Source organism: Pinus tabuliformis, chromosome 4_2 (genome assembly GCF_031772625.1).
Source record: "Pinus tabuliformis cultivar Carrire ecotype Pingquan chromosome 4_2, CPIR1, whole genome shotgun sequence".
NCBI classification, from domain to species: Eukaryota; Viridiplantae; Streptophyta; class Pinopsida; order Pinales; family Pinaceae; genus Pinus; species Pinus tabuliformis.
In genome coordinates this window covers 528959329-529031417 of record NC_142304.1, presented here as the reverse complement: position 1 = coordinate 529031417, position 72089 = coordinate 528959329, and the positions used below count along the sequence as shown (strand labels likewise).

The following is a 72089-nucleotide window of genomic DNA, read 5'->3' as shown; positions in this document are numbered from 1 at the left end:
ATGACATGATGCCCTCATCAAAAACAAAGTCTTCCACGAGGGAGATTGGGCTCTGTTGTACGACTCTCGGTTTCAGGATTTCTCTGGGAAACTCTAGACTCGTTGGTTGGGACCATTCGAAATCCAGAAGGTACATGACAATGGGACACTTACTCTAATCACCATTGGCGGTTCTGGATATGTCTTCAAAGCAAATGGCCACCGAGTTCATCTCTATCGTAAACCACTCACTTGGGAATCCTTCTGCCAGCAGCTACGCCGAGACATTGATATGGAGATTTTAGGAGAGGAAGAGAAGTCTTCCTCACCTATAATTTATTAAGGAATTCATTTCTTTTTACAATTTGTACATAAGTTCTTTTCTTTAAGTCGTTCTTGTACATATGCTTGAACTAAATGTTTTCTTGTCATTTTTTGATGCTCCTTTTCTTCCTCAAGATTGCGATTTTTTCCGTTCCGTTTCTAAAAGAATGGCATTTGCATGTTTTGTTGTTCCTTTTCAAAAGGAACAACATTCTTGATTTTTCTGTTGTTCCTTTTCAAAGGAACAACATTCTTGATTTTTCTACTGTTCCTTTTTAAAAGGAACAACATTCTTGATTTTTCTACTGTTCCTTTTAAAAGGAACAACATTCTTGATTTTTTGTTGTTCCTTTTAGGGGACGACATTTTATTTTGATTTTTGTTGTTCCTTTTTCAAAAGGAACGACACAGCGGTGTGTTTGCTGTCCCTTTTCCAAAGGCGCAACATATTTTTGATTTCTACTGTTCCTTTTTCAAAGGAATGACACTTTTGCATCTTTTTCTATTCCTTTTTCAAAGGAACGACATTTTTCATGGTTGTTGTTCCTTTTTTAAAAGGAACGTCATTTCTAGTGTTTGTTGTCCTTTTTTTTTCAAGAAAGATAGCATTTTTTTTATTTTCTGCTATTCCTTTTTCGAAGGTACGACATTAGTGTGTTCTACTGTTCCTTTTTCAAAAGGAACGAGATTTGCACTTTTGAGACCTATGCTCCTTTGTTGTTCCTCTTTCCACAAGGAACACTTCCTACATACCTTTTCTCTCCTTGTGAAACAACTTGTCCCTTTTTCTAATCTAAATTAAGGATGCTTCTTGCTCCTGTTCTTTCAAAGTCTTTTAGAGACAGCTATGCACTTATGCAATGAACATAAAATCACAACATACTGAAATCAACAAATTATAAATCATTATCTTTATAAGGCTCTGTATTGGTAAGAGGACAAAAGGAAGGACATACTTATTCATCATCTTTTGTTATCATTGTCTTACTAATTTTGCCTTGATTGGTTATCTTTATCATGACATTCCCTTTAATCCTCTTTGATTATTGTTTAGGAATAAGAGCAAAGGGTTTATATCTTCCTACTGAGATGATAAGACTTCTTCCACCATTCCTACTCTTAAGGAGTGTTGAACCACCCTTTGTGTATAAGTAAGTAAAAGTGCTTTATGAAAAAGAAAAAAAAAAAGATGAATTATAAGTTGTCAAATGCAGGATAGGGGGTCTCATCAAGAGCTAGCCTACCATGATCATGAGGATGGAAGTGAAGTGGAATTCCCTCTATGGCCACCACACCCAGGGATGGTCCAAAAGGTATATCAAATAAACAAACCTTGGAACAGGAGGTCTCATCACAAGCCGGCCTGCCCACTCTTCGCTCCCTCCTCGTGAATGGCATTATGGCTAACTGGTTACCAAGCCAGCATAATGGCCTACACTTCAACATTACATTCCTTAAAATTCACATAAAGGGTCATGGTTCCAGGGTGAAATAAACAACTCTGCCAAGGTTATGGACACTTGTCGGCAGCAGAGCACTGTTAATGGTATTGAAGTCACATTGATTACACCAATAGGTCAGATACTAATACTCTTTTGTTTCTTATATCCTAGGCACTAATCATACATTATTTCCCGACTTATATATCACATGAACATTTATTACCACCAATCATGGCAAAGGAGGTGACAATGACCACTTGAGATTTGGCAAGTACAACAGACATCCTCCCCCAGCCTCGCATCATAACATAGCAGCCTCTTACGTAATACGCGATCCAACTTTATGCCTCGATTTCGGTAATTCGTTGTTTTCTAAACATGGCATATTTTCATATGCTGTTCCTTTATGACTTGGTTGCAGATTGGGTGCTACTCCTTTCTTTGATGGCTGGGACAGCCTATCACATTATGGGGGGGAGGTTGACCTCATTATTCCCCGGGTTATGTGTCAGCTCACTATTCGGGAAAGATAGTGTACTAGGGAATGGCACAACTTAACAGCATGATATTTCTATTTTTTTACACAAGTTGCTGTTCATAAGCCATTTTTGTTGCATACTCTGTGTTTTTTTCGAAATCTTGTGATTATTACCCTCTCTGTGTTTCAAACAGCAAGCAGTTGCTGTTCCATTGAGAATCCACAGTGAAACCATGGGAGGAAGGGAAATTCGAAGGGAACCTTAGGAGTTGACAGTCTTCGCTGCTGCCCGGGAGATCCTGGAAAGAGCAGGGTGGCTGACTTATCTCAGCCGCTTGCAGGAGTCTAATGAAACAGTGGCGATTGAATTCTTGTAGAATCTGCAGGAGGATCACTCCATAGTAAGGGGGAAGCAGATAGCGGTCACCGATGATATAATCGCAGAAGTCTCGAGACTACCAGCCACCGGACCTGTATGGACACTAAAGAAGGAAAGATTACAGAAGATCATGGAAATTTTCCAGGACGAAGGCCAGAGCTTGACGATTAAAGGGAAGGGAGTTCTGTCAGCAACGCTAGGAGAACCCTTGGCAGAATTAGCAAGAACCGTGCAAAGCTACATCACCTGCGAGGGGAGAAAAGACGTGGTAAGACCACGACATCTTAAACTCTTAGCTGTTCTAAAGTAGAAATGCTCTGTAAATCTACCTGCACTTTTGAATTCATTACTTCATGACGTTGCACGAAGCCTAAAAAAGGCACAACATGTAGAGTCAGTTGTGAGCCACCACAGGTTAATTTGATTAATAGTTAGTCATAGCCTCACCCAGCAGCAAAGCAGCTGGGAAGAGATAATTGCAATAATCGAGGGGAGGGTGACAGCACCATCCCCAAAACGTAAACATACTACAAGCACACCAGAACCTCCCTCCAGAAAAACGCAGAGAATTAGTAAAACAAAAACATGTTTCTAGCACATCTGAACAACCAGAAACACGCCAAGAATCGGCAAAGCGTAAGCATGACATCGGTACACCGGAACAGCCAGAGAAACATAGAAAATCAGTCCAGTTAGCTCGAATACGAGGAAGGCTGGAAAAGCTATAGGAAAGCACCAGCCAGACAGTAGAAATTGAGGACGAGCAATCCTCACGACCAGAAGAAGAAGTAGAGCAAGCTGAAGGAGAAAAGAAAGGAGAGGCTGAGGAGGCCGAGCAATCTGGAGAAGAAAATGAGGAAGAAGCTGAGCATTCTGAAACCGAAGCTGAGCATTCTGAGGTAGAAGCTGAACAATCCAAGCAGGAGGAGGAAATGGGACAGTAGGAAGGGAGCCCACCACAGGACCCAGTGGGAGAAGATGAATTGGCCGCAGTCTTGGCCAATATGGGTGAGTATGGCCAACCTTCCACTCCATTAGACCTCCATGGAAAACCCTAGGAAGAAAATGCATTTGAAAAACCACATACAGAAGAGGCAGAAGAAGGAAATCTGCCTGTTCATGATGAAGAGGAGATAAGAGACACTAAACGGGAATAATTTGTTCCCAAGGCACCAGAGGAAATTCCAGAGGAAGTAGGAATAGAAAAAGAAGTTGCCCAACAAGTGACGGAACCAGTTAGGGTTCCTACCCCAGAACAGCCATAATAGAACAGTGAAGAAGCACCCAAGGAGAAAGATCCAGAGACTAGTCACGGCCCAAAACGCAGTAATCAACCTGTTGTTCCTTCTAATAAAACACTAGAAATTAGGGAATTACGAAAGGAACAACGGAGATTACTGAGCATAATAGCCCAGCTCCATCAGCAGATTAGGATCCTGAAAGCGAGGCAAAGGGTAAGGAAGACCGCAGGGAAGAAAAAGATGACCATTGCAGTAAAAATCAGCAAGATAAAAAGGCGGAGGACCAAAAATCGCCCTGTTGTTCAAAACCCTGATGAAGATCCAACTGTGTTCCAAATGATGCTGAGGAACAGACTAATGTTCCATTTGAAAAGGAACAGCAGCAAGCTGATATTCGTGTTAAAAAAGAAACGGACAACAAGAAAATTTAGATGGAGGCACCACCCTCAGGGGTGATAAGGGACCTGAACTCGAAACAACGCAATATGAAAGTTCAGGTAAAACTCCCGCCTCCGCTACTACATGGAGAAGAGATCCAAAGATAGTGACCTTGCGCAAGGGATTGAAACAGGCTCAGCAAGAAGCAGAAAGGCTTAGAGAGCAAATGGTCCCTCGCGAGAAGTATGAAGAACTACAACAACAACTAAGGAACGTCAATCAATCCGAAAGCCAGGCCTTTGAAGGGTGGCGAAAGGAACAAGAGAAAGTTGCAAAGGTAACTCGTAGGCTAGATACTGTTATCAAGCAGATGGATACCTTGTGTTCTTTATACAATGACGTTTTAGCATGTAGGGCCCCTGCCAAAAACTATGCTCTGTTTTTACTGGAACGGTACTTACAATTAAAAATAAAAGTTGTTAAAGCAGGCGCCCCTATACAAATTAACATTGTCAATGACTTTATAGACTGTTGTAAACATTATGGGGTGAAGGTCCAGAGATTGTTGTGTAAATTCTATTTGCATAACCTCGTGCTAGATCAGGAGACTGAACTGAACCCTGGCCCTTTTGTTGGAGACATCCAATTGCAAGCATTCATCTCATTCGGGGTTAATCAGATTAAATGGTTCAAAACCTATAATACTTTCTAGAGGCAGGAAAATGACCTAGACTTGTGGGTAAGGGCTGATCCTAGGGACCCAATACAGTTGTGGAAATCACATAGAAACCTCATGAGAACTCTGGGTGTCATTGAAACATTAGGACCCATGCACGAGGCACTCATTCGACAAAGTTTAGAATATTTTCTTTCTATCTCTAATCCAAACATCCAGCTCAGGGAGCCATTTAAGTATGAGAATTTTCAATTAGCTGCCAACCGTTTGAACATCTATGGCGAAAGCATTTTGAGGGCAGGGCCATACTGGTTAGGATATAGATTCCACAGTCCAATTATCTGGCACCCTGCACCCGGATATCAAGCCCTATATGAGATGCTTGAGGGTCAAATAGGCCAGTTCTTTGACTACCTAGTCACTCACAACGGTTGTAGGCCTCCGCATGAGATTCCTTCTCCAGCCTATTCTCTCACTGCTTTGCATGTCAACCACAAAATTTTCATGAGGGCATGAAACAGGGTAAGCAGGGGGGTGTGTGGAGTACTAAAAATGTATGTTTTTGATGATCATTTCAATGGCTTTTCAGTGGAACTTGTGAACCTTTTTGCATAATGAACGTGGAAAATAATAAAGAATTATAACAAAATATGTGGGATTAGTATGCAAGACTTAACCGCTGATAGTTTTCATTCTCCTGTGGAGGAAGGGGTAAAAACGAGGAGCTGTTGTTCCAAAGAAAAAGACAAGAACAGGGTAACTGCTGTCCCTTTGATGAAGTACAGAGTGCAAACGAGGCTAAGCAGGTTGAAGCAACTCTGGGCGATTTCTATATGGTCTTGCAACTCTGGTTCAACGCAATGATGAAGTCGTTCTAAACTACTTTCAGCTTCACCTTGAAGGAATTCGAAAAGAATTTGTTTTTTGCGAACAATATCAGCTTCCTGATCATGATCGCTGGATGCCTGCGTTAAATAATAGCCATACGCATATGTCCATTTAAGCATGTGCCTGCATTCTACTATCTGCAACCATGCATCTACCATACATTTGAACTCTGTTAAACCAGATCGACTCATTCTCGTCTGTTTACACTCATTCAATCTTTTAATCTCTACCTCTCGCACAGCCTGCAGATCAGATAACGCCTTTTCCTCTGCCTTTTCATTTGCCTTCCATCTTTCCATATAAAATACCAACCTATCCGAAGAAGATGTTTTAGCTGCAAACCTTTTCCTAGAATCGACGGAGGCCGAATTCCTGGATTGATTCCCTGCATCAATTCTTCCTGATGTTGTTGCAACCTGATCAGCACTATATTGATTGCAAGACCTATGTTTAAACCAATCACCAAGGCATAACCAACAGAATTGAAATTCACACGGGGACGTACATGTCATGTGCATACACCCTTGATTTTTCTCTATTGGTCGATCACACTTTGGACACGGCTTGGAATTACAAAATATCCAGTACGCATTGAGTGAATCACCATTATTAATTTGATCAATCCATTTTTTGACTGTGTCTCAGCCTATTGGACGATGAGACTCCTCTAAACAATTCCAGCAAAATTTATGTGAACAATTGCAGACAACCTCCTCATGAGTTACATTAGAATTAGCAGAGTCAACCTCCACACAGTAGCCACAGTCTGGCGCTGGACACCATTTAACCATACTGTTTTGTTCAACATATGACCTCACAAGATAGGTTCTATATTTGTTCGTATCTTCCTCAGATAACCCCAGAGAAAAAACCATGTCTTCACTCACAATGGCACGGCATGGTGGACCTTGATGTGGACATCGTAGGTTGAGGCATCCTGCACCATCATGCTTTATTGATATGTGAATAAAAGTTCGCCAACAATCTTGGCAAAATAAATGGTCGCAGTACTTGAGTGACTTCATGTCTCTGATCTTGAAATCATAGAAACATATCGGACAGGTAGTTAACTCCTCCATTTTTTCTTCTTTGGTCTCATGTTTATCGTCCGGCTGCAACAATAAGCCCACAGCATTTCTCACTTTCTCCTCGTCTGCAAACCATTGATCGTTGGCATCAACAGAATTCCAACCGAAGTGACGCAAGAGAATAGCTGCCTCGACTTCCGAGACAGCCAGCACAGTGGAAACGCTTTTGGTAGCATTGTGCAGACGCTCAGCAATGTCGTTCAGACTTAAAACCGTATATTTCATACGTCCTTTATTGTCATCATGACGACTGCGTGCTATTTCCACCATGCTTTCATATCTCAATTCTTCATCTTCGTTTTCGCTTTCGTTGCTTTCCCTTTCATCGCTTTCGCTGTCATATCTCATTATCGGACATTTCATCGTATAAAGCCATATTGGTCGAGTTCGAGTAGATCAGAGAATGAGACTTTTTTCCGGGCTTTGCGGAATCCACAGAAACAAAACTCTCTGACCGTTTTCAAGCAGGTTAAAGCTAAACCGCAATGTTGTCAAGAAACTGTCTCCTTACCTTTTTGTACTAAATCAATCTTGGCTGGGCTGATATTTATACTCATGTAACTTGGCGCAGATACCAAAAACCATTCATGAGCCGACATGGGTGATTATCCGGTTGATTTTAGACGTAATTTAAAATAATGCTTACAACCCAAAGTAAAGCTGTTTCCCCGCCATCTATTTCTCCCACTAGGAGAAGCATTCTGTTGTCATTATTACTCCTTTTTTTTGAGGAGAAACATTCCGTTGTCATTATTAATGAATCACAAACCCTAACATCCACCAAATATATCTATGAAAGTATGAAAGTATAGTGAATTAAAATATTAAATTTTAACCAAATTTTTCTTGATATTTCTTCTAAATATGCCAAAAATTTCACCATTTGAAGTATCACATAAAAAATTAAAGAAAATGTAAAAGTGATTCATTCAAAGTATAAAAACCCTTGGATTATATGCTCTCATACCAAATTTTATAAGCCAAATACATAAAATTCAATAGTTCACACAATGTACAACAATGTGAGCATTAATGACAACCCAAATATAGATAATAATACAGAAATGCCTCAAAATACCTCAAATAGATTCATACATTGAAATAACATCCATACCATCCATAATGAATACATCATCGCTATATACACCAATCCACACATTACACATGCAATCCCTTCATTATTAGGATGATCCCATTACATATACATTTACATATTCCATAGTAAGGCCGAGAATGCAAAATATGTTCATTTAAGGTCTCAAAATGACTCTTGATGTTTTTGACTTGAGATTTTCCAAACTAGCACTACCCGAAAAAATAGTCTTGTGGATTGATTCCTCTACTTTTTCTACTTTGAAAGCATCAAGATGGATGAAAAATTCATCCAAGTCCAGCGGCCAACTTGCACTGATTAATATTAAGTGACTGCTGGTTCTAGTAATAATTGCTTCCACGTGCGCACCCTGCTGGTGCATTAATCCGGACTAACTTCGGAGAGATTGTTTTCAAAAGCCTGAATTAGGTTTTCAAAATATTGGCCCGTCGATTTTCTGAGCTTTTCAAGCCTGATACAGAAGTCATCAAAATCGCGCAACGCCTTTTTCCCAGTCGAAGTATAAGCGTCAGCTTTAAGGGCGATTTCTATATGGTCTTGCAACTCTCGTTCAACGCAATGATGAAGTCGTTCTAAACTACTTTCAGCTTCACCTTGCAGGAATTCGAAAAGAATTTGTTTTTTGCGAACAATATCAGCTTCCTGATCATGATCGCTGGATGCCTGCGTTAAATAATAGCCATACGCATATGTCCATTTAAGCATGTGCCTGCATTCTGCTATCTGCAACCATGCATCTACCATACATTTGAACTCTGTTAAACCAGATCGACTCATTCTCGTCTGTTTACACTCATTCAATCTTTTAATCTCTACCTCTCGCACAGCCTGCAGATCAGATAACGCCTTTTCCTCTGCCTTTTCATTTGCCTTCCATCTTTCCATATAAAATACCAACCTATCCGAAGAAGATGTTTTAGCTGCAAACCTTTTCCTAGAATCGACGGAGGCCAAATTCCTGGATTGATTCCCTGCATCAATTCTTCCTGATGTTGTTGCAACCTTATCAGCACTATATTGATTGCAAGACCCATGTTTAAACCAATCACCAAGGCATAACCAACAGAATTGAAATTCACACGGGGACGTACATGTCATGTGCATACACCCTTGATTTTTCTCTATTGGTCGATCACACTTTGGACACGGCTTGGAATTACAAAATATCCAGTACGCATTGAGTGAATCACCATTATTAATTTGATCAATCCATTTTTTGACTGTGTCGCAGCCTATTGGACGATGAGACTCCTCTAAACAATTCCAGCAAAATTTATGTGAACAATTGCAGACAACCTCCTCATGAGTTACATTAGAATTAGCAGAGTCAACCTCCACACAGTAGCCACAGTCTGGCGCTGGACACCATTTAACCATACTGTTTTGTTCAACATATGACCTCACAAGATAGGTTCTATATTTGTTCGTATCTTCCTCAGATAACCCCAGAGAAAAAACCATGTCTTCACTCACAATGGCACGGCATCGTGGACCTTGATGTGGACATCGTAGGTTGAGGCATCCTGCACCATCATGCTTTATTGATATGTGAATAAAAGTTCGCCAACAATCTTGGCAAAATAAATGGTCGCAGTACTTGAGTGACTTCATGTCTCTGATTTTGAAATCATAGAAACATATCGGACAGGTAGTTAACTCCTCCATTTTTTCTTCTTTGGTCTCATGTTTATCGTCCGGCTGCAACAATAGGCCCACAGCATTTCTCACTTTCTCCTCGTCTGCAAACCATTGATCGTTGGCATTAACAGAATTCCAACCGAAGTGACGCAAGAGAATAGCTGCCTCGGTTTCCGAGACAGCCAGCACAGTGGAAACGCTTTTGGTAGCATTGTGCAGACGCTCACCAATGTCGTTCAGACTTAAAACCGTATATTTCATACGTCCTTTATTGCCATCATGACGACTGCGTGCTATTTCCACCATGCTTTCATATCTCAATTCTTCATCTTCGTTTTCGCTTTCGTTGCTTTCCCTTTCATCGCTTTCGCTGTCATATATCTCATTATCGGACATTTCATCGTATAAAGCCATATTGGTCGAGTTCGAGTAGATCAGAGAATGAGGCTTATTTCGGGCCTTGCGGAATCCACAGAAGCAAAACTCTCTGACCGTGTTCAAGCAGGTTAAAGCTAAACCGCAATGTTGTCAAGAAACTGTGTCTCCTTACCTTTTTGTACTAAATCAATCCTTGCTTGGCTGATATTTATACTCATGTAACTTGGCGCAGATACCAAAAACCATTCATGAGCCGACATGGGTGATTATCCGGTTGATTTTAGACCGGGCCTTGCGGAATCCACAGAAGCAAAACTCTCTGACCGTGTTCAAGCAGGTTAAAGCTAAACCGCAATGTTGTCAAGAAACTGTGTCTCCTTACCCTTTTGTACTAAATCAATCCTTGCTTGGCTGATATTTATACTCATGTAACTTGGCGCAGATACCAAAAACCATTCATGAGCCGACATGGGTGATTATCCGGTTGATTTTAGACGTAATTTAAAATAATGCTTACAACCCAAAGTAAAGCGGTTTCCCCGCCATCGAAACATTCCGTTGTTATTATTAATGAATCACAAACCCTGACATCCATCAAATATATCTATGAAAGTATATGAAAGTATAGTGAATTAAAATATTAAATTTTAACCAAATTTTTCTTTATATTTCTTCTAAATATGCCAAAAATTTCACCATTTGAAGTATCACATAAAAAATGTAATGAAAATGTAAAAGTGATTCATTTAAAGTATAAAAACCCTAGGATTATATGCTCTCATACCAAATGTTATAAGTCAAATACATAAAATTCAATAGTTCACACAATGTACAACAATGTGAGCATTAATGACAACCCAAATATAGATAATAATAGACAAATGCCTCAAAATACCTCAAATAGATTCATACATTGAAATAGCATCCATACCATCCATAATGAATACATCATCGCTATATACACCAATCCACACATTACACGTGCAATCCCTTCATTATTAGGATGATCCTATTACATATATATTTACATATTCCATAGTAAGGCCGAGAATGAAAAATATGTTCATTTAAGGTCTCAAAATGACTCTTGATGTTTTTGACTTAAATTTTCCAAACTAGCATTGCTGGAAAAAATAGTCTTGTGGATTGATTCCTCCACTTTTTCTAATTTGAAAGCATCAACATGAATGGAAAAGAAGATACTCATCCAATCTAGATCATACACCCCCATTTTGGGGGGATTTTGGTCCCCAAAAGCATCCACTGAATGAGGTGAGTATATTTTGATGAAAACTTGACTGAACTGAGAGGGCGGTGGTGACTCAGTTTCATACATTCATGGACATCAAAATTAATTTCTTGTAGTTGATTGTCTGAAAAATTAAATGAGCATATTCAAACATAATTACTAATAGATTTAGTATGCGAACATCAAGTAATAAGTTAACCTAAACATCACTTATCTCGATTAAAGGAATAACCTCTTCTATTTTTTTCTTAGCTTGAAACATATCAACATAAGTCTAATCACACCTCAAGTGTTTTCTTAGGGGAGAAAGATGACAAGTATACCAAGCTTTTGATAATATGGGTTAAACACATTCCGTCGTGTTACTCCGCTGTGAGTGAGACTATTGAGTAACCCAACAGAGTCACCTCAAGGAGATGCAAGCATCGCTTCATTGCCAGAAGACCTGTTTAATACCACTATGAAGTTGTTTGCATCACCTCATTGTGGAGGAAGCCTTTCTCTTCTTTAACCTTTATTTTATTTCCTTAAAGGTATGCTTGAAGCATTTATTGAATATTTGTAGTACGGGTGGAAGAGGCATCGTTACTTACTGAGAACAAGAGAGGTTGTTCCTTGTTTAAGCGATTTGAAATATAAGTAGAGTTAACATGTGCATTTTGAAGTTTTCTCCTCTACCGTTATTACTTCGTATATTCAAGATATCGAAACACCATTAAATACAAGGCTTTGTCGGAATGAAGATCCTAATAAAGATATGGGCTTTGTTAGGTCCCTATAAATTTAAATTTAGGTTATGGTGACAAATTGTGTTCGAAAAACATCCTTGCAAAAAGGTGCCCTCTATATATTTAGTTTCCCAAATAGAGAATTATTTCATAAAATGCTTATTTGGCATTCTTTATTCATTCATGAATTACCTAATTATTTGGAACAATTGTTTCTAAAAAAACTGTGTTAAGGAAACCTATGTAAATATTATTCATGTAGATATGTACAACTGATTCCACTATATTTGAAGCTATGGATTTGTGATGAATGTGAAAGGGTTAGACGTTAGCCTTTATATATCTCCATGTGGTTCATTGTTTTAGACGTTAGCCTTTATATATCTCCATGTGGTTCATTGTTTTAGACGTTAGCCTTTATATATCTCCATGTGGTTCATTGTTTTGATATTTGTATGCGATTTTGTTTTAAAGTTGTTATTTTCAGGAGGGGTATATGCGTTGAAGATATTTCCACCAATGTGATGTTGCATTTTGATCCATAGTCTATTAGGTAGTTATCCTTTAATTCTCATTTTATTGGTGAAAAACTGGTTTTTCATAAAAGGTTTGTTTCTTACAATGGTCCTATGCAAAATTTTCTTCATGGTTTCTCCACCATTTTATGATTTTCAATCCAAAACTCATGCAAAGTCCTGTTAACTCTTGTACCAAAATCAAATTGCATGGAAAAACCAGTGCATGCAAACTAGTTTCCTTTTTCGGTAAGGCATGTTTTGAGGAAAATTTAAGCCTTAAAGAGGAAAGAAATTTCAGTAGATAGAGGCAAGACGTAGATCATATCCAGGCAAAGGAGAGGAGGAAGTGAGTACGACAAGGAACCCAAGTTAACTTCACACCCCTAGTCACTTAGCTAAGTAATTATTTGGAACAATGGTTTATGAAGAAACTCTGCTAAGGATATCTATTAAGGTAGATTTGTACAACTCATTCCAACATATCTGAAGCTCTGGAATTGTAAAAAATTGGAAAGGACTAGATGTTAGACTATATATATCTGCACATGATTCATTGTTTTGATATTTGTACGAGATTTTGTTTTAAATTTGTTCTTTTTAGAAGGGGGTGTATGGTTTAAAGATATTTCTACCACTGTGATGTTGCATTTTGATCCACATTATATAAGGTAGTTATCCTTTGAAGTTGAAATCCCATCATATTTCCACTAAAAAAATGACAATAAAAGCAACACAAATGCACACAATGAATGTCATTTCCTTCACTTCTTTCTCTAAAATCAAATTTTGCTTCTCTCTTTTCTCTACATCCAAATTATATGATTCTCTGTGTCTCTTTCTTTCTTCACACCTCGAGGCAATGCCAAGAGCCTATAATTCTACCTAGAATGGAGTTATCTATCTCATATATAGATGGGTGTGTAAAGCTACCATCAATGTGAATAAAATGAGTGCTTCTCAAGTGGTGGCATTCACTTTGGAGACATCCTTGCATGATTCCCAAAAGGATATCCCATAAGAGCTCCTCCCTACCTAATAAAATTTCACTCCACCCTGAAAAAGGTTGGTTAGTTTTCTCATGCAGATTAAGTCTTGGATTGAGGCTCATCACTATGACACTCATGGAATTCAGGTGGTACATGCCTTAACAAAATGAAATCTATTTTAATTTAACGAGAAATGTGAAACAAAACATAGTCATTGGGGGCTTTAGAGTGTGTGATTCTATGAAAAATTATCAAGTATGGTTTTAATCATAAACTAGAATCAAGTTATGTGAAATTGAATGTCCTTACTAAGGTTTTCTATTGCCTTTAGGAAATTTGACTTAATATAGGTTGTGCACTCCTTTTTTTTTGGGTATGATAGGTAGTCATAGTCCACCACGATGATGTTTGTCTTTTGATTTGGAAACAATGCTTAGTGCTAAGGTTCTGGGATGAACTCTGGGTGGTAAACCACAACTTTCATCAAGGCAAGTTACAAGAGGGATTACTTGGCACCAAGTGAGACGAGTTTTCTCCTCAATTTTATTTATTTTTACATATTTTTTTGAGACTAAGGCAAATGCAACAAAAAATATGTAAAATCTTAGATTACTGTCATATGGTATTTTTAAAGGCTTGTGAAATTCTATTCTCTGACAAGAAAAGCAATATGTGAAAGGAATAAGAATTAAAAAAATACACAGAAATATGCAGTTTTAGATCTCTGGTTTAAGTGATAAAATCTGCAAGGAATAGTTGTATAATTCCTTGTGCTCTATTCTAGCTCTTTTTTTTATTGTTTATGGATTAACATGTTATATTTATTATTTTCCTCAATGCTATGAGTTTCTCTTTTGGATAGATAATTTAGGGCCTTCCTATCTGAAGTTTTCCAATGAAAGTTAGAGCTGAAGGAAAATGTGAAAATGAGCCTCCCCAAATAGTGGAGATGACAATGTTTGATTACTTTGTGAATAGAAAACAAACTCCTTTAGTTTATTCAGGTGATGTTTTGTTCTTAGATGTAAGTAGGAAATAACAGCCCAATTATCTTCCAGTAGAGGTGAGTATGATACTATTCTATGTATTATGCAATGGTCGTTTAAAAAAAACACAATTACACTAAAATCTTTAGGTGCCAATATATGTCCAGTGAAGGCTTGAAATTGTGAAATTTCTAGGTGCCCATATATACCATTTCCATGGAAAAAGGTAATTAAATTATATGGGTGACCTTTATAACTGTGGATTAAAAAAACACCAAGTCACTAGCCATTCTACAGTGGAATAGTTGCTTTAAAATGACACAGGAATGCGATTTAATCCAATTATCTATGCAAGCATTACAAACCAATTTTTATCTAGTCTCTCTAGGTGCTAAAACATGTTGAATAACTGAATCAAAGCTAAGCCAGAATTGAACCTTGGCTAACTATGAAGGACTTGTTGCTTCCCACTATAGAATCCAACCCCTTTAAACATTAAATTGACAAAGATATAATGTAATTTATTAAACTTATACATGAATGTCATAAGACCATTTAATATAACCTCGATAAATGAAATCACACATAAAATATAAATATAAATCATAACTTTTTTATTAAAATAGATATTACAGCATACAATAATATTGAACTAGTAATCAATCACAAGGATTTGGGTGCCCTGAACCAACATCCTTATTATGGTTGAACAAAGATATACATGAATAATATGATAGATATAATAAAAATTAATCTTCCAGGGAAAAGAACTACTTAGACATGGAGATGTGCTTTAATCCACTTATCTATACACAGGCCACAAGACAAGTCCACATGTTGGATAGATTCATCAAAAGTAGCACTTCATGAAAATTGAACCTTGCATTACAATTTAAACTCCAAGTTAAACTCTTTGCTTCCACCTATGAATTTCCACTGAAAACAAAGATTAACCCTAGGTAAAATCACAGATTAAATATAAATATAAATCGTCACATTTTATTAAAATAAATAATCATCAAATATATTAATAAGAGACAATAATATTGACTGTATAATCAATCTAAAGGATTTGGTTGCCACAAATGTCCAAGATCCTTATTTTTGCTGGAACTAACAGAGATATGGAAAAATATGAGAAAAATTAATCCGAGTCCAGCGGCCCTCTTGCACTACTTAATAATAAGTTGCAGTTGATTCTAATAATAATTGCTTCTTCATGCGCACCCTGCTCGTGCATTAATCTGACTATCATCAGGCTACAACAGTAGGACCACACCTTTCCTCACTTTCTCCTCACTTTCAAACCATTGTTCGTTGGCATTAATAGAATTCCAATCGAAGTGACGTAAAAGAATAGTTGCCTCGGCTTCAGAGATAACCAACAAAGTAGAAATGCTTTTGGTAGCATTATGCTGACGCTCACGGATGTTGTTCAAACTTAAAACCATATATTTCATATGTCTTTTATTGTCATCATGACGGCTGCGTGCTATTTCCACCATGCTTTCATATCTCAATTCTTCATATTCATCAACCCCTTCATTTTCCATTTCATCGCTTTTGCTATCATATATCTCGTTATCATCGTACAACGCCATATTGGTGGAGATAGAGTAGATCAGAGTCTGAGAATTTTTATTTTCGCAGCCTCGCGGAATTGACAGAAACAAAACGCTTTGTCCGCTTCGCCTTTTTGTACAAAATCAATCTTTTCTTAGCTGATATTTATAGTGATGTCCCTTAGCGTATATACCAAAAAATATTGAAGAGCCGACTTTGGTCATTATCTGCCTGCTTTTAAATGTAATTTAAAATAATGCTATTCTGTTGTCATTATTACTTTCTCTTAGAAGAAGCATTCCGTTTATTACCGATGGTATATGAGTTTCACACAAGACCATTCTTATTGTTGAATTGAGGTTTCTGTGATCCAGAATAAGCATACGATAGAGGTTTATGCGTAAATGACATCATCAATCATTTGTGAACCCCTATCATTTGTCCATAAATGGTTGATGATGTGGTTTACGGAAACCCCTATCATATACTATTCTCATTATTTTCATTTCCATAAAAATAAAATAAAAAATTAGCGATTTTTTTTGCTTTATGTGGAATTAATATGTAGTTTCTTTTGCTTTAAGTGGAATTAATTTCTTAGGTTTATCTTTATTTACGATTTTTTCAAGTGTTTCTTTATTTCCTCGTTAACTTTTTTACCATGAAGTTATCGATCCTTAAATTTAAAAGATGGTTTGTTTTATATTTTAATAAAAAATTAAGTTTTGTATATTTATATATATTGTGTACAATAATTTACATTTCAAATATAAAGTGTACAACAAAGATATTAAACCTTGATTCTTAAATTTAGAAAATGGTTTGTTTTATATTTAAATAAAATATTAATTTTTGTACATTTATTTATATTTCTTATAATAATTTACACTTCAAATAGAAATTGTAGAACAAAGATATTAAGCATAGTATATAAATAATAGTGTTTTGCATTTTGTCACACTCATAATATCATCATTTAGAAAAATATAGGCGACACCATGCCATGAACAACAATGTTATGGCTACCCTCTCACCGAACATAAAAAATAGCTATGGTAGCCATGGTTAGGATAGAAAATGTATTTATCCCAAAGCATAAATTCAAGATATTAATTTTAAATGAAAAGTATAAAATAAATAGATAAGAAACACTAGAAAGTAATAACTTTCTAGTTGAAATATCAACATAAAGTGACATGTTTGCATACAGTGATTATCTTCACTTTTTCAACAAATAGAGATTGATGAGATGCATAGCAACTTCTTTTATTTGTAACTTATGTTGGGGGATACAGACTTGCCTTGCCTTGTGGAGTTTTTGAGGTATTTGTGGAAGGGAGTGGTGTTGTGGCACTACACACTTTCTCTACTCATAAAATTTCAAAAGGGAAACGACATTATTCCTACCTTTGCAACTATCAATTTGTACTTCTATCCCATTTAGGAAGTAGCCTCCAACCCTTCTAGCTTTAGTATAGGAAAACCTATTTTCTCCTCTTCAAAAATTAGCTAATCAAGATCATTCAATATGATGGTATGAACAAATAGTAACAAATAGTCACAAAAAATGGGTAGTCACAGATAGTCATGAAATCATATCTACCTTACGTCACATATATCATTCATTGTTAAAAGATCACCGATTACCAATTAGTAGACTCTGCAAGGGAATTCCTATTTTTTATGCCATGTAAGATTTCCCAAGTCAAAGCATGTCAACACGATTAAATCGCATTAGAATATTAGATGCTCCTAGAAGTTTTGTATGTTTTGATTCCCATGCTCTTGCTACTTCCACTTTCCATCTCCTCAATTTTATAGATTCTCGTTCTCGCACTGCTTTTACTTGCCATCTCCTCAATTTCATAGATAACCTCACCATCAAATAAAGAATAAGATTTGAGAAAGGAGCAGAAGCAAAGTTAACCAAATCTGAAAACCAAAGGGAAAGCACATAAGGCAAGAATAAATGATCATCGAGGTGGAAGGCAGAGCAATTAGGCAATTTTGTAGCAAATGGTTTAGGTAATTGTGGCAACACTCATTAACAATACCAAGAAAATGTCAATACCAAGTGTTTCTATTAGACTAAATATTTAATGTTAAGCAGGTAATTGTAGAGGATGCTAGCAATTCTTCATTATGAAAGCAATTTCCTCACAAATATGCTTTTTAGTCCTAATTTTTGCGCATCTCGGCCTCAGGAAGAGGCCAAATAATATTTTAAAATTGTTCATTGCTACCAAAAAACATTCTCAAGACTTAACACACTCGAGGAGAAATATATTATAACATTTTCCTTCAACGTTTAGGTTTGATTTTTAATTCCCGTGTCGCGATTAATACTATGCATTGTATTGATTACTATAGGTCCTACTACCTTATAGAAGGGACAAATAATACCAGTTAAGATTTTTCATTACATTATAACCATGAATGACTACCCTATAGAAGATGGTGATATATTTATTAAACTATGAATGAGCTTGAATTACAGTACCCTTACAACTATATTGGCTGAACCATAAACTGTATAGGCTAAACCCAAGAGTAAAAAAAAAATTCAAGAAGGAGATAGATGAAATGGTGAACGCAGGAATCATCTTTCCAGCAGACGAAGCAGAATGGATCAGGGCAATATTCATCCAGAACAAAAAGGCCGCTATGGAAATAAGGGTCTGTGTATAGTACAACAACCTTAGCAATGCTTATGTCCATGACCCATTCCCCACGCCTTTCAATGATGAGGTCTTGTATAATGTTGCGGGGAATGAAACCTAATCCTTCACAGATGGGTTCTCCGGGTACCATCAGGTTCGAATAACAGAGGACGACAAGTAGAAAACAATGTTCACCAAAGAATGGGGCTCGTATGCATACCACATCATGCCTTTTGGCCTAAAGAATGCACCTTTTGTGTTCTCCCGAATTATTATCACCGTTCTCAGAGACTACATTCACCGGTTCTTGGAGGTATACATGGACGGCTGGATAGTTTACAATCTGCTGAAGAAGCATTCTACCTTACTTAGAGTAATGTTCGATCGATGCAGACAACTACAAATCTCCCTAAACATGAAGTGTATATTTGCAGTTCTGTTTGGCACGTTGTTGGGACACATCATTTCCAAAGACAACGTTTGTGTGGACCCTGCAAATACCATGTTTTTGTCGACCGATTCTGCTTCCCATATACACAATTTTCGCAGAAATCAAAATCCAGAGAGCTGTTAGACATAGGTTCTACCATACCTTTACCATGAATTATTTGAAGGCCCTTCTCTCCAATATTTCCAAGCCTTTGATGCCATAGCATGGTATTTTCTATAGAGACCACTAGATTTTCTGCTCTAGTTTCAGGAACCACAGAACTATTGCACCCATTAATAAGAGTGCTACCTTGAATCTTGTATAGAGTTCCAGTCCGAACTCCCCGCATCAATACTAGTGCTCCCTGAAGCATCTTGTAGGTATATTTCTTGTACACTCTTTTTAGACCTACAACATCCATCTTGCCTACATAAATTAGATTTCTGACTAATGCACGAATATGCAGAGCACCCGGAAGTGTTCTAATCCTTCTACCTTGCAACTTCAACTTGACTTTTCTGTGACCAAGGATTCTTGCCTTCCTGTCATCCCCTAAGAAGATATCATCACCATCATATTTCTCATACTCGCATAACCACTCTCTACGGGGATTGAAGTGAAAGGATGCACGTGGGTCAATGAACCATGACTCATGATCTACATGTGTACTTGAAGAAGAATCCAAGTACACATCCCCACCTTCATCTGAGGTGGTTTTTTCGCATCTGGAGAAGGAGCATCATCAGATCCCTTTCCTTTCTAAGGTACTTTAGATTTATAGTCCCTTTGGAAGTGCCCTTCCTTTCCGCATTTCCAGCACACCTTTATAGGTTTTCCTGGAGATTTAGATCGCCTTCTAGATTTGAATCTCCCATTCGACGGCTTATTTTTTTTTTATGTTTTGGGACCGTCCTCGTACATACAAGGCATCACCATTCTGGCCCTCCATATTTTTCCATCTCATCTCCTCTGACAACAAGGATGAGACTATTTCATCAAATCGCAACGCAGTTGCATTGATACATATTGCGACAACCAAACTGCCCACGAATCTGGTAGAGAACACAACAAACGGATGCACCTATCTTCATCTGAAATTTTAATATCAAAAAATAGTAACTGGCCTACCACAATATTAAAGGCATTCATATGCTTTGTCAACGAGTCTCCATCTTTCATCCTCCGATTATACAACATTTTTTGTAGGAACAATTTATTCACTAGAGACTTAGATTGGTACGATGTCCCTAACTTGTCCCACAAATCCTTTGCTGAAGCTTCCCCTGATAAATTCAACAATACTGAATCCAAGACACACAATTGTATTTTGCTCTTTGATTTCCGATCCAACTTCGCCAAGTCTTCAACTGACATTGTTGTTGGTTTAGTACCCGGATTTACCACAATCACTGATCTTTATCCACTAGTAGATCCTCCATCTTGAGTTTCCACAACTAAAAACTTTAACCATTAAATTTCTCGGTCTCTATCTTTACATTGCTCACCATCTTCTTTCACCATAAGAATTGATCGTGCAGATCTCCTACTGAATAGGGTCTACCACATGCACGAGAAGAAAACCCCTCAACAAGAAAAGGTGTCCCCGATTGAACTGTTTGAAGCCTCATTTCCAATAAATTTGGTCGTTGTTCCAGAGCTAATCATTATGCCTCCCGCTCCTCGGTTTCTTGAAACCACGCACCCTGCAACTTCCCCCCAAGGCCACTCAGAAAAATCTATTGCTAGCGACCAACCCTTGCAAAGCAACATCTCAGACACATCAACAATGCAACTCGAGAACCTTTAGCACTAGTCATTTTCAGAGTTGTTCGAATTTATCCAACATGCAACTCATAGGGCTGAACAGATCCATAATGACTTGGTCACCGAGCACGAGCACCAGAAGCACTAGCTTGTGACTATCACGACAGAGTGAGATCAACTCTGGCATACCAATCAAAAACTGTAATGACAGGTCGAGCATGTGACATGAAAGCTATAAGCACTATAGCCAAATGTGGCTGATTTAGTTATTGAAGCACCTGAGGAATTTTCGGGTTGCACATTGGCCCGCTGATGCGATCATATTTAGACAACATAAATGGTCGCATCATATTTAGACAACATAAATGGAACTTGTGGTCACCAACAAGGAGTTGAAGACTAGCGCTGCCCGATCCAGCCACAAGCTACATCGCAGAGATCTAGCAGAAACTCCACACAGCCGCTGCGCTAAAAGCTTCACTAACTGTTGCCTTGGCGGATGGTTATGTGCTAAGGGAGCAATTCAACGATTGGTCAGGTAGCTTGGCCATGGAAAACTAACAACTGTATCCACTCTGCCAACAACTCCACCAATGCATCACAGGTCGGGTAAAGAAAATCGATGACGAGATCAACTCCCTCGAGCCTAGGGTACAACAAATTGAGGAGGAATTAGACAAGACAAAAAAGAAAATTCTTGATATCAGGCCACCAGTCAATGAGCATTTGATTACTCTGTGGGAGGTATGTGACGAGGTCGAAGAATAGTGGAGCACCCTGCAGAACACCCACCCCGATCAACTGAACTGCATATGAACGCCTTAATTTCTCCAAAAGGCGGAAACCCTCACACGCATCTGGGAGATGACATTGGAAGATTATAACTGCTTCCGCGAGGAAACGATTGTTGCAGTACTTGAGTTGGCACCTTCATTTGGAAAAGAAGGAAAAAGTGTAGCAAAAGTTGTCCCACATGACTCAAGACCAACACAACCAGAGGAGAACCAGCACATCAACAAGAAATAACAGCAGAGTCTCCGCCAAGAACAAAAACAGAGCTAACAACACTTGAGATAGCTGGTTGTGGCCTCTTGGGGCCTTCGTTTTGAATTTTGGAGTCTGGAGGGAAGAAATGTCAGGAATAGGTGGCAGGGATAATGGTTCAGGTTGCGGAGCTGATAACCAAAGGAAAGGGACGGGAACTAGGAGTGAATGGGCAATTGCAGCAAGGTGGTGGAAGAATACAAAAGAAACCAAGCAAGGGAAATAAAAGCCATCTCAGCGTGGAGTCAACCAAGCAAAATTGGGAGTGGGAATGTAGAGCAAAGGACAAAGGGAAAAGTATAGCACAAGGAAGAGGTCGGCAATGAAGAGGGTGAGAAAGGGTAGGAGATTTCCATGAAACTATAAGTTGCTATATGTGTCAAGAAAAATTCTATTGAAATACAAGACACTAGAATGAGATTTAATCCAATTATCTATGCAAGCATCACAAACCAATTTTTATGTAGGTGCTAAAACATGTTGAATAACTACATCAAAGCTAAGCCAGAATTGAACCTTGGCTAACTATGAAGGACTTGTTGCTTCCCACTATAGAATCCAACCTCTTTAAACATTAAATTGAAAAAGATATAATGTAGTTTATTAAACTTATACGTACATGTCCTATGACCATTTAATATAACGTCCATTAATAAAATCACACATAAAATATAAATATAAATCACCACTTCTTATTAAAATAAATATTACAAACATATAATAATATTGAACTAGTAATCAATCACAAAGATTTGGGTGCCATAAACCAAGATCCTTATTATGTCCCAACAAAGAACAAAGATATAGCTAAGTAATATGATAGAGAAAATAAAAATTAATCTTGGAGGTTACTTGTACCTAAAAAAAATTGCTTAAACATCCAGATATACTTTAATCCACTTATCTATACAAAAGTTACACTTAACAAAACAAGTCCACACATAAAAGAATCACAAGTAAATCTTTGCTTCCAGTTATGAGATTCCACTAAAAACAAAGATGACATTTTATTAAAATAAATAATCATGAAATATTAATCACAGACAATAATATTGACTGGATAATCCAACAAAAAGATTGGGTTGCCACGAACGTCCAAGATCGTTAATAGGCTGGAACCAATAAAGATACGATAAAATGTGAGAAAAATTCATCCAAGTCCAGCGGCCCACTTGCACTGCTTAATATTAAGTGACTGCTGGTTCTAGTAATAATTGCTTCTTCGTGCGCACCCTGCTGGTGCATTAATCCGACTAACTTCGGAGAGATTGTTTTCAAAAGCCTGAATTAGGTTTTCAAAATATTGGCCCGTCGATTTTCTGAGCTTTTCAAGCCTGATACAGAAGTCATCAAAATCGGGCAACGCCTTTTTCCCAGTCGAAGTATAAGCGTCAGCTTTAAGGGCGATTTCTATATGGTCTTGCAACTCTCGTTCAACGCAATGATGAAGTCGTTCTAAACTACTTTCAGCTTCACCTTGCAGGAATTCGAAAAGAATTTGTTTTTTGCGAACAATATCAGCTTCCTGATCATGATCGCTGGATGCCTGCGTTAAATAATAGCCATACGCATATGTCCATTTAAGCATGTGCCTGCATTCTGCTATCTGCAACCATGCATCTACCATACATTTGAACTCTGTTAAACCAGATCGACTCATTCTCGTCTGTTTACACTCATTCAATCTTTTAATCTCTACCTCTCGCACAGCCTGCAGATCAGATAACGCCTTTTCCTCTGCCTTTTCATTTGCCTTCCATCTTTCCATATAAAATACCAACCTATCCGAAGAAGATGTTTTAGCTGCAAACCTTTTCCTAGAATCGACGGAGGCCGAATTCCTGGATTGATTCCCTGCATCAATTCTTCCTGATGTTGTTGCAACCTGATCAGCACTATATTGATTGCAAGACCTATGTTTAAACCAATCACCAAGGCATAACCAACAGAATTGAAATTCACACGGGGACGTACATGTCATGTGCATACACCCTTGATTTTTCTCTATTGGTCGATCACACTTTGGACACGGCTTGGAATTACAAAATATCCAGTACGCATTGAGTGAATCACCATTATTAATTTGATCAATCCATTTTTTGACTGTGTCGCAGCCTATTGGACTATGAGACTCCTCTAAACAATTCCAGCAAAATTTATGTGAACAATTGCAGACAACCTCCTCATGAGTTACATTAGAATTAGCAGAGTCAGAGTCAACCTCCACACAGTAGCCACAGTCTGGCGCTGGACACCATTTAACCATACTGTTTTGTTCAACATATGACCTCACAAGATAGGTTCTATATTTGTTCGTATCTTCCCCAGATAACCCCAGAGAAAAAACCATGTCTTCACTCACAATGGCACGGCATCGTGGACCTTGATGTGGACATCGTAGGTTGAGGCATCCTGCACCATCATGATTTATTGATATGTGAATAAAAGTTCGCCAACAATCTTGGCAAAATAAATGGTCGCAGTACTTGAGTGACTTCATGTCTCTGATCTTGAAATCATAGAAACATATCGGACAGGTAGTTAACTCCTCCATTTTTTCTTCTTTGCTCTCATGTTTATCGTCCGGCTGCAACAATAGGCCCACAGCATTTCTCACTTTCTCCTCGTCTGCAAACCATTGATCGTTGGCATTAACAGAATTCCAACCGAAGTGACGCAAGAGAATAGCTGCCTCGGCTTCCGAGACAGCCAGCACAGTGGAAACGCTTTTGGTAGCATTGTGCAGACGCTCACCAATGTCGTTCAGACTTAAAACCCTATATTTCATAAGTCCTTTATTGTCGTCACGACGACTGCGTGCTATTTCCACCATGCTTTCATATCTCAATTCTTCATCTTCGTTTTCGCTTTCGTTGCTTTCCCTTTCATCGCTTTCGCTGTCATATATCTCATTATCGGACATTTCATCGTATAAAGCCATATTGGTCGAGTTCGAGTAGATCAGAGAATGAGACTTTTTTCCGGGCCTTGCGGAATCCACAGAAACAAAACTCTCTGACCGTGTTCAAGCAGGTTAAAGCTAAACCGCAATGTTGTCAAGAAACTGTGTTTCCTTACCTTTTTGTACTAAATCAATCTTTGCTTGGCTGATATTTATACTCATGTAACTTGCCGCAGATACCAAAAACCATTCATGAGCCGACATGGGTGATTATCCCGTTGATTTTAGACGTAATTTAAAATAATGCTTACAACCCAAAGTAAAGCTGTTTCCCCGCCATCTATTTCTCCCACTAGGAGAAGCATTCTGTTGTCATTATTACTCTTTTTTTTTGAGGAGAAACATTCCGTTGTCATTATTAATGAATCACAAACCCTAACATCTACCAAATATATCTATGAAAGTATAGTGAATTAAAATATTAAATTTTAACCAATTTTTTTTTGATATTTCTTGTAAATATGCCAAAAATTTCACCAATTGAAGTATCACATAAAAAATGTAATGAAAATGTAAAAGTGATTCATTCAAAGTATAAAAACCCTAGGATTATATGCTCTCATACCAAATGTTATAAGCCAAATACATAAAATTCAATAGTTCACACAATGTACAACAATGTGAGCATTAATGACAACCCAAATATAGATAATAATACAGAAATGCCTGAAAATACCTCAAATAGATTCATACATTGAAATAACATCCATACCATCTACACCAATCCACACATTACACATGCAATCCCTTCATTATTAGGATGATCCTATTACATATACATTTACATATTCCATAGTAAGGCCGAGAATGCAAAATATGTTCATTTAAGGTCTCAAAATGACTCTTGATGTTTTTGACTTGAGATTTTCCAAACTAGCACTGCTGGAAAAAATAGTCTTGTGGATTGATTCCTCCACTTTTTCTACTTTGAAAGCATCAAGATGGATGAAAACTCTTCACTGTTCCGCTCTTCCGATAGTTGTTGCTCCTATGGCTTATCTCCTGTGACCTCCGATAACTCTGTTTATGCTCCTCCACTCTTTTCTTCATATCGGTTCTTCTTGGGCATATATTACATGTCATACTTCCGATATGGCTCCTCCGATGTTTTCTTCTTTTCTCCTCTGATATCGTTGTTGCTCTTCGTTCTTCTGATAACACTTACCCTTGGGCATATGTGATAACTTGCTTCCATGATGGCTTCTGATGAACTCTTCCTCTTATTCTTTGGCTTCTTGCTCCTATTGCTTTACTGGATCTACTGCGTCATTTTCTGTTAAATTGTTGTTCAATTGCTGTTCAATTGTTGTTCAATTGACCTCCTGCGTCATTTGTTGTTCAATTGTTGTTCAATTGACCTCCCGCTTTTCAATTGTTGTTCAATTGACCTCGCATCATTTGTTGTTCAATTGACCTCCTGTTGTTCAATCCACTTGGGTCCTCCATCTCATCATATCATCATATTTCAAACTTTCATCACTATGAGAATTATGACCAATGGGCATCAATGGGCAATCATGTATCAAAGACTTTGTAATCACAAACACTGCTATATTGACATCAATGACAACCTAGATTAACATGTTCATTTATGTAATGTAAAGGATGTTTCCCCCTCCAAGAGATTACTTTTCAAGTCATTGATCTATGTCTTTCTTCTATTTTTGTGGGCTTGTTGCATAACAATTGGTGTGAGAGCTTTTGATTTTAGGGTTTCGCTGCTTCAAACAGGTCATCGTGGAATTTTTTCTATACATTTTGTTTATAAAAAGGTTCAGAAGCTGAAATTAAAACCCATTTGAGCAAAAATCGTGAGAAACCTCATGACCGAATTCCAGATCTTGTCTAGCTATAGTTTCAAAGATATGAACTGAGGAAGTTAGTGTGTTTAGAGGCTCCTAAATTTGATCTCAAACATGTCAACATGGGAAAATTGTCATAACTTTCTCTTTGACCATCAGATTCCAATTTTGTAAGAAGTGACAGAAAGAGGACAGACTGTAGTTTGTTGGGTATCATTTTCGGAGACGAAGGTAGACATCATGACATGTGCCACGTTGTACAAGTTCGCTCTATTGAGGTAGTCTATTATTCATTTTTTCTATATCAAGATACATTGTCCGTTCATTTTTCAAATTATTGGCATGAACCATCCCTTCGTTTTTCCAGTTAATTAATAATTTTCAAGAGGGTTCTTCATTGTTGGTTGATATTTTTTCCATACTCCAGTGCTTCCATGGTAACATGACTCTATGGATATGGAAGCAATATTAAATCTTGATTGTATTATTCGTTCATGATAATGGGAACAAATTCTAGAAATAATAGTGTCTTACTTAAGGGAGTAAATTTAAATTTAGGTTATGGTGCCAAATTGTGTTCGAAAAACATCCTTGTAAAAAGGTGCCCTCTATATATTTAGTTTCCCAAATAGAGAATTATTCCATAAAATGCTTATTTGGTATTCTTTATTCATTCATGAATTACTTAATTATTTGGAACAATCGTTCTAAAGAGACTGTGTTAAAGAAATCTATGTAAATATTATTCATGTAGATTTGTACAACTGATTCCACCATATTTGAAGCTATGGAATTGTAATGAATGTGAAAGGACTAGACGTTAGCATTTATATATCTCCATGTGGTTCATTGTTTTAGATGTTAGCCTTTATATATCTCCATGTGGTTCATTGTTTTAGACGTTAGCCTTTATATATCTCCATGTCGTTCATTGTTTTGATATTTGTATGCGATTTTGTTTTAAAGTTGTTATTTTCAGGAGGGGTATATGTGTTGAAGATATTTCCACCAATGTGATGTTGCATTTTGATCCACAGTCTATAAGGTAGTTATCCTTTAATTCTCATTTTATTGGTGAAAAACTAGTTTTTCATAAAAGATTTGTTTCTTACAATGGTCCTATGCAAAATTTTCTTCATGGTTTCTCCTCCATTTTACGATTTTCAATCCAAAACTCATGCAAAGTCCTGTTAACTCTTGTACCAAAATCAAATTGCATGCAAAACCCACTGCATGAAAACTAGTTTCCTTTTTCGGTAAGGCATGTTTTGAGGAAAATTTAAGCCTTAAAGAGGAAAGAAATTTCAGTAGATAGAGGCAAGACATAGATCATATCCAGGCAAAGGAGAGGAGGAAGTGAGTACGACAAGGAGCCCAATTTAACTTCAGGCCCCTAGTCACTTAGCTAAGTAATTATTTGGAACAATGGTTTATGAAGAAACTCTACTAAGGATATATATTAAGGTAGATTTGTACAACCCATTCCAACATATTTGAAGCTATGGAATTGTAAAGAATGTGAAAGGACTAGACGTTAGACTATATATATCTCCACACGATTCATTGTTTTCATATTTATATGAGATTTTGTTTTAAATTTGTTCTTTTCAGGAGGGGGTATATGCTTTAAAGATATTTCTACCCACTTTGATGTTGCATTTTGATCCACATTCTACAAGGTAGTTATCCTTTGAAGTTGAAATCCCATCATATTTCCACTAAAAAAATGACAATAAAAGCAACACAAATGCACACAATGAGTGTCATTTCCTTCACTTCTTTCTCTAAAATCAAATTGTGCTTCTCTCTTTTCTCTACATCCAAATTATATGATTCTCTGTGTCTCTTTCTTTCTTCACACCTCGAGGCAATGCCAAGAGCCTATAATTCTACCTAGAATGGAGTTATCTATCTCATATATGGATGGGTGTGTAAAGCTACCATCAATGTGAATAAAATGAGTGCTTCTCAAGTGGTGGCATTCACTTTGGAGACATCCTTGCATGATTCCCAAAAAGATATCCAATAAGAGCTCCTACCTACCTAATAAAATTTCACTCCACCCTGAAAAAGGTTGGTTAGTTTTCTCATGCAGATTAAGTCTTGGATTGAGGCTCATCACTATGAAACTCATGGAATTCAGGTGGTACAGGCCGTAACAAAATGAAATCTATTTTAATTTAACGAGCAATGTGAAACAAACCATAGTCATTGGGGGCTTTAGAGTGTGTGATTCTATGAAAAATTATCAAGTATGGTTTTAATCATAAACTAGAATCAAGTTATGTGAAATTGAATGTCCTTACTAAGGTTTTCTATTGCCTTTAGGAAATTTGACTTAATATAGGTTGTGCACTCCTTCGTTCTTGGGTATGATAGGTAGTCATAGTCCACCACGATGATGTTTGTCTTTTGATTTGGAAACAATTCTTAGTGCTAAGGTTCTGGGATGAACTCTGGGTGGTAAACCACAACTTTCATCAAGGCAAGTTACAAGAGGGATTACTTGGAACCAAGTGAGACGAGTTTTCTCCTCAATTTTATTTATTTTTACATATTTTTTTGAGACTAAGACAAATGCAACAAAAAATATGTAAAATCTTAGATTACTGTCATATGGCATTTTTAAAGGCTTGTGAAATTCTATTCTCTGGCAAGAAAAACAATATGTGAAAGGAATAAGAATTAAAAAAATACACAGAAATATGCAGTTTTAGATCTCTGGTTTAAGTGATAAAATCTGCAAGGAATAGTTGTATAATTCCTTGTGCTCTATTCTAGCTATTTTTTTTATTGTTTATGGATTAACATGTTATATTTATTATTTTCATCAATGCTATTAGTTTCTCTTTTGGCTATATAATTTTGGGCCTTCTTATCTGAAGTTTTCCAATGAAAGTCAGAGCTCAAGGAAAATGTGAAAATGAGCCTCCCCAAATAGTGGAGATGACAATGTTTGATTACTTTGTGAATAGAAAACAAACTCCTTTAGTTGATTCAGGTGATGTTTTGTGCTTAGATTTAAGTAGGAAAAAACAGCCCAATTATCTTCCAGTAGAGGTGAGTATGATACTATTCTAAGTATTATGCAATGGTCGTTTAAAAAAAACACAATTACACTAAAATATTTAGGTGCCAATATATGCTAGTGAAGGCTTGAAATTGTGAACTTTCTAGGTGTCCATATATACCATTTCCATGGAAAATGGTAATTAAATTATATGGTTGACCTTTATAGAAGGAGTGGATTAAAAAAACACCAAGTCACTAGCCATTCTACACTGGAATAGTTGCTTTAAAAGGACACAGGAATGAGATTTAACCCAATTATCTATGCAAGCATTACAAACCAATTTTTATCTAGTCTCTCTATGTGCTAAAAAATGTTGAATAACTACATCATAGCTAAGTGAGAATTGAACCTTGCCTAACTATGAAGAACTTGTTGCTTCCCACTATAGAATCCAACCCCTTTAAACATTAAATTGACAAAGATATAATGTAATTTATTAAACTTATACATGAATGTCATAAGACCATTTTGATATAACCTCGATAAATGAAATCACACATAAAATATAAATATAAATCATAACTTTTTTATTAAAATAGATATTACAACATACAATATTATTGAACTAGTAATCAATCACAAGGATTTGGGTGCCCTGAACCAAGATCCTTATTATGTTTGAACAAAGATATACATGAATAATATGATAGATATAATAAAAATTAATCTTCGAGGGAAAATAACTACTTAGACATGCAGATGTGCTTTAATCCAGATGTGATTTAATCCACTTATCTATACACAGGCCAGAAGACAAGTCCACGTGTTGGATAGATACATCAAAAGTAACACTTCATGAAAATTGAACCTTGTATTACAATTTAAACTCCAAGTTAAACTCTTTGCTTCCAGCTATGAATTTCCATTGAAAACAAAGATTAACCCTAGGTAAAATCACACATTAAATATAAATATAAATCGTCACATTTTATTAAAATAAATAATCATCAAATATTAATAAGAGACAATAATATTGACTGTATAATCAATCTAAAGGATTTGGTTTCCGCAAACATCCAAGATCCTTATTTTTGCTGGAACCAACAGAGATATGGAAAAATATGAGAAATATTAATCCAAGTCCACCGGCCCTCTTGCACTACCTAATAATAAGCTACACCTGATTCTAATAATAATTGCTTCTTCATGCGCACCCTTCTCATGCATTAATCCGACCATCATCGGGTTGCAACAATAGGACCACACCATTCCTCAATTTCTCCTCACTTGCAAACCATTGTTCGTTGGCATTAATAGAATTCCAATTGAAGTGACGTAGGAGAATAGTTGCCTCGGCATCAGAGATAACCAACAAAGTGGAAACGATTTTGGTAGCATTATGTTGACAGTCACGGACGTCGTTCAGACTTAAAACCATATATTTCATACGTCTTTTATTTTCATCATGATGGCTGCGTGCTATTTCCACCATGCTTTCATATCTCAGTTATTCATATTCATCAACCCCTTCATTTTCTCTTTCATCGCTTTTGCTGTCATATATCTCGTTATCATTGTACAATGCCATATTGGTAGAGATCGAGTAGATCAGAGTCTGAGAATATTTATTTTTGCAGCCTCGCAGAATCGAAAAAAACAAAACGTTCTGTCCGCTTCACTTTTTTGTACTTAATCAATCTTTGCTTAGCTAATATTTATAGTGATGTTCCTTAGCGTATATACCAAAAAATATTGAAGAGCCAACTTTGGTCATTATTTGCCTGCTTTTAAATGTAATTTAAAATAATGCTATTCTATTGTCATTATTACTTTCTCTGAGAAGAAGCATTTCATTTATTACCGATGGTATATGAGTTTCACACAAGACCATTGTTATTGTTGAATTGAGGCTTATGTGATCCAGAATAAGCATACGATAGAGGTTTATGTGTAAATTACATCATCAATCATTTTTCAACCCCTATCATTCGTCCATAAATGGTTGATGATGTGATTTACGGAAACCCCTATCATATACCATTCTCATTATTTTCATTTCCAAAAAAAAAAAAAAAAAATTAGTGATTTTTTTTGCTTTATGTGGAATTAATATGTAGTTTCTTTTTCTTTAAGTGGAATTAATTTCTTAGGTTTATCTTTAGTTACAATTTTTTCAAGCGTTTCTTTATTTCCTCGATAACTTTTTTACCATGAAGTTATTGATTCTTAAATTTAAAAGATGGTTTGTTTTATATTTTAATAAAAAAATTAAATTTTGTATATTTATATATATTGTGTACAATAATTTACATTTCAAATATAAAGTGTATAACAAAGATATGTAGAAAATTGAATAATATAACACTTATTCACAGAGATTATCCTGATTATACACTATTTGCGGAATGCATGCATAATACATAACCTCCTCTACCATTGATCATCAATTTGCGGAATTAAAAAAACATTCGCATGCGCACATTGAAACATCAATCACACATATCAACACAGTATGCAATCGGGAAAGCATACAACTGAAAACCCCGAACTATCTGTATATTATAATGATAGAGAACATGTAACAATACATAGTGCAATACTCCTCACAAGTACTCAGTACTATCTCCACATGCTACACACGAACTAGCTCAGATCTGAACAAGTCACGGGTTCAAATCTCCTCCACTGTTTGCTTGCCTCTACTGCGCAATCCAAGTTGAGAATAAATCAGATCCAAGTTCAAATTCGCTTGGCTTGTACTGTGAAATCCTCATTGGCAATCTCAATCAATGATTGTTCAAATATCATGCACAGCTATAGTCACAACTAATAGTAGTCCCACCCTTTCACCCACCTCTAACACTTGTCTCCACTGAACTGTCCATGCACTGAGTTAACTGATGTATTCTTTATTTGATTTATGAGTTAATAATTAGTGAATTAATTAATAATTAATTCACATCACTCATCACTAGTGTATTTGGCAGTTAGACTAAATACAACTAGTTCAACTAAGTCAAACTAAACACAACTCCATCAACTCCTCAATCAACTCCACCAAACTCAATCACTTGAGTTCTAATTGAACTCCATCATGCAATACCTCAACTAACCCATAGGAAAAGCATGTTTCCTTCTGGAAGTTGCATGTGCCACATCCGTAGCTTGAACTGAAGTGCTGCAAGAGGATAAGATAATGTTTATAGTCCAAATATTATTAAGAGCTAATAATATTCGACTCTTCTATTTTTTGACTGGTAGTCTAAAAATAGACTCTGCCCATATGTCTAAAAATAGAGGTCCATCTATTTTTACCAACATGACCAATCATCCATAAATAGCATCCTGCAACTCATAGACCATGATCCATATGTCTAAAAATAGACATAGTCTAAAAATAGACTTTGCACCAAAAATAGCCTGTGGGCCCACTTAGTGAAAGCGACTTCTTTTCACTAAGCTCCATCATCTTGTTGCATTTTCACCACTCCCTCTCAACAAGATATGGATTATCTGAAACCCCTATCCTGCCTCTTTGGTATTCTAATTTTCTCCTGGTGAGCGCCTTTGTCAAGATATGAGCATCCTGATCCTCCGTGGGAATGTATGAAAGTAACATGATTCTCCGCTACACACAATCTCTAATATGATGGTACCTGATGTCGATGCGCTTGGATCTATCATGAAATACTGGATTAGCTGAGAGTTTAATGCAACTATGGTTATCACAATAAATCACAGTATGCTCCAAGTGTGACCCAAACAACCCGACCAGGATCTTCCTCATCCATATAGCCTCGCTTGCAGCCAAACTTGCTGCCATATATACTCGACCTCTGCTGAACTGAGTGCCACAGATCTCTGCTTCCTACTGTACCAAGAAACTGTTGTCGACTCGATACTGAAGATCCCTCCAGATGTGCTCTTTCTGTCCGTTGGGCTCCCTACCCAATCTACATCTGTGAAGCCACATAGCTTCACCTCATCCTCCTGTCTGTACCACAATCCAGATCCCGATGTGCCTCTGAGATAACGCAATACATGCTTGCCTGCCTTCCAACAGAGCTTGGTTGGCTTAACCATAGCTTGTGAAAACTGGTCAACAACATAGAAAATATCGGGTCGTGTATTGACCAGATACATAAGAGACCCCACAAAAGTAGCATCCTCCTTCCTCCAACCTCCAGGAAGAGGAGTATCAACAGACTTGCAACCATGCATGTTGAACTTCTCGAGTATCTCCCGGGCATACTTACCTTGAGAAACAAATATTCCATCACTACGCTGCCAAATTTCCAATCCCAGGAAATAATGAAGGAGGCCCAAGTCCTTCCTCTCAAACTCTCTAGCAAGATCCTCCTTGAATGAAAGTATCGATAGCTCATCTCCCGTCAAAATCAAATCATCTGCATAAAGTACAATGATCAACAACTTACCCTCCACCATAATCTGGTATAGGTTAGGATCTGCCTCACTCTTGGAGAATCCAAGTTCAGTGAAACAACTGTCTATCCGTGTGTACCAAGCATGAGGTGCTTGTTTCAACCCATACAACACTCTCTTGAGCTTGCACACATGGGACTCGCTACTGAAAATCTCAAAACCTTCGGGATGCTCTATGTACACCTCCTCCTCAATGACTCTGTTGAGGAATGCAGTCTTCACATCCATCTGATGGATGTGCCACCCCATCTGCACTGAGAGAGGAGGAATCGTCTGTATGGAAGAATACCTTGTGACAGGTGCAAAGGTATCCTCATAATCGATCCCCTGTATCTGTGAGAAGCCTCGGCAACAAATCTTGCCTTGTACTTCTCCACACTCGCGTCAGCTTCCTGCTTCACTTTGTAGATCCATCTCGAACCCACCAGTAATTTCCCCTTTGGTCTTGGGACAATCTCCCATGCACTGTTTCTGACAATCGAATCATACTCTTCCACCATGGTATCTACCCATGCAGGATCCTCCACAGCATCCTCGAAAGAGGATGGCTTAGTCACGACACATTTGCTCACAAGAGCCATGTATCTAGTGTACTGAACAAGTGATTGTCTCTGTCTGCGCTGTGTTGTAGGTGGTCCTACAACCTTCTCTACATCTTGAGCCAGTCGCTCAGCTTCTGTAGTGCGCTTTCGCCCTCTGATGGTTGGCGTTGCATGAGTGGTCTCTTCCACTCCATGAGCTTCATCTTGTGGCTAATCCACATCCTGAAGCTCATCCTTAGGAACTAATAGCTCTTCATCTGCATGCAAGTGTGGCTCCCTCTCAAGTGAACACTTCATGGCTTTCTCCTCCTGAAATTTGATATCCCGTATCACAACAGTCTTGCGACTGTCTGGAAAATACAAACTATAGTTGTGGGGTGTATCAGTGTACCCCACAAATATCCCAACCTCTGCGGTAGGCTCCAGCTTCTTCTTGGCATCCTTCGTCACATGCATGTAAACAGGAGAACCAAAAATCCTCAAAAGAGAAATATCAGGCCTCTTATTAGAACAAGCCTCCTTGGGTGTACTCATGCCAAGTATATTGTGAGGACAACAGTTCTGCACATATACTACAGTATTGAATGCCTCCGCCCACAATTGAAGGGGTAGGCCCTGATCATGCAACATCGCCCGTGCAGCACCCACGATCGTTTTTTTCTTCCGCTCAGCACCTCGTTCTGCTGTGGGTTATGGGGAGCTATGAGCTCTCTTCGAATCCCTTCTATGCTACAGAAATCCTTGAACTCGCTAGAGATGAATTCACCACCATTGTCGCTCCTAAGATCCTTCTCCTTCTTCCCCAATTCCTTCTCGACCAGTGCTTTGAACTCACAAAACTTTGAGTATGTCTCGCTCTTCTTCTGCATGAAGAAGATCCACCACTTTCGAGAGAAATCATCAACAAAGATCAAATAGTACTTTTTCTTTGCTGTCGAAGATACTAAGAAAGGTCCACACACATCTGTGTGAATTCTCTCAAGGATCGTCGTGGCACGACTATCCTTCTCGTGAAAGGTGGCTTTCACAAATTTTCCCAAAGTACACCCCTTGCACTGATCTGATTGCGCAAGAGTGCCTTTAGGAAGCCCAATAGAAATTTGTTGCAGTATCTTCAAGGCTCCATGGTGAAGGTGGCCAAATCTCCGGTGCTACAGCTCGCCATCATCCCAGCTCACCAATCATTTTACCTTGCATGCCATTGCTGCGGAGTCATCTACATGCAATTGATAAAGGTTCTTGACTCAAACCCCTATCTTCCAGGTTTCTCTAGTTGTCTTAATGTCCAGGAAAGCCTTTCCCTCACTGAAGACAACATCATATCCCTTGTCTTCTAGCATCACCATAGAGATAAGATTCTTCTTCAATCCTGTAACATGCATCACTTCCTTCAATACGAATGGTTTACTAGACTCCCTCTCAAGGGAAATGGTACCGATACCGGTCGCACTGTATCTACCATCATCGCCCATCTCGATGTGCACTCCAAGATCTTTCTCATCCAGATCAGAAAACAAATCTTGATCTCCTGTCATGTGAAAAGATGCACCACTATCCAAGAACCATACCGATCCCATCACACTTGATACCAAGCATGCGATCAGTGAAAAATCCAACTCAAACTACGAGGCTAAGGCCTCTCCCATTACATATCTAGCAGCTTGCTTATTTTTTTCTTCTGCGGACAATTTGTGGCATAATGTCCGTGCTGGTGACAGTGAAAGCACTTCACCTTGGACATGTCCTGCTTCTTTGTTAAGAAATTTACTACATAACATAAATAATTACTGAGAGGAATAAATATAAAAATAACCAGCAACAACCTTAAACACATAAACACAAATGTTTATTCGTGAAAACCCCAAATCCGGGTAAAAACCCAACCTAATAAGATCTCATTCGCATTTACCAAAACCCTGGCCAATCTGACCAAGTGAGCCTTCACCCCTCACCTCCAGGTCTTGCATTACAATGAAGTCTTTCCAGCCTTTTATAAGCTCCATTACATATAATACCACAGGCAGAATACTATGGGTGCACAATACCATGTGCCCCAAAACCATCACTATTTAACCTGGTCAACTTTGACTCTATCCTGAGTCAAGTTTACTTAATAATTCCCCCCTTAAACTTGACTTGGGGTTCCTTGACTAACTCCAACCAAACTTGCTAAATGAGACAATCCCGCTCACTCTAGCTCTTACCCCCCTCAGAGTTTTTACTCGGAGTATTGTTAACCCAACATTCCCCTATCACCTAGGTCTAACTCAGACTTTACCAGTGATCACCGAGGGGTACACATGCCTTACCAGGTCTTACAGTATTATGCCCATTTACATGCAATAATTTCGACTTCATTAATTTTTTTTTTGTTTATTGCTGCTGCGATTCTGATCCATCCTCTCTCAATTTGATTTTCTCAAAAACTTCTATCAAACCACTCCCACTACGAGCCCGACAAGAACCTCGTAGATTCTAGCACTAGTGGCCTCACGTAGTAGAAAACGAACAATTTTCGAAGTCGCATGAACAATTTTCTTCTGCTGACCTTCTTTAAATAGTCGCATGAATCTCGAACAATTCGCCAGCATGTTCCAAACTAGTAAATATTGCAAATGCACTGCGATCCCTGGCAGTTACCGCATTACCTTCCGCACATTCTCCTCGAGGTTCTTCCGTGTATGATTGTTCCACCATTATTTTCTAGACCCAAATCTGTAAAAAGGTTGCGTTGATCTCATCAGGCACTATAAACCCCTGGCATCAAAGAATCCCTTTGAAGCCAATATCTGGCTCCGATACCAGTTGTTAAGAAATTTACTACATAACATAAATAATTACTGAGAGGAATAAATATAAAAATAACCAGCAACAACCATTAACACATAAACACAGATGTTTATCCCGGAAAACCCCAAATCCGGGTAAAAACCCAACCTAATAAGATCTCATTCGCATTGGCCAAAACCCTGGCCAATCCGACCAAGTGAGCCTTCACCCCTCACCTCCAGGTCTTGCATTACAATGAAGTCTTTCCAGCCTTATATAAGCTCCATTACATATAATACCACAGGTAGAATACTGTGGGTGCACAATACCATGTGCCCCAAAACCATCACTATTTAACCTGGTCAACTTTGACTCTATCCTGATTCAAGTTTACCTAATATTCTTGCCTTTCGCACCTGAATGGAAGCTTTCTTGTTCTTCCCCTTCTTTGCATTGGCAGCCAAAGCGCAATTTTATTCATCAGATGCCTTTGATGAAGATTCGTCCCTGGTATTCCACCTGATGTCCTCTTGCACAAGATTAGACCAAAGTGTCTCCCATCCTGGCAATCTCTCCCAACCATTGACAAAGTCCTGATAAGAATGCCAACTCTTTGGAAGAACAAGGTGAGCCAATATCACCAAGTCCTCATCATCGACAGTCACGCCCACGCTTCCTAGCTCATCCCGGCATTGGGTGAACTTTGTGAGATACTTGGGACTACTATCTCCTTTCTCACACTTAATGTTTCTGAGTTTATCCTTGAGTGCCAACTTCCTCTGGTCGCTCTTGCTTTGGAATAAATCTGTCAACTCTTTCCACATCAAGTATGGAGAAGCCTTTCAATGTAGGCTGGATACAATGTGATCCTTCATGCCCTCCAACTGAATCCTTTGACACTTTGTTGTCTTCTTTGCCAAGCCTCAACTTGATCAGCATCACTAGGCTTTGGGACCTCAGCATCTATGAACTCCTTCAACCCATTTTCATCTAACACCGCCTCCATCCTGTCTTTCCATGCAATATAATTCGACCTGCCCTCAAGGGCATACTCCAATCGCAATCCGTTGAAAGACATTTCAACTTCGACACCAAGAAAACACTGCTGCAAATTCGAATTCCACCAGCTCAAAACTCAACCGCTTCTGATCTAAAATTCGCGAGAAAAAATTATTTCTTGTACAGAGATTGACTGTATGGGCATTTACCGGATATCTCATCTTCAAAAAGAAGAATGAATCAAGAGGCTACCTGGCCCGATTACAGACTCTGCCTGAAGAAATAAAATGTAATCACTTTCAGAATAATAGATCTGATGATCAACCTCGCTCTGATACCATGTATAAATTTGAATAATATAACACTTATTCACAGAGATTATCCTGATTCTACACTATTTGTGGAATTCATGCATAATACATAACCTCCTCTACCATTGATCATCAATTTGCGGAATTAAAAAAACAATCGCATGTGCACATTGAAACATCAATCACACATATCAAAACAGTATGTAATGGGGAAATCATACAGCTGAAAACCCCCAACTATCTGTATATTATAATGATAGAGAGCATGTAACAATACATAGTAAAATACTCCTCACAAGTACTCAGTACTATTTCCACATGCTACACACAAAATAGCTCAGATCTAAACAAGTCACGGGTTCAAATCTCCTCCACTATTTGCCTACTTCTACTGCGAAATCCAAGTTGAGAATAGATCAGATCCAAGTTCAAATTCCCTTGGCTTGTACTGTGCAATCCTCATTGGCAATCTCAATCAATGATTGTGAAAATCTCATGCATAGCTATAGTCACAACTGATAGTAGTCTCACCCTTTCACCCACCTCTAACACTTATCTCCACTGAACTGTCCATGCACTAAGTTAACTGATGTATTATTTAGTTGATGTATGAGTTAATAATTAGTGAATTAATTAATAATTAACTCACATCACTCATCACTAGTGTATTTGGCAGTTAGACTAAATACAACTAGTTCAACTAAGTCAAACTGAACACAACTCCATCAACTCCTCAATCAACTCCACCAAACTCAATCACTTGAGTTCTAACTGAACTCCATCATGCAATAGCTCAGCTAACCCATAGGAAAAGCGTGTTTCCTCCTGGCAGTTGCATGTGCCACATTCGTAGCTCGAACTAAAGTGCTACAAGAGGATAAGATATTGTTTATAGTCCAAATATTATTAAGAGCTAATAATATTCGACTGTTCTATTTTTTGAATGGCAGTCTAAAAATAGACTCCACCCCTATGTCTAAAAAAAGAGGTCCATCTATTTTTACCAACATGACCAATCATCCATAAATAGCATCCTGTAACTCATAGACCATGATCCATATGTCTAAAAATAGACATAGTCTAAAAATAGACTTTGCGCCAAAAATAGCATGCGGGCTCACTTAGTGAAGGCAACTTCTTTTCACTAAGCTCCATCATCTTGTTGCATTTTCAACAAGATATTAAACCTTGATTCTTAAATTTAGAAAATGGTTTGTTTTATATTTAAATAAAATATTAATTTTTGTACATTTATTTATATTTCTTATAATAATTTACACTTCAAATAGAAATTGTAGAACAAAGATATTAAGCATAGTCTATAAATAATAGTGTTTTGCATTTTATCACACTCATAATATCATTATTTAGAAAAATATAGGTGACGCCATGCCATGAACACCAATGTTATGGCTACCCTCTCACCCAACATAGAAAATAGCTATGGTAGCCATGGTTAGGATAGAAAATGTATTTATCCCAAAGCATAAAGTCAAGATATTAATCTTAAATGAAAAGTATAAAATTAATAGATAAGAAACAATAGAAAGCAATAAATTTCTAGTTGAAATATCAACATAAAGTGACATGTTTCCATACAGTCATTATCTTCACTTTTTCAACAAATAGAGATTGATGAGATCCATAGCAACTTCTTTTATTTGTAACTTATGTTGGGGGATACAAGCTTGCCTTGCCTTGTAGAGTTTTTGAGGTATTTGTGGAAGGGAGTGGTGTTGTGGCACTACACACTTTCTCTACTCATAAAATTTCAAAAGGGATACGACATTATTCCTAACTTTGCAACTATCAATTTGTACTTCTATCCCATTTAGGAAGTAGCCTTCAACCCTTCTAGCTTTAGTCTAGAAAAACCTATTTTCTCCTCCTCAAAAATTAGCTAACCAAGATCATTCAATATTATGGTATGAAAAAATAGTAACAAATAGTCACGAAAAATGGGTACCCACAAATAGTCATGAAATCATATCTACCTTATGTCACATGTATCATTCATTGTTAAAAGATCACCAATTACCAATTAGTAGACTCTACAAGGGAATTCCTATTTTTTATTCCATGTAATATTTCCCAAGTCAAAGCATATCAACACAATTAATTGGCATTAAAATATTAGATGCTCCTAGAAGTTTTCCATGTTTTGATTCCCATGCTCGTGCTACTTCCACTTTCCATCTACTCAATTTCATAGATAACCTGACCATGAAATAAAGAATAACATTTGAGAAAGGAGTAGAAGCAAAGTTAACGAAATCTGAAAACCAAAGGGAAAGCACATAAGGCAAGCATAAATGATCATCAAGGTGGAAGGCAGAGCAATTAGGCAATTTTGTAGCAAATGGTTTAGGGAATTGTGGCAACACTCATTCACAATACCAAAAAAATGTCAATACCAAGTGTTTCTATTAGACTAAAAAATTAATGTTAAGCAAGTAATTGTAGAGGATGCTAGCAATTCTTCATTATGAAAGCAATTTCCTCACAAATATGCTTTTTAGTCCTAATTTTTGTGCATCCCCGCCTCAGGAAGAGGCCAAATAATATTTTCAAATTGTTCATTGCTACCAAAAAACATTCCCAAGATTTTACACACTCGAGGAGAAATATATTATAACATTTTCCTTCAAGGTTTAGGTTTGATTTTTAATTCCCGTGTCGCGATTAATACTACACATTGTATTGATAACTATAGGTCCTACTAGCTTATAGAAGGGACAAATAATACCAGTTAAGATTGTTCATTACACTGTAACCAAGAATTCCTACCCTATAGAAGATGGTGATATATTTATTGAACTATGAATGAGCTTGAATTATAGTACCCTTACACTGTATAGGCTAAACCCAAGAATAAAAAAAAAATTCAAGAAGGAAATAGATGAAATGGTGGATGCAGGAATCATCTTTCCAGTATACAAAGCATAATGGATCAACGCAATAGTCATCCAGAACAAAATGGCCGCTATGGAAATAAGGGTCTGTGTATAGTACAACAACCTTAGCAATGCTTATGCCCATGACCCATTCCCCACGCCTTTTAATGATGAGGTCTTGTATAATGTTGCGGGAAATGAAACCTAATCCTTCACAGATGGGTTCTCAAGGTACCATCAGGTTTGAATAACAAAGGACGACAAGTAGAAAACAATGTTCACCACAGAATGGGGCTCGTATGCATACCAAATCATGCCTTTTGGCCTAAAGAATGCGCCTCTTGTGTTCTCTTGAATTATTATCAATGTTTTTAGAGACTACATTCACCGGTTCTTGGAGGTATACATGGATGGTTGGATAGTTTACAATCTATTGAAGAAGCATTCTAGCTTACTTAGAGTAATGTTCGATTAGTGCAGACAACTATAAATCTCCCTAAACATGAAGAAGTGTATCTTTGCAGTTATGTTTGGCACGTTGTTGGGATACATCATTTGCAAAGACAATGTTTGTGTGGACCCTGCAAACACCATGTTTTTGTGGACCAATTTTGCTTCCCATATACACAATTTTCGCAGAAATAAAAAATCCAGAGATCTATTAGACATACGTTCTACCATACCTTTACCATGAATTATTTTAAGGCCTTTCTCTACAATATTTCCAAGCCTTTGATGCCATACCATGGTATTTTCTCCAGAGACCACTAGATTTTCTGCTCCACTTTTAGGAACCACAAAACTATTGCACCCATTGATAACCCTGCTACCTTGAATCTTGTACAGAGCTCCAATCCAAACTCCCTGCATCAATACCAGTGATCCTCGAACCATCTTGTAGGTATATTTCTCGAACACTCTTTTTAGACCTACAACATCCATCTTTCTTACATAAATTAGATTTCTAACCAATTCAGGAATATGCAGAGCACCCAAAAGTGTTCTAATCCTTCTACCTTGCAACTTCAACTTGACTTTTCCATGACCAACAATTCTTGCCTTCTTGTCATCCCCTAAGAAGACATCATCACCATCATATTTCTCATACTTGCGTAACCACTCTCTATGGGGATTAAAGTGAAAGGATGCACGCGAGTAAATAAACCATGACTCATGATCTACATGTGTACTTCAAGAAGAATCTATGTACACATCCCCACCTTCATCTCAGGTGGTTTCTCGCACTGCAGAAGGAGCATCATCAGATTCCTTTCCTTTCTCAGAAACTTTAGATTTACAGTCCCTTTTGAAGTGCCTTTCCTTTCCGCATTTCCAACACACCTTTACAGGTTTTCCTGGAGATTTAGATCTCCTTCTAGATTTAAATCTGCCACTTCACGACTTATTTTTATTTATGTTTTGAAACCGTCCTCGTACAGACAAGGCATCACCATTTTGAACCTCCATATTTTTCCATCTCATCTCCTCTGACAACAAGGATGAGACTATTTCATCAAATCACAACGTAGTTGCATTGATACATATTGCGACAACCAAGCTGCCCACGAATCTGGTAGAGAGCACAACAAATGGATGCATCTATCTTCATTTGAAATTTTAATATCAACAGATAGTAACTGGCCTGCCAAAATATTAAAGGCATTCATATGCTCTGTCAATGAGTCTCCGTATTTTATCCTTAGGTTATACAACATTTTTTGTAGGAATAGTTTATTCACCAGAGACTTAGATTGGTACAATGTCCCTAACTTTTCCCACAAAGCCTTCGCTGAAGCTTCCCCTGACACACAATTGTATTGTGCTCTTTGCTTTCCGATCCAACTTCGCCAAGTCTTGAACTGACATTGTTGTTGGTTTAGTACCTAGATGTATCGCGATCACTAATATTTATCCACTAGTAGATCCTCCATCTTCAGTTTGCACAACTCAAAACTTTAACCATTAAATTTCTCAGTCTCTATCTTTACATTGCTCACCATCTTCTTTCACCATAAGAATTGATCGTGCAGATCTCCTACTGAATAGGGTCTACCACATGCACGAGAAGAAAACCCCTCAACAAGAAAAGGCATCCCTGATTGAACTATTTGAAGCCTCATTTCCAATAAATTTGCTCATTGTTCTAGAGCCAATCATTATCCCTCCCACTCCTCGGTTTCTCAAAACCACGCAGCCTGCAACTTCCCCACAAGGGTGTTACACTAAAATTTATCACCATGACTATTTGCAGTTAGTATGGCTCCGTCAATAGTCATATTTTCCTCCTTGGCAAGTCTTACACCTCTGCTCCTCATGTCAAACTCCAATAAAGAGAGAAAGTCCTTAAAAAGTCAATTAACTCTGGTTACGCAGTTTCTCTTAGCCTTACCTGCGTGTACGCACCTCCAGTTCATAAAACCTGCGTACTTATACGCTCTGTATATAAAGGAGTGGATGCGTACTCCTATAAAGGTCAAAAGGCGCAAGTTTCACTTCAAAAAAGTTACTTGTGGTCATTTCTAGAGCATTCTAGAAGATGGTTTGACGTGGATTGAGCGCCTCCAGATGGTTCATGCATCCCAATGAAAGAGGAACTTATCCCATGAAGAGGGGAGATATCCCATTGAAGGAGGGACTTATCCCATTCTTGGTGGACCTGATTAACTTCCTTCAAAGCACTATAAATACAGGCATTGGGTCAGAGGGAGGGGAGGTTGAAAGCTGAACATTCCTAAGGGTAGATGCTGTTGAAATTAGGACTCCCTTTTAGAGCTTGAGAGGAGAGATTCCAATCCTTTCTTAGTTTCATTTGGAAGTGGGTGAACTGATCAAATTAAAGGAGAACTCTTGCTGGACCCTGGGAGGGACTTGCACAACACCATGTCACTGGTTGTAATGGTTTCTTTTGTTTCCACTTAATACAATTAAGCTCATTTTTCTTAACAAGTTGTTATTCATAATTTGTTTCATATACTCCTTGGTCTTTATGATGAATATGTTTTATTTTATGAGTTATTCAGGTGCTATGTAATCGTTTTCTTGTTAGTGAATGCAGGTTTCGAAGAGAAGGAGGAGCTCATCTGGATCGGAGAGGCTAGATTGCTACGAACAGTGTGGGACTAAAGGTATGTTTTAAACACCTGACTACTTGTATTCTAAATGCATATTTAGAGAAAGATAGTGTTTAATTGTCTTGTTTGTCACTAGAAAGCCTTAGCTTCTAGGGAGGTCGGTTTTGTTCGCAAAATTGACTCTTTCCACATGACAAAATGGCAACTCCGCTGGGGAACTCCATGATTTGAATGATTTCTCCTTTGTGTGAAACTTTGATTTGAGAAAAGTCGTTTTCTTTCTGGTTTTTGGCTGTTTGACTGTGCATTTTGGTGGAATAGCTTAGGGTTAAGTTAGATTTTAGTTTTTCTTGGTTTTGCTAGAAGTACGCAGCCTCTCCGTTAAGCATAGTGCGTACCTGTACGCACTGTAGCTTTGTACACAGAGCGTACACGCACCTGTGCAAACAGGTTGCCTGCATACCCTGTCAAAGTTGAGAAAATTTCAATTTTTTCCTTTTTGCCTCTTAGATTTTGTTTATAAGTTGTTTTTACTACCCATATCCACTGGTTACCTGCCAGAAGTCTTCATCTAAACTTGTTTCATCAGTGTCAAGAGTTTTAGTGAAATGCATAAGAGGTTCTAGCCCTAGGGTTTGATTTTTGCATTGGTCCTGTAGTGACTTTGGCTTTAGAAGTTGTAAAACCTTGGATATCCCTGGTCTTTTCAGCCTTCTTAGGATTCGGACCTTTCATAAAATCTACCTTTGTGAGAAACCTACCTTTGTGTTGTCTCTTTGCGGAATTTCGAAAAAGTTTGTTGATTAAATTGTGAATTTCATTCTTAAGAAAAAGAACAAAAGATTTTGATTTTTGTTTTTGACTAGTTTATGATTCTGCATGAACTAGTCCTTGGTTAAATCATGACTGAGTAAAACATCCTGGAATCATACTTTGTAGGCTTTGGCCTCATTAGATTTGCTTATTAGGTGAATTTCTCTTTGATTTTCTTTTAAGTAAAATTGATTTGATTGTCTTAGATTTTTAAAATTTGATTTTTGTTAAGTAGGAAAAAATCCAAAAAATCTCTTTTGAAGAAAAGTTTGTTTTAGTAGCATTTGAGTCTTTGAAAAGAAAAGGAATTTTCGTGAAATAATTAGTGGTCATGTGTTGTATGCTTTGGAAAAGATAAAGAGATTTTTTCTTTGATTTTCATTGCCAAGAAAGTTGTCTTTATATCGATTTTGCATTCTCCAACTCTCTTAGCTAAGGAATTCATTGAAAAAGAAAATTAGTATAAATCATCCTAGGTGCATCTTTTTAGTGGATTTTAGTCGAGTCTTCACACCATCAGTTTCATCTCCGCTACCTTTTGTCCTAAAGAAAAGCCATAAAATTAACGCTTAAAGTAAAATCAACTTAGTAACTTTTTATTTACTAGGGCTCTGAAACACCAATATAGATCAGGCTAGTGTTTTGGAGTAGGAGAGTAATTAACTCTCCAAGACAGTAAAACCAAACAAGTAGCTTATCTTGTTGTAGGATAAATCCAACTGTTTCATTTGTACTCTGGGAAAGCTCCTCTTAAAGGAGAAGCACGAGACCGTGTCCGAACCAGTGAGGGGATCAATCCTCCTTCATTGGGAAAGACGCCAGATACGCACGTACTACAAACGGTAAACCTCGGATTATTGTCGAGGAGCCTGGGGTCACTTGTCGTTAAACCTTGGATTATTGCCAAGGAGCCGACAAGGGGATTGAGCTTGTTACTCTGCCCTTGCGTGCTATCGGTTCGTAGACTATTCCCCCAGGTATATTTGTTGCTGTTGGCAACGTTAGTGACCATTATCTTTAGGATTCTACCCAAGGTGACGGTGGAGGGAAGATCCCACTGTACCTGGAGTAGACGTCAGCTAGACTCACTTGGATTTTCTGGGGGGTTCACTTCACTCAAGACGGTTAAAGTGGAGGAACTAGGTCCAGTATATTCATTGAGCAGGTTGTCGGGGTAACTGTTCCACCCACCACTTCTGTACTGAATCCGGCGATGTTGGGTTTCATCACCAACTAGTGCTTTCGGTCCGGAAGGTTACTGTTTGTGTTTGGTTTGACGCCCTAGATTCTTTAGGCATGTGATTCGAATTTGTTTGATTCTTTAGAGACTTTAGCGGTTTGCTTTGAGATTTTACTTTGTTTGCGTGTGCAGTAGTTAAAATTTTTAACTGTGGCTGAATTACCGAGATAGTCCCGTAGACTTCGGGGCCAGTCTCCTGAGATTGTAACCGTGGCCGTTTTGTTGAGGAAGTCCCGTAGACTTCGGGGCCAACCTCCTGAATACGTCCCGGGTCATTACGAAGGTTTGAAGGTCCTTGTAACTCCTAGTGGCAGTAAAGTAGGTTCACCTGAAGAAGGAGAGTCTTCGTTGGTAGTTCATCCTGATTACCAAAGTCTAGAAATAGGTTATAATCCTGAAGCTATTGCAGTTTCTGAGCTTGCTGGTAGTTTTTCATCTACTAGTGATATAGGCGAAGAACCTGAGATATCTGAACCTGTTACTCCAACTTCTAGTGTTCCTGATTCACCTAGGGTAGAAAGAGTCATCACCGAAAATCTTCCTTCTGGTTTGATAGCTATTGAAGAACTTGCTCCAGAAGAAGAAATAGGCGTCCCTATCCCTGAAGATCAACCTACTATTGATCTAAGGGAGCGTGAATCCATTTTTTACAGTCCACCTAGAAGTACTACTTGGTATCTTTCGTTAACTAATTATTTGGACAACTCAGGGTCAAGTTTTTCTCCACCTCGTACTCCTTATCCACCCGGAGGTATTTATACTCCTGTAAATATGTCTGGTTAGTCGTCTATGTTTACTCAATCTCCTGAATCTTTCTTGTACGACGGTCCTTCTATTCCCGCTGGGTATCAATCACTTTCTGGTACTTTTGCGGGAGCATCTCCTCAACCCATTGAACATGGGTTATTAACTGGAAACAATGGTAATAAACCGTTGGGCGTAGGAGACATTTACATGATGTCAGGTTCAATTCCTAATTCTCAACCTCAAGGTGGCCAATTACCGCCTGGGGGGCAGCCTCAATTAACCCCTGGGGGGCAACCTCAAGGTACACAAATTGTGTCTGGGGGGCCACCTCAAGGACAGTATGTACCCATGGTACAATACATTCCTCAAGGTCAACCCCAGCCTCAATATGTACCCCAAGGTAAACCTCAGTATCAATTTATACCTCAAGGTCAACCCCAATATCAGTACTTATCTCAAGGGTATTTACCCGAAGGTCAGTACTCGAGTCAAGGTTATCAACCACCCCAAGGTCAATCTTATGTTCAAGGTACGAGAAATGTACCTTTCAATTATCAATCCTATCCTCAATCTGGTTATGGATCTCAATATCCTCAACCTGTTATGGGTCAATACCCCGGAATGAACATAGTGTGGGATCCATCGAAAATTCAACAGGTATTGCAGCCAAGTGTACAGTTGTCATCTCAAACTGGACAACCTTTAGTTTCTGGTTCACCCCAGCAACCAGTCCAGTCTAATGTTCAAACTTATGTACCTTGTTGCTGCTCATTCCACCATTGGAATGGTCTTAGTACAAGAAGACGAATTCGGAACGGAACATGTGATATATTACCTTAGTCGGACGTTAAATCGAACTGAGCTCAAATATTCACATGTGGAGAAATTGGCCTTGGCAGTCGTTCAGGCTGTCCAACGTTTTCGTCACTACATTCTTCTCCGTAAAACTACAGTCATTTCGGATTGCAACCCTATGATCTACATTTTGACTAAAAAATTGCTAGGGGGCAAGTAGTCCAAATGGATTGTTATCCTGCAGGAGTTCGACTTGGAATTTGAAAAATCTAAGTCTAAGAAATCTTTAGTTTTTGTAGAGTTGATGTGTGATTTCCCGCGTGCTGACATAGAAACTGTGGCAGAGGAACCCATTGCGGACGAATATTTGTTTCTCATCATAACTTTAGATCCCTAGTATGGGGATATAATCATCTATCTCCAGACCCAATCCTTTCGGCCCAAAGTTTCAAAGTCGGAACGTCGGAAAATTCGATTTCAGTCGCAACAGTACAAAATTATTGGAGATACTCTTTATCGCCATGGGGCAGACTTGGTTTTTCGCCATTGCTTAACTCACGAAGAAGCTAAAAGGGTTTTGAATGACTGTCACTCTGGAGCGTGTGGCGGTCATATGTCTGGGTATGCCACAGCCCAAAAGATATTGCGCGCTGGCTACTTCTGGCCATCCTTGTTTAAAGATTGTATTACTGCGGTCCGAAAATGCCACAACTGTCAAGTGTTTGATCGAAAGATGCGTGCTCCACCTACTCCTCTCCACCCTATAATTGTCGTTGGTCCTTTTGCCAAATGGGGTATCGATTTTATTACATGTAACCCTCACTCGGCCGGGGGGCATGCGTATATCATCCTTGCGGTTGATTATTTTACTAAGTGGGCCGAGGCGATGCCTACATTCGAGGTTGACAGCAAGACAGCTACAATTTTCGTATTCAATCATATAATTGCTAGGTTTGGTGTCCCACAAGTGATAATCACTGACCATGGGCGCCATTTTCGAAATGTTATGATGACAGAACTTACAGGCCAGCTTGGTTTGTGTCACGATAGTTCAACTCCTTATTATCCACAAGCAAATGGTCTGGTTGAGTCTATCAATAAAGTTTTAGTTATCATGATCCAATGAATCATTGGTATTCATCGGTCGAATTGGCACAACATGTTATTTTCAGCGCTTTGGGCATACCGAACCTCAGTGAAAACATCTACAGGGTTCACTCCTTTCCAGCTAGTTTATGGTTTAGAAGTTGTGCTACCCATTGAATGCGAAATCCCGTCACTGCAAATGGACATCGAGTTACTTCTAGCTACTTCTGAAGAGGAGAAGCGTTTATTCTACTTAGCTCAATTAGATGAGAATCGACGTGATGCCGCATTGGCAATCGAGACTCACGCAAAACGAATGAAAGCTCAGTATGATCGAAATGTGACCCCTTGAAATTTTTCGGAAGGAGACCTATTGTTATTATATGATCAAGCTAATGATAAATTAGGTGCTGGAAAATTCGTTCCTATGTGGCATGGGCCCTATATTGTCAAGCGAAAGTTTGCCAAAGGAGCCTATGAGCTGGTAAACTTTGACGGGGACTCTTTGGGTAAACCCAGAAATGGACTTTACCTAAAGAGGTATTATCATTAAAAGATGGGTATGGAGATTTTAGTTAAGTTAGGTTTTTATTTCTAGCTGGTGTGTTTGTTAATTTAGACAGTGTGCTTAGCTTAGAAAGTGTGTTTTCGTCGTTATTTCGGCTTATCTTGGTTTTACACTTAATGATGCAGATGTCGATGCCTCTCCAGACATACATTGGTTTTGTTGATGGTGCTTGTCGTAGTACACGGAATATCTCTTCTGCAGCTTGGGTTATTTATTCGCCCTCTGACGAGTTAGTTTCTATGCATGGGGTAAGCCTCGGTCAAACAACAAACAACATTGCAGAATACAGTGCAGTGATTGAGTTATTGTCTGAATCTATTTCATTTGGGATTTGGAGTTTGATAGTGAGGTTGGATTCTGAACTCGTTGTATTACAGCTTAATAGAGTGTATGCCATTAGAAATCCAATGTTATTAAGGTTATTTTTGAGAGTGCGTCTCTTGGAATGTGAGTTTGATTACATTGAATATCAACATATTCCAAGGTCTTTAAATACATTAGCAGATGAAATTGCTTCTCGAATGTTAAATAGACATTTGCAATAATCATACATGTAAATTTAAAAACATTTTATCATACATGTTTAACAAGATAAACCGATAATAATGATATATATATAGATAGGAGTGTGTCAAAAAATGCATCGTCTTCGATCATAGGTTGAAAAACACCTTATGATCGGCAAAAATGATAAGTAAAAAAAACCAAAATGTCGTATGTGTCTACAAAAATGACCATCTAAATCACTGGTGATGATCTCTATATGACACCACTACACGAGCTACCCTACACAAGAACCTTCTAAAAGGTCCTGGGACTCCGACTACATAGCGCTGAAGCCTGATAGGAATTCATCTATAGTAGTCTCTGGTATATCTGTCGTCAGACGCTCTAGATCTTGTTCCAACTCAGCAAAGGTCTCTGTAGCCTCGTCCTGTGGGACCGGTGCCGGTGCAACTGGTTGTCTCCTCTCGAAAGGCCGGAGATTAGCTGGACGTCGTGGGCCTACATCTGCATTTTGAGAATTATTACAGTCAGTTTTGAGACGATATAAAAACAAAAAAAGTAGATAATTTAAAAACTTGTGAAAATGAATTACCTGTGTCATCCCACTGTTCTCCCGGTGGAAGAATCATGTCCGTATCTCCACGAAAATCAACTCCGGCATAAGGAAAGTCCTGTACCGAAAAGACCTGGTCCTCTAACCAGTGAAAGTACTCCGGTCTAAATCGGACAACCTCCGTGCCCTCGTCAGGATGACGGGCCATCACCGCAACCCATCGCATCAACTTAGGCTCTCGAGGAAGCCCAACGTCAACAGTGAGATGCTGCGGGATCAGCATCGAAACCCTCTCTAGAGCAAAACTCACAACTAAAGGCCCATAACCAAAAGTCTTTAGTTGCCTGTTTTTTTCCTTAGTCAGTTGGCCCTTGAAATTGGCCAACACAGCATCACACCAGTTGAAAATGGTGCCTCGATAGCAGTCAATCACCATCCGCATCTGGGATCCAGTGGCAATGTGCAAAGCAGCAGCCCCGCAAAGTCTGGTAACTGTAAAGGCAATTACCATAAGTTCAGTTCGGGATATAGTTTTGATCTCTATCCCCCTCTCCTGGTTCTGATTATTGCACCACTCTAGATGGAGACTAGTGATGGACTGGCCACCCGGCCTAGTCCCGTACAGAGTCAATTGTTCGCCCCTCTTGGGCAAACCAGTGAGAAAATAAATGTCTGAGGGATCTATCTCGAGCTGGTGCCCTCCAATGTAAAAGCACTGATCTTGAACGTTCCACCTTTCAACCAGCCACTCTAGAAAGCGCACTTGGGCCCTCATGCTAGGTATGGCCCAGTATTTGTAAAGACTGCATGCCTTCAAAGCATCAATGGAAGGTTGGTGATTAATGGCGGCCAAATCAACATCTTCGTGTTCTCTCTCGCGCCAATCAAGCATGGTGGGCAATCTACACACCATAAAACATCTGTTAGAGTCCATAAAATTAAAATGTTTTGGTTCATTTTGGAGAAATGGGGGTTTGAAAATCCTCTCCACGGTGTACGAAACCCGCCTTTAGAGACAGGGCGTATGTACGCAGGTTCTCTTAAGGAAAGCTGCGTACGCCCGGCATTTTCCCAACTGAGAAAATGTCGGGGTACGCAGGTCACCAGTGGAGCACCTGCGTACCCCGAAAAGCGGACCTTGAAACCCCAAAGCCTCCAAAAAATGAAACTAGGGCCTAAAAACAAATTCTAAACGGATGGAAATGAAGAGGAGGATGTTGTAGAATACCTGATGAGACGACGTTCGATTTCGACGGTCGGATTCTCCGCAATATCCACGGGAAGTTTCTTGCCAAAAGCCCTTTTTCTCTCCTCAACAGTAAAATGGTAAAAATGAAATGGTAAAAGCCCTTTTTATAGGTTTTTTGAGTAAATAAATGTTAAATTTGTTTATTTTCCACCGTGAAAAGGTATTTTTCAAAGTATTTTTATCTATCTTTAAACAGGTATGAGTAATGTGTTGGTTTTTGTGCAGGATAAAGGATTTTCAGGGAAAACTGTCATTTTTCACAAACAATAACATCAGAGTCATCTTTTAAGCCCTTTTCTGACTCCTAAAACATGAAAAGATTGTCGAGCGTTTCTTTTACACGTTAAAACGAAATTAAAAGATGGTCCCCTTATAGCCCTTTTTCTGACCGTAAAAACAGGAAAAGATTGCCGGATTTTTGTCGTTTCAAATTCGATACTGGAAATGAAACGACGTGTCCTTGATCGCTTTTTACTTTTCATGTCAAAGACACTAACTATGAAAGTACTCCTTGGTCGTAAAAGATCAAGCGGTTCTCTCAAGTATTATTTTATACTTTTTCGGGTTTGGGAGACACAAATTTACGAAAAAGTTCAACCCTGGAGTCTTCTTAAGTTTTTTCAGACTCTCTAAAATTGAAAAACACCGAGTTTCTCCTATACTGGACTCGTTAAAATTTCACAGTAAAGGACATGTTCGATTACAAACAGGAACGAACCACTCCTTCTTAGGGTTCGAATCTAAACTAAGTTGGACTCATTCGAAGGATGAGCTTATAATAAAGCATATGTTATCCTCCTCAAGCTTGTAAAAAATAAAGAGGTACTTGCCAGAAATGGTGGGGGAAAAGAGAGAAAAATGAGCCTATTTGTTATCCTTTGTCTCAGAAGAAACCCTATCACCACTCTTGAACACGACACTTTTCATTCACCTGGGTTGGGAAATCCTTTGCCTCACAGTTGATTGAACCACATTGAAAGTCTTTAGCCGGGTATTAACTTTGGGTCAAATGTCACCAAGCCATCTGTTGTGTCGTTATGTGTTCAAGAGGTTGTTGTAAATAAACCATTCATCTGCAAAATATCTGTCATCCATCTTGACCATCCCTGAGTCAGTCCTTACATCTACATTTCTTCAACTTGATTTATGATTTCGTGTTGTGGGCTTGCCTACGACGGATCGCTTTCTATCGACATCAGCACATTATCTAGAAAGATGATCTAGAAATCGTCAGTACCTTGAAATCCGCATGCATCAATGGCAGATTTCTCGCCTTCGACGATAGTTTACATCATTGACTTTCGATCGAAGGATTCCGTGACATGTTCGACATCAGCGCATTCATTCACATCTCATGGATTGTACTGGGTACTTTGAGAACCATTGACATCACTGGTGGTCTCTCTCACACTTGTTAACGATTTACATCATTGACTGGTAATCAAGTGGTTTCTACCATGCTCGACATCAACTCATTTATTCTTATGGATAGAATCGTACTATTTCGGGAAGTAGAAATGAAGACCCTGGATCTAGTTTCCACCATCCAGGCTGCGAGGAGTTTTGTATTCATTGTATAGTAGACTAACTATAAACAGATGGCTGCATCCATACTGTGTCTACATAAGTCTATGATTATGATGTACTAAGAAATCATTCCTGTATCAGAGCAGTAGTTAGTTTGTTAGTTAAAGTTTTTGATCTGAGTATGGGAATGCCTACCTCAGTGATGATATGATCTCATAAATGTATTTTTTGTTGAATACTTGCAGGTTCCAACCGGGCTCTCTACAAGATAATCCTTGAAATGATAAAGTACTTCACCCTTCCTAGATGATATGAAACCCTAAATCTACTACAGGCTTCGCACTTTAGGGGGCAATCTGTTACACTAAAATTTGTCACCATGACTATTTGCAGTCAGTATGGCTCCGTCAATAGTCATACTGTCCTCCTTGGCAAGTCTTACACCTCTTCTCCTCATGTCAAACTCCAAGAAAGAGAGAAAGTCCTTAAAAAGTCAATTAAATCTGGTTACGCAGTTTCTCTTAGCCTTACCTGCGTGTACGCACCTCCAGTTCATAAAACCTGCGTACTTGTACGCTCTGTATATAAAGGGGTGGGTGCGTACTCCTGTAAAGGTCAAAAGGCGCAAGTTTCACCTCAAAAAAGTTACTTGTGGTCATTTCTAGAGCATTCTAGAAGATGGTTTGACGTGGATTGAGTGCCTCCAGATGGTTCATGCATCCCAATGAAAGAGGAACTTATCCCATGAAGAGGGGAGCTATCCCATTGAAAGAGGGACTTATCCCATTCATTGTGGACCTGATTAACTTCCTCCAAAGCACTATAAATACAGGCATTGGGCCAGAGGGAGGGGAGGTTGAAAGCTGAACATTCCTAAGGGTAGATGTTGTTGAAATTAGGACTCCCTTTTAGAGCTTGAGAGGAGAGATTCCAATCCTTTCTTAGCTTCATTTGGAAGTGGGTGAACTGATCAAAGTAAAGGAGAACTCTTGCTGGACCCTGGGAGGGACCTGCACAACACCAAGGCACTGGTTGTAATGGTTTCTTTTGTTTCCACTTAATATAATTAAGCTCATTTTTCTCAACAAGTTGTTATTCATAATTTGTTTCATATACTCCTTGGTCTTTATGATGAATATGTTTTATTTTATGAGTTATTCAGGTGCTATGTAATCGTTTTCTTGTTAGTGAATGCAGGTTTCGAAGAGAAGGAGGAGCTCATCCGGATCGGAGAGGCTGGACTGCTACGAACAGCGTGGGACTAAAGGTATGTTTTAAACACCTGACTACTTGTATTCTAAATGCATATTTAGAGAAAGATAGTGTTTAATTGTCTTGTTTGTCACTAGAAAGCCTTAGCTTCTAGGGAGGTCGGTTTTGTCCGCAAAATTGACTCTTTCTGCATGACAAAGGGAACTCAGGAAAATCTATTGATAGCAACCAATCCTTTTAAAGCAACAAGAAATAATAGCAGAGTCTCCGCCAGGAACAAAAATAGAGCTGACAACACTTGAGATAGATGGTTGGGGCCTCTTGGGGTGTTCGTTTTGAATTTTGGAATTTGGAGGGAAGAAAGGTCACGAATAGGTGGCGGGGATAATGGTTCAGGTTGCGGAGCTGATAACCAAAGGAAAGGGACAAGAACCGGGAGTGAATGGGTAATTGCGGCAAGGTGTTGGAAGAATACAAAAGAAATCGAGAAAGGGAAATAGGAGCCATCTGAGCGTGGAATCAGCCAAGCGGAATTGGCAGTGGGAATGTAGAGCAAAGGACAAACGGAAGAATATAGCACAAGGAAGAGGCCGACAAAGAAGTGGGTGAGAAAGGGTATGACTATCCTCTTATTTTCTTATTTCCATTCTCGTGAGTTGCATTAGTTGGAGATTTCCATGAAACTATAAGTTTCTATATGTGTAAAGAAAAATTCTATTGAAATACAAGACACTGGAATGAGATTTAATCCAATTATCTATGCAAGCATCACAAACCAATTTTTATCTAGTCTCTCTAGGTGATAAAACATGTTGAATAACTACATCAAAGCTAAGCCAGAATTGAACCTTTACCTAACTATGAAGAACTTGTTGCTTCCCACTATAGAATACAACCCCTTTAAACATTAAATTGAAAAAGATATAATGTAATTTATTAAACTTATGATGATGATGATGATGGTTAACGTCCAGTGAGACCAAAATGGTCTATCGGACCTATAAATTTCTTAGTTTTTAATTATCTGGCTCCTTGTCTTTCTTGGCGAGATTAGTGCTGTAGCTTTCTTTTTTTTCTCTACGATCTTCCAACTTCCTTTATCTTGCATCCCCTTCATCTCTTCTGGTTCTTGGGACATTGGTGTTTTAGCTTCGCGATCTATTTTGTTCATCCTTTTGAAGATAGTCGGAGAAGAAGTTTGGTCTAGGAGATCTACTTTACTGTTAAATGAAGACTTATTTTGTGCAGTCGAATCCTCATAATTGTTGATTTGTTGGGCGGAGCTTTCTCCATGTCTGTCTTGAGAGTTGTTTCTTTCCTGCACGATTTCTTGTGATTCAGAGTTTTCTCCAGAGTATTCTTCTTTGATGATAGTGTAGTGTTATTTTTGTGCTCCTTCCCACCATGTAGATCTGTGGTGGTTTTTTCTAGCAGAATTTTTCTGGGAGGCTTTTGGGCAATTTTTTACTAAATGCCCTGTCTCAAAGTAGGATCGACATCTGAAGAGGACACTTTCATAATCGAGTTTCTGGTTCCACACATAGTCTTTAATTGTTAGGTTTATTTCAGCTGGGAATCCGGCACTAAAATCCATTTCCACACAGATTCATGCATAGGTGGTTCTTGCATATTCCTCTATTTCTGGGCACCTGCAGTAAAATTTCCCAATTGCATCTCCAATGGCTTTTAGCGACGAGAGATTTCAAAGATGCAAAGTTAGGCTTGGCAATCTCACCCAAACTGGTGTTGAAGTTATGACTGTTGTAGAGGGATTGAATGATGGGTTCCATGGCTTCATGAATAGGCTTCATGCATGTCATAAGACCATTTAATATAACCTCCATAAATGAAATCACACATAAAATATAAATATAAATCACCACTTCTTATTAAAATAAATATTACAAACATATAATAATATTGAACTAGTAATCAATCACAACAATTTAGGTGCCATAAACCAAGATCCTTATTATGTCCAAACAAAAATATACATGAGTAATATGATAGAGAAAATAAAACTTAATCTTCGAGGTTACTTGCACGTAAAAGAATTGCTTAAACATGGAGATATACTTTAATCCACTTACCTATACACAAGTCACACTTAACAAAACAAGTCCACATATAAACAATAGATACATCAAAAGTGAATCTTTGCATATAAACAATATATACATCAAAAGTGAATCTTTGCTTCCCCTTATGAGATTCCACTAAAAACAAAGATCACATTTTATTAAAATAAATAATCATGAAACACACAATAATATTGACCAGATAATCAATCAAAAGGATTGGGTTGCCACAAATGTCCAAGATCGTTAATAGGCTGGAACCAACAAAGATATGACGAAATATGAGAAAAACTCATCCGAGTCCAGCGGCCCACTTGCACTGCTTAATAATAAGTGATTGCTGGTTCTAGTAATAATTGCTTCTTCATGTGCACCCTGCTAGTGCATTAATCCTACTAACTTTGGAGAGATTGTTTTCAAAATCCTAAATTAGGTTTTCAAAATATTGTCCCGTCGATTTTGTGAACTTTTCAAGCTTGATACAAAAGTCATCAAAATCGCGCAATGCCTTTTTCCCAATCGAAGTATCAACGTCAGTTGTAAGGGCGATTTCTATATGGTCTTGCAACTCTTGTTCAACGAAATGATGAAGTCGTTCTAAACTACTTTCAGCTTCACCTTGTAGGAATTTGAAAATATTTTGTTTTTTGCGAACAATATCAGCTTCCTGATCATGATCGCTAGATGTTGGGGTTAAATAATAGCCATATGCATATGTCCATTTAAGCATGTGCTTGCATTCTACTATCTGTAACCATGCATCTGTAAATGGCTGTTTAAACCAAAAATGAATGCAGATGGAGGTATAGAGTGTACGAGAGTGATCTCTCTATTTTGAGTGTAGTCTCCTGGTGCAGGCCTCACCTGTGAGCTACATCTCCTTCTTTTTTAATTCTGTTCACATTTTATCTTGGTATCAGAGCTCAGATTGGGTGAACCTGATCTTGTATCACCTCTTGTGACTGAAGTGCCTTTGTGGCCAGCTTGCCTTGTGGCAGAGTTACCTGTGTGGTTTGAGGTGCCTCTGTGGCCGTGTGTACACAAGGAGCTTTGTGCTAAATTGAGCAGGTGGACTGCAGAACACCTGGCTCGGACTACATGTTTCTTTTTTTTCTGAGTAGAAAGGATATTGGCACGCTTTTCACGCTGACAGTAGCGCGAGGAGCAAGATTGGCGCGACTGTTCATCTATTAATCGCGCCAAAGTGCCAAAATACCCTATTGGCGTGGAAAATCACGAAAAAATCGCGCCAACAATTTTACTCTAACCGATTTCTCTTGGCGCGGATTTTTCGCTCGAGAACGCGCCAATATGCATGGGGACGCGCCAATCTACCTTCAAGGATATCTGCGGGAAGCCTCATCTTCGTTTGGTGATTTGCAAAGGGAGCAGATCAGAGAAGTTGCAGATCTATCCGGGAGAGGAAAATCAGATCAGTTTTGATCATATTGATTTTTGGCTGTATTGAAAAACAACGGATTTTCTCATCAGAGCGCGACTGATTTTGTTGAGTTGTCAGATATTGGTGTATCTAAATCGGTGACAGATCGATTTAACAGGTATCGACTTCTTGTTGGGTAGATTCATTAGAATGAGTAATACAATGGAATCTTACCTCCACGAGTCTGGAAAACTCGATGGATCTAACTTCACGAACTGGAAGTTTAAGATCTAGACCTTTCTTGAAGGTGTGAATGCTTGGTCCATAGTTACAAGTGATGAGTAGAGGGTGAATGCGGGGGCGCAGGAGCAAGACTGGGATAAGAAAGAGAACAAGGCGAAATCTTTGTTGAAAATGTCCGTGAAGGACAACGTTATCCTGCACATCAGAGACTGTAAAACGTCCGCAGAGATCTGGACGAAGATCAAAACTCTGTATCAGACCCATAACACAAGCCGAGTTATGGCACTTAAAAGCAAGCTATTTTTTATGAGGATGAACGAAAATGAGACTGCTGCTGCATTTGTTGCGCGAATCAAAGATGTAAAGATGCATTAGGGAACATCGGAGAGGCGGTGTCTGACCCTGATCTTCTCTCAATCACACTAAACGGGATGCGAGATGAATTTCAAATGTTCATCACTGTATTGGCGGCAAGGGAGAAAGCGCCCACATTTGATGATCTGACAGGGATCTTGCTGCAAGAGGAGGAGCAGTGGTAGAACTTGAACCCCCTGAGTGATGATCTTGTGTTGATGGCGAAACGATGATCATTTAGAGGGAAGCAGCCACAATAGTAATCATAGTAGTAAGGAGGAACATCGCAGAAGCGTCCACATAAAGGTATGATTGCAAATTATTCTGTAAAGAAATGTTATTTTTGTGGAAAGAACGGCCATATACAGTGTATGCTTTAAGAAGCAGGTTGATGATGCAAAGAGGAAGCAGGCAAAGCACAGAGGATACTTTGTTGAAGATGATGTTGAAGAAGATAAAGATTTCAATCATGAATTTTGACTGTTCATAGTCGACCATGCCCTTTCAGCATATGATGAGGACGATATATGGTATGTTGATTCTAGAGCATCCTCTCACATGACAGGTAAAAAGGAATTTTTTGATAGTCTTGAGGAAAGTACATATGGATCAAAAATCTATTTAGGAGATGATAGTGGATACAAGATTAAAGGTTATGGGGTTATTCCTGTCAAGTTACCAAATGGAAAAATTAGTCATCTTTAGAATTTTTTATATGTAACTGGAATTAAGAAAAATCTGATATCCGTATCCACGGTAACTGATCAAGATATGCAAGTCAAATTCTTCAAGACTCATTGTGTGATAAAGGATTGCAGGGAAGAAATAGTTGCAACAGGCGTGCGTGTTGGAAGCCTATACAGACTAGATGTAAAGAGTATATCAAAACGAGCCATGGTTGTAGGAGGATCGACAGTCGAACAACTCTGGCATCAAAGATTCGGTCACTTGAATTTGCAGGACCTCATGCTATTGCAGAGAAAAGGTATGGTTGAGGGGCTCCCTATCTTTCATAATATTCAGCTAAATTGTGATGGATGTGCGGACCCATGCAGACAAGGTCGATAGGTGGAGCATATTATTTTTTGTTATTTACTGATGACTACACTAGATATTCATGGGTTTATTTTCTGAGTAAGAAAATTCAAACTTTCCAGTGCTTTAGAGAATTTAAAACCTTGGTGAAAAAATAGTTTGGTAAGAGTATAAAGATTCTCCGTTCTGATCAAGGGGGAGAATACAAGCTAGAGGAATTCATGAAATTCTACAAATCTCACGGGATTGTTCAGCAGTTTACAGTGCCACACACACCACAGCAGAATGGAGTCGCAGAATGCAAAAACAGAACCTTAGTGGAGTGCGCAAGGAGCATGTTACAAGGTAAGGATATATCTAAAATCTTTTGGGCAGAGGCTATTAACACTGCTGTATATTTGAAGAACAGAAGTCCTACCAGGTATCTTAGCTTCAAAACCCCTTTTGAAGCTCTATATGGATTCAAACCAACAGTAAATCATCTAAGAGTATTTGGGTCAAAAGAATTTGCCCATATACCCAAAGCTGATAGGAAGAAATTGTATCCCAAAGCAGTTAAATGCATCTTTGTTGGTTATGGCACAGAATTTAAAGCACATAAATTGTTCAATCCTGAGACACATAAGATATTTGCAAGCAGGGATGTAGTGTTTCATGAACAGGTACAGGAAGGGAAATATGACATTGGTGATGATTGGCACATTCCATTGTTGATGGATGAAAGTAGCGAGGATGAAAAAGAGCAAGAGCAGAAAGAAGAACAGGAAAAAGGTGATAAGGAAAGCCCATTTAGAGCTGACAAATTTGAGGTAAGTCCCCTACCAAGGAGATCTAGTAGGAAGACTCAATTACCATTAAAATTGAGAGACTATGCTTTGATGTCAAATGTTTTGAACATTGTAGAGCCCACTAATTACAAAGAAGCTAGTCAATTTAAGGAGTGGAGAGCTGCAATGAATGAAGAGATGGAATCAATTCTTAGAAATGACACTTGGGATTTAGTTGAACTGCCTAAGAATAAAACACCCATAGGATGTAAATGGATGTTTAAACCAAAAATGAATGCAGATGGAAGTATAGAGTGTACGAGAGTGATCTCTCTATTTTGAGTGTAGTCTCCAGGTGCATGCCTCACTTGTGAGCTACATCTCCTTCTTTTTCAATTCTGTTCACATTTTATCTGCATCTACCACACATTTGAACTTTTTAAAACCAAATCGACTCATTCTCGTCTGTTTACACTCATTCAATATTTTAATCTCTACCTCTCGCACAACGTGCAGATTGGATAACGCCTTTTCCTCTAACTTTTCATTTGCCTTCCATCTTTCCATATAAAATACCAACCTATTTGAACAAGATGTTTTAGCTGCAAACCTTTTCCTAGAATCGACGGAGGCCGAATTTCTGGATCGATTCCCTGCATCAATTCTTCCTGATGTTATTGCAACCTGATCAGGACTATACTGATTGCAAGAATCATGTTTAAACCAATCACCAAGGCATAACCAACATAATTTAAATTCACACGGGGACGTACATGTCATGTGCATACACCCTTGATTTTTCTCTATTGGTCAATCACACTTTGGACACGGCCTGGAATTACAAAATATCTAGTACGCATTGAGTGAATCACCATTATTAATTTGATCAATCCATTTTTTGACTGTGTCGTAGCCTATTGGACGATGAGACTCCTCTAAACAATTCCAACAAAATTTATGTGAACAATTGCAGACAACCTCCTCAGGAGTTACATCACAATTAGCAGAGTCGACCTCCACACAGTACGCACAGTCTGGCGCTGGACACCATTTAACCCTACTGTTTTGTTCAACATATGACCTCACAAGATAGGTTCTATATTTTTTCTTATCTTCCTCCGATAACCCCAGAGAAAAAACCATGCCTTCACTCGCAATAGCACGGCATCGTGGACCTTGATGTCAACATCGTAGGTTGAGGCATCCTGCACCATCATGATTTATTGATGTGTGAATAAAACTTCGCCAACAATATTGGAAAAATAAATGGTCATAGTACTTGAGTGACTTCATGTCTCTGATCTTGAAATCATAGAAACTTATCAGACAGGTAGTTAACTCCTCCATTTTTTCTTCTTTGGTCTCATGTTTATCGTCTGGCTACAAGAATAAACCCACAACATTTCTCACTTTCTCCTCATCTGCAAAGCATTGATCGTTGGCATTAATAGAATTCCAATCGAAGTGACGTAAGAGAATAGCTGCCTTGGCTTCTGATACATCCAGCACAGTGGAAACTCTTTTGGTAGCATTGTGCTGACGCTCACAAATGTCATTCAGACTTAAAACCGTATATTTCATACATGCTTTATTGTCATCATGACGACTGCCTGCTATTTCCACCATGCTTTCATATCTCAATTCTTCATCTTCGTTTTCTCTTTCGTTGCTTTCCCTTTCATCGCTTTCGCTCTCATATATCTCATTATTCGACATCTTTCGTATAAAGCTATATTGGTCGAGTTCGAGTAGATCAGAGTTTGAGACATTTTTTTTTTTTCCGGGCCTTAACGTGATTAAGCAAGTTAAAGTTAAACTACAATGTTGTCAAGAAACTCATTCAATCTTTGCTTAGCTGATATTTATCCTCATGTCACTTGGCGCAAATACCAAAAACCATTCAAGAGCTGACATTTGTGATTATTTGCTTGATTTTAAATGTAATTTAAAATAATGCTTACAACGCAAAATAAAGCAGTTTCCCTGCCATATATTTCTCCGAGGAGAAGCATTCTGTTGTCATTATTACTTTTTTTTGGGGGAGAAATATTCCGTTGTCATTATTAATGAATCACAAATCCTAACATCCACCCAATATATCTCTGAATATATCGTTGCTAGCAGACCTGTTTAATACCATGATGAAGTTGTTTGCATCACTTCATTGTGGAGGAAGCCTTTCTCTTCTTCACCCTTTATTTTATTTCCTTAAAGGTATGCTTGAAACATTTATTGAATATTTGTAGTATGGGTGCAAGATGCATCATGACTTATTGAGAACAAGAGAGGTTGTTCCTTGTTTAAGCAGTTTGAAATATAACTGAAGTTAACATGTGCATTTTAAAGTTTTATCCTCTCCATTTTTTACTTCGTATATTCAAGATATCGAAACGCCATTAAATACGAGGCTTTTTCGGAATGAAGATCCTAATAAAGATATGGGCTTTGTTAGGTCCCTATAATACTAGTGTATTCCCTTATTATTATTATCATTGTAACCCTTATTGTTATTGTCGTGCCCATGTTGTCCACATATTGTTATTATTGTGCCCCATAGAAGCCCACTGTTATTATTGTTGTGCCCTTACATTATTATTGTTATTTTGGCTCTCATTATATTGTGACCCCTTAGACTCCTATATATAGAAAGGAGGTCTTGTAATTTGTATCATACAAGAATTGTTTCGTTGGAAATACTGGGGGGGTGAATCAATATTCCTTTTCATTTGTTATTTTTATGAGTTAAATCATTTATATTTAGAACACAAAATGAACAATAGGAATAAATGCTTTTATTAATATAATCTTTACAATAAATCTGGTACAATAAATATAAGGTTCCAATATGTTTCCAAGCACCAACTTGGTCTTTTGTGAGGCTCCAACCTCTAGGGTACCAACCCTGTCCTCTCAAGGCACCAACCTTGTGTTTAGGAGGATCACCTCCAAGGACACCAATCCTTCTAATTCCGAGGAACCAACCCCAAGGGCTCCAACCTTATCTTGTCAAGGCACCAACCTTGTGTTTAGGAAGATCACCTCCAAGGACACCAATCCTTCTAATTCCGAGGAACCAACCCCAAGGGCTCCAACCTTATCTTGTCAAGGCACCAACCTTGTTTGATTGAGGCTCCAACCTTCAGGGCACCAACCCTCTGGGCTCCAACCCACTGCTATATTTTGTCTAGATATGTTTGATAGTAATTCTCTGCTCCCAACATCTTCTTCACTAGATTATGTCTATTTACACCTTCACTGCTACATCAATCACAACCTGTCTTTATATGAAGGAGTCTTTTCAACTCTTCATATTGCCCTAACAGAGTCTGCAAAGTTACCTCATGACAATTTCAAGTAGGCATCATGATCTCCAATAATGTTTCCAAGATTTGTTGAAGCTTTCCAACAAGATATTTGTGCTAAGCCTCAATGTATGCACAAAAGCAATTCTCTATTTTCAAGCCTCTGTTCTTTATTGTTGTGATAACTGTTTCAAGCGTGACTACTTCTCACTATTCTTGCATAACAATTGGTATGAGAGCTTTGGATTCTAGGGTTTCGCTGCTTCAAACAGGTCATCGTTGAATTTTTTCTATACATTTTGTTTCTAAAAAGCTCCAGAAGTTGAAATTAAAACCCATTTGAGCCAAAATTGTGATAAACCTTGTGACCGAATTTCAAATCTTGTCTAGCTATAGTTTCAAAGATACGAACCGAGGAAGTTAGGGTGTTTAGAGGCTCCTAAATTCGATCTCAAACATGTCAGCTTGGGAAAATTGTCATAGCTTTTTCTTTGACCATCAGATTCCAATTTTGTAAGAAGTGACAGAAAGAGGACAGACTATAGTTTGCTGGGTATCATTTTCGGAGACGAAGGTAGAAATCGTGGCATGTGGTACGTCGTACAAGTTCACTCTACTGAGGTAGTCTATTATTCATTTTTTCTATGTCAAGATACATTGTCCATTCATTTTTCAAATTATTGGCATGAACCATCCCTTTGTTTTGCCAGTTAATTAATAATTTTCAAGAGGGTTCTCCATTGTTGGTTGATATTTTTGCCATATTCCAGTGCTTCCATGGTAACATGACTCTATGGATATGGAAGCAATATTTATTCTTGATTGTATTATTCGGCCATGATAATGGGAACAAATTCCAGAAATAATAGTGTCTTACTTAGGGGAGTAAATTTAAATTTAGGTTATGGTGCCAAATTGTGTTCGAAAAACATCCTTGTAAAAAGGTGCCCTCTATATATTTAGTTTCCCAAATAGAGAATTATTCCATAAAATGCTTATTTGGTATTCTTTATTCGTTCATGAATTACCTAATTATTTGGAACAATCATTTCTAAAGAAACTGTGTTAAGGAAATCTATGTAAATATTATTCATGTAAATTTGTACAACTGATTCCACCATATTTGAAGCTGTGGAACTGTAATGAATTTGAAAGAACTAGACATTAGCATCTATATATCTCCATGTGGTTCATTGTTTTGATATTTGCATGCAATTTTGTTTTAAATTTGTTCTTGTCAGGAGGGGTATATGCATTGAAGATATTTCCACCAATGTGATGTTGCACTTTGATCCATAGTCTATAAGGTAGTTATCCTTTAATTCTCATTTTATTGGTGAAAAACTGGTTTTTCATAAAAGATTTGTTTCTTACAATGGTCCTATGCAAAATTTTCTTCATGGTTTCTCCTCCATTTCACGGTTTTCAATCCAAAACTCATGCAAAGTCCTGTTAAATCTTGTACCAAAGTCAAACTGCATGGAAAACCCACTGCATGCAAACTAGTTTCCTTTTTTGGTAAGGCATGTTTTGAGGAAAATTTAAGACTTAAAGAGGAAAGAAATTTCAGTAGATTAGATTCACTAGATAGAGCCAAGACATAGATCATATATAGGCAAAGGAGAGGAGGAAGTGAGTATGACAAGGAGTCCAAGTTAACTTTAGGCCCGTAGTCACTTAGCTAAGTAATTATTTGGAACAATGGTTTAGGAAGAAACTATGTTAAGGATATTTATTAAGGTAGATTTGAGTTTTAACTGTAGATTTAGGTTGAACTAGTGTTGGAGATTGTGGCAACCTTAGATCTCCTTCCGCTTGACCCAACTTTAGGGCTTCCAACCAGCTTCCCTTCTCCTCTTTTGAGTTTTAAACTTGTAATCATGACATAAACTTGAAAACTATTAAATCCTTCTTTCACAAACACAACCTAGAGCTCCAATACCAAAATGATTTGATTTAGAATATTAGATTATTGTGCTAGGATCCTCCATAGATTGGAAACAAAATTATTTCATTGTACTTAAGGATTCATGAATTTTTGCAAGTGAAATGATGAGTTTTTATGTTAATTTTATGAGAAATTTAACATAAATAAGAGATTGAACAACAACATAAACATGTACAGAACATCATCAAAAATACATTAGAATAGGAACATGATAAAGGAGTTCACCACTCCTAGTATATGTCTCCTTGGTCCAGCTTCCAATGGCTTAGACCTCTCTATTATGCTCAAAGTTGTAAAAATATGTGTTTATAATGCTCAAATTCTTTTGAAACCTACTTCAATGAGTCCAAAATATCCAAAAATGGCTATCTAGCCTCTTTTTGCATCCAATTTGAGAAAAAATAGAAGAAATTATGACCTCCCCTAGATTTCCCAATATTCGCTCCACAAACTGCACCATTTCTAGCATTATCCAACAATTTTTCTCCAAAAAGCGCTAACTAGGCGAAAATTTCACCGTGTGGCGGCCATAAACTATCAGCACCAAAAGCTCCATGGAAAATCGCAATCGGCGGGAACCGACGAATCTTATGGTTTGTGAACACAATGTGGGTGATATGTGATTTGTGAAATGTGGGGCCAATGGCAGCCTACCACTTGGCGCCTCCACATTTGCTAAAGAGTCCTGCCACATCATCTTCTCCTGCCATTTGTCCAAGTCAAACCTGAACTTTAACTTGCTTTAACTTCTTCATATGAGCTCGGATTCGAGTGTCATTCACACCATTGGAATCAGGATGACGAGCCCTTTGATATGAAGCTAATTTTATCAAGATTCTACCACTTTGAGTTTTGAGCCTAATTTTGAGCACCTGATCACCATGATTCAATGATATATTTATATTCTTAATTTTGTTTTTGTCCATTGGTTTTAAATATTATGTTTTGAAAAAATGTTAATAATATGAAATACTTATTAAAAAAAATTCAATATGTTTTTTTGTGAAGACACTTCTTATTATCTTGATAAATCTATAAGTTTGATATCTCTCTTTAAATTTGTAAGTTAAGTGTATCTATTACTTATGGGGTATGCATTTTGTCAATGTTTTTTTTTGTAAGTCAAGGATCTATTCATTAATTAAAAGGAGAGTACATAGATATCAAAATTCAAGTGGTGTCACCCCAATCGGGTTTATTGACCAATGTTATCACCATCTTATAAAAAAACAGAAGAAGAAGCATATTATAATTCCATAGCCTAATAGGCCAAAAACACCAAAAGATAAACAGAACCAGAAGGACGCCTATGACCATACTCAATCATCAAAATTAATTGACTTTGGGTTATCCATCCTAGTACCTAGACGGGAAGGGGGGCGATATGAACACTGAACATGTTTCCCAAAGTGATCCAACCATGTTTCCAACTTCTCGACCTCTTTTTCTAGCAATTTTTGTCACCGCCAAATGACCACAATCCTTTCTCCGAAATGGAATTGAAAGTCATGCAATTATTTTAACATGGAAATGAAAATATCATGCTCTTCCTTTCTGATACTGTTGTATGCTTCAAGCGATCTAGAACAGACTAGAGCAGGTCACAATGGGCAACATAATGATTATGTCGGCCAATAGCTCCTGTGAACCCCTGCTTATGACTGTAACCCCGCACACCTACTTCATGCCCATGATACACACTTCTATTCTTATTGTCGTTATCATCCCAACCACCCTGCACAGAACACACACCTCCTCTACCACCTCAAGCTCTAGATGATGCCTTGCCTACACCACTTGTGGAACACCCTCCTTGCTTGGGTCTTCTAATAGCCCTATCACCCAGCGCCACCTCCAACGCGTTTTTGGATCCACCCTTTTTGGTCGAAATTTCCCTCCGCATGGGTTGGGAGTGATAATTATGCAGTATAGTTCGCATGGTGAATTCCCAGGAAGATGCCCCAATGAAAAGACTTACATCACTCTTCACCACCTCTTGACAAGTCATGAGGTAAAGCAAGATTGGCGCCATCCCCAAATCATCCAACAAGAGCCTTCCCCATGGAAATTTCAACCACCACACACCAGCCAAGGGGGAGACAAGCTTGACCAAACCTATATTTTGTGCCAGCCAAACCCACGACTCTTCCTCTCTAGTGTCAGGGGAAACACATGGAAGCATAATTGTGGGCCAAAATATTTCACCCCAAAGCATAGAAACCTGAGAGCATAACTCGAGCCAATCAAAATCTAGAGAAAACAATACTAGGCTCCCCAACGACCTTCGAGATGTAATGCTACTCACCCAATTATGCGTCTCATAAGTCTAGGATAAAACTGAAAAGAGCAGGGTAACCAAAAGACTCCATATAGAAAAAAGATCTAGCCACTACCCCAAACACAAAAAACACTCAAAGAAATATCTATCAAGCACCGCAAGTATGGACACTAAGACCGGACACCTTACCATGAAAATTTCACACAACCTGTTGATAGAACTAGTAAACTGAGCCTAGGAATACAAACTTGAATCTTTTGTTGTACGTTCACAGTGGAGGGAGTGGAAACATTGTTTTTATCCACTACTCCAAGACTACCCGAGGGTCGAAGAACCCATACAAACTACAACTACGTGGACCAAAATCTACTAGTCTCCACACTTCCATCCCAATATATCATACCACAGCCCCAATGTTTTCCATTAGTCATCTTGCCTTACCATCACACCTTCCTACAGAGGATGAATGAAATCTTACACATCTCACCATTCCTCTTGTAGGTAAAACAGTTAATTTAAAAAGAGGTATATAACTGAAACTGAATGGAAACTAAACAAAAAGACACAAGTAAAAACACAAGATTTTTACGTGGTAAAACCTTGATAGGGTTTCAAGGAAACATCCACGAGCAAAGAGTTTGGATCTTTATTAAATCAGCAATGATTCTCCATGATACAATATTTTGGGCATTCATCATTTTTATATAAGATCCTCCTCCATTACATAACCGTTGTTTCATTATAAAACTAACTGAACAATAAATAATATATTTTTACACATATTTACATAATTCGTTGTCAAATTCAACAAACTCCACCTTGACAAAAATTTTCCTAATCCCTTGCCCACGACCATTCATCATCTCTTCTGCAAGCCAAGAGAAGCTAAACACCATTGCAAATTCTCTACTACAACTGGCTTCATGAATATGTCTGCACAATTCTCCCATATATGGACCTTCTTGAGAGTTACTTTTCCACCATCGATCACATGTCTCAGAAAATGATACCTTACATCAATGTGCTTGGTCTTGCTGTGATAAGCTCGATTTGTAGCCAAGTGAATAACACTCTGATTGTCACAGAGTACATTCATTTTCTCTTGTGTCCTTCCAATCTCATCAAGTAGACCCTTTAACTAGATTGATTCTTTACTGGCATCTAAAGAAGCTATATATTCTGCTTCAGTAGTGGACAATGCAACTGTTTCTTGAAGCTTTGACATCCAAATAATTGCCCCACCTGTAAGATTAAAGGCATAACCTGTAGTAGATCTTATTTTTTCGAAATCACCTACATAATCAACATCCACATATCCACAGACTGATCCTTCACTACCATTAAAGATTATGTAATAATCACTTGTGCCTCTTAAATATCGAAGCACCCATTTCACTGCTTGCCAATATTTTCACCTAGATTTGCCATGATCCTGCTGACAACTCCAACTGCATGTGAAATGTTAGGCCTTGTAGATACCATCGCATACATTAAGTTTCCTACAACATTCACATATGGTACATGAGACATATACTACATCCACATATCCACGGACTAATCCTTCACTATCATTAAAGATGATGCAATAATCACTTGTGCCTCTTAAATATCGAAGCACCCATTTCACTGCTTGCCAATGTTCTTCACCTGGATTTTCCATGAACGTGATGACAACTCCAACTTCATGTGAAATGTCAGGTCTTATAGATAGCATCACATACATTAAGTTTCCTACAACATTCACATATGGTACATGAGACATATACTACTTTTCTTCATCAATTCTAGGACTCAAAACCGAAGAAATCTTACAATGGGAAGCTAATGGAACATTAACAGCTTTCACACTTTTCATACCGAACTTTTCAAGTACTCTTTCCACATACTTCTGCCGTGATAACCAATGCTTACCATTTTTCCTGTCTCTATGTATCTCCATGCCCAAGATATGTTTTGTTTCTCTAAGATCCTTCATATCAAACGTCCTAGAGAGTTGAGCCTTTAATCTGTTGATCTCTTCCATGCTTTTTCTTGCAATAATAATATCATCAAGATATAAAACTAAGATAATGAATATGCCACTAAAACTCTTGAAGTGTACACAATGATCATACTCACTTATAATAAAGTTTTGGCTCACCATGAAGGAATCAAACTTCTTGTACCATTTCCTAGGAGACTGCCTTAGGCCACACAATGATTTCCTGAGCTTGCAAACTAATCTTCTATTGCAACCTTGTACAAAACCTTCTATTTGTTCCATATATATCTCTTCATCCAAATCACCATGTAGAAAAGTTGTTTTAACATCTAACTGTTCTAACTCAAGGTTAAGTAATGCAGTTAGTGCCAACATAGTACGAATAGAAACAAGTTTTACAACTGGTGAAAAAATCTCATGAAAGTCCATACCCTCAACCTGAGAATACCCTTTTTCTACCAGTCTCGCCTTATACCTTTCAATACTTCCATAAAATTTATGTTTCAACTTGATCCAACAAAACTTCTCCCTTCAGGAAGTTCTATAAGATTCCAGGTATTGTTCTTGGCTAAGGAATCCATTCCTTCTTCCATAGTCGTTTTCCATTTTTAGCTATCTGTATCATCTATTGCTTCCTGATAACAAGAAGGTTCGCCATCTTCATTAATTAAAGCATAAGATGAAACAGAATCTTCATACCTTTTGGGAGTTTTTCTTTCCCTTGTAGACCTTCTTAGAGTGACTAGTTGCTGATCTAGTTCAAAAAATTCAACAACTTCCTTTGTATCTTCAACACCTTTTCCTCCAGAAGTCTCTCCTTCTTTTTGACTTTCAAAAAAGTGTCTAGTCTCCAACTGAATTTGTTGATTTGGCGATACCTGTTCATGTTCAATTCTTTCAACATTTGATTTTAAAAGAGAAGATTCATCAAATGTTACATCTATACTAATGACTATCTTTCGGGACGTATGATCCCACAACCTGTATCCTTTCACTGCATAGTCATACCCAACAAAGACATAACATTTTGATTTTGGATCTAATTTTGAACACTGATTTTTAGGAATAAGAGCATATGCATCACAACCAAATATCCTTAAATATGAATAATGACAAGAGTGACCTGACCAAAATTCTTTAGGAAGTTTACAATTAATTGCTATTGAAGGTGATCTGTTAACTAAATAACAAGAAGTGGATATTAATTCTGCCCACAACTCCTTTTGCAGGTTAGCATTGCTGATCATGCTTCTAGCTCTTTCCATAAGAGTCTGATTCATATGTTTAGCAACACTAGTTTGCTGAGGAGTATAAACAATAGTTTTGTGTCTAACAATTCCTTCATCCTTACAATATTGTTCCAATTCTAGAGAAGCAAAATCACCACCATTGTGAGTTCTTAAACATTTAATTGATTTCCATGTTCTTTGTTCTACCATTTCTTTAAATTTTTTAAAGGCATTGAATACATCAGCTTTCTTTTTCAGCATAAAGACCCAAAATTTACGAAATAACCCATCAATAAACGTTAAAAAATATAAAGCACCTCCATATGATACAATAGGAGATGATCCCCATAGATCAGAATGAATATAGTCCAAAATTTCTTTACTATTATGATTTCCAGTTTTAAACCTCTGTTTGCACTGTTTTCCATACACACAATGTTTACAGAAATCCAACTTCAA

The 72089-nt window shown here is 38.0% G+C and overlaps 1 protein-coding gene and 2 pseudogenes across 1 annotated transcript in view; all 3 read right to left on the bottom strand.

The window, feature by feature from the left end:
* The window catches only part of LOC149170341 (putative E3 ubiquitin-protein ligase ARI8), a 14883-nt gene extending 7662 nt beyond the window's left edge, over positions 1 to 7221 (bottom strand). Inside the window, exons 1-2 of the mRNA XM_089425524.1 lie at positions 6511 to 7221; positions 5692 to 6201 (exon numbers count right to left, since the gene is read on the bottom strand). Coding sequence (XP_089281650.1) covers positions 5692 to 6201; positions 6511 to 7221 — 1221 coding nt within the window. The remainder of the gene's footprint in view (positions 1 to 5691; positions 6202 to 6510) is intronic.
* A 1126-nt stretch (positions 7222 to 8347) lies between these two features.
* On the bottom strand, positions 8348 to 10039 carry LOC149170340 (putative E3 ubiquitin-protein ligase ARI8 pseudogene; annotated as a pseudogene).
* A 13096-nt stretch (positions 10040 to 23135) lies between these two features.
* Positions 23136 to 24872, bottom strand: LOC149170339 (putative E3 ubiquitin-protein ligase ARI8 pseudogene; annotated as a pseudogene).
* Between the last annotated feature and the right edge of the window lie 47217 nt (positions 24873 to 72089).